Source organism: Rutidosis leptorrhynchoides, chromosome 11 (assembly GCF_046630445.1).
Source record: "Rutidosis leptorrhynchoides isolate AG116_Rl617_1_P2 chromosome 11, CSIRO_AGI_Rlap_v1, whole genome shotgun sequence".
In the NCBI taxonomy this organism is placed as follows: domain Eukaryota; kingdom Viridiplantae; phylum Streptophyta; class Magnoliopsida; order Asterales; family Asteraceae; genus Rutidosis; species Rutidosis leptorrhynchoides.
The window spans coordinates 205,983,965-206,056,053 of record NC_092343.1 but is presented as its reverse complement, the minus strand read 5'-3'; the positions used below and the strand labels follow the sequence as shown (position 1 = coordinate 206,056,053).

The 72,089-nt window shown below is 34.0% G+C and overlaps 1 protein-coding gene across 1 annotated transcript; it reads right to left on the bottom strand.

Annotated features, from left to right (window-relative positions):
• Positions 1-12,674: 12,674 nt before the first annotated feature.
• LOC139875361 (uncharacterized) lies at positions 12,675-59,081 on the bottom strand. The gene is made up of 7 exons (XM_071862700.1): positions 58,959-59,081; positions 58,719-58,877; positions 57,827-58,399; positions 13,363-13,493; positions 13,116-13,262; positions 12,995-13,065; positions 12,675-12,952 (listed from the first exon to the last, which is right to left on the bottom strand). The coding sequence occupies exons 1-7, from the start codon at positions 59,079-59,081 to the stop codon at positions 12,675-12,677; spliced, it is 1,482 nt and encodes a 493-aa protein (XP_071718801.1).
• Positions 59,082-72,089: the final 13,008 nt, after the last annotated feature.

Sequence of the window (72,089 nt, the reverse complement as noted above, 5' to 3'; positions counted from 1 at the left end):
TCTTAGCAGCCCATGTGAGTCACCTAACACATGTGGGAACCATCATTTGGCAACTAGCATGAAATATCTCATAAAATTACAAAAATATGAGTAATCATTCATGACTTATTTACATGAAAACAAAATTACATATCCTTTATATCTAATCCATACACCAACGACCAAAAACACCTACAAACACTTTCATTCTTCAATTTTCTTCATCTAATTTATCTCTCTCAAGTTCTATCTTCAAGTTCTAAGTGTTCTTCATAAATTCCAAAAGTTCTAGTTTCATAAAATCAAGAATACTTTCAAGTTTGCTAGCTCACTTCCAATCTTGTAAGGTGATCATCCAACCTCAAGAAATCTTTGTTTCTTACAGTAGGTTATCATTCTAATACAAGGTAATAATCATATTCAAACTTTGGTTCAATTTCTATAACTATAACAATCTTATTTCAAGTGATGATCTTACTTGAACTTGTTTTCGTGTCATGATTCTGCTTCAAGAACTTCGAGCCATCCAAGGATCCATTGAAGCTAGATCCATTTTTCTCTTTTCCAGTAGGTTTATCCAAGGAAATTAAGGTAGTAATGATGTTCATAACATCATTCGATTCATACATATAAAGCTATCTTATTCGAAGGTTTAAACTTGTAATCACTAGAACATAGTTTAGTTAATTCTAAACTTGTTCGCAAACAAAAGTTAATCCTTCTAACTTGACTTTTAAAATCAACTAAACACATGTTCTATATCTATATGATATGCTAACTTAATGATTTAAAACCTGGAAACACGAAAAACACCGTAAAACCGGATTTACGCCGTCGTAGTAACACCGCGGGCTGTTTTGGGTTAGTTAATTAAAAACTATGATAAACTTTGATTTAAAAGTTGTTATTCTGAGAAAATGATTTTTATTATGAACATGAAACTATATCCAAAAATTATGGTTAAACTCAAAGTGGAAGTATGTTTTCTAAAATGGTCATCTAGACGTCGTTCTTTCGACTGAAATGACTACCTTTACAAAAACGACTTGTAACTTATTTTTCCGACTATAAACCTATACTTTTTCTGTTTAGATTCATAAAATAGAGTTCAATATGAAACCATAGCAATTTGATTCACTCAAAACGGATTTAAAATGAAGAAGTTATGGGTAAAACAAGATTGGATAATTTTTCTCATTTTAGCTACGTGAAAATTGGTAACAAATCTATTCCAACCATAACTTAATCAACTTGTATTGTATATTATGTAATCTTGAGATACCATAGACACGTATACAATGTTTCGACCTATCATGTCGACACATCTATATATATTTCGGAACAACCATAGACACTCTATATGTGAATGTTGGAGTTAGCTATACAGGGTTGAGGTTGATTCCAAAATATATATAGTTTGAGTTGTGATCAATACTGAGATACGTATACACTGGGTCGTGGATTGATTCAAGATAATATTTATCGATTTATTTCTGTACATCTAACTGTGGACAACTAGTTATAGGTTACTAACGAGGACAGCTGACTTAATAAACTTAAAACATCAAAATATATTAAAAGTGTTGTAAATATATTTTGAACATACTTTAATATATATGTATATATTGTTATAGGTTCGTGAATCAACAGTGGCCAAGTCTTACTTCCCGACGAAGTAAAAATCTGTGAAAGTGAGTTATAGTCCCACTTTTAAAATCTAATATTTTTGGGATGAGAATACATGCAGGTTTTATAAATGATTTACAAAATAGACACAAGTACGTGAAACTACATTCTATGGTTGAATTATCGAAATCGAATATGCCCCTTTTTATTAAGTCTGGTAATCTAAGAATTAGGGAACAGACACCCTAATTGACGCGAATCCTAAAGATAGATCTATTGGGCCTAACAAACCCCATCCAAAGTACCGGATGCTTTAGTACTTCGAAATTTATATCATATCCGAAGGGTGTCCCGGAATGATGGGGATATTCTTATATATGCATCTTGTTATTGTCGGTTACCAGGTGTTCACCATATGAATGATTTTTATCTCTATGTATGGAATGTGTATTGAAATATGAAATCTTGTGGTCTATTGTTACGATTTGATATATATAGGTTAAACCTATAACTCACCAACATTTTTGTTGACGTTTAAAGCATGTTTATTCTCAGGTGAATATTAAGAGCTTCCGCTGTTGCATACTAAAATAAGGACAAGATTTGGAGTCCATGTTTGTATGATATTGTGTAAAAACTGCATTCAAGAAACTGAATTCGATGTAACATATTTGTATTGTAAACCATTATGTAATGGTCGTGTGTAAACAGGATATTTTAGATTATCATTATTTGATAATCTACGTAAAGCTTTTTAAACCTTTATTTATGAAATAAAGGTTATGGTTTGTTTTAAAAATGAATGCAGTCTTTGAAAAACGTCTCATATAGAGGTCAAAACCTCGCAACGAAATCAATTAATATGGAACGTTTTTAATCAATAAGAACGGGACATTTCAGTTGGTATCAGAGCGTTGGTCTTAGAGAACCAGAAAATTTGCATTAGTGTGTCTTATCGAGTTTGTTAGGATGCATTAGTGAGTCTGGACTTCGACCGTGTTTTCTTTAAAAATGATTGCTTAACATTTTTGTTGGAAACTATATATTTTTAACATATGAATATTATGTGATATATTAATCTCTTAACGTGTTTGATATTATGTGATAGATGTCTACCTCTAGAACAAGTCCGATTGACTCACCTAATAATAATGAAGAGTCAAATGTAAATTGGAATGATTTGTGGACTGATTCACAAGTTCCCGAAGAGGAACCGGAAGAAGAGTCGGAACCGGAAGAAGAATCGGAACCGGAAGAAGAATCGGAACCGGATGAAGAAATAGAACCGGTGGGGGAAATAATAAAACGGTTAAGTAAAAGAAAATCCTCAACCAACCGACCAAAGTTAATTATGGTCAATGGTGTTTCCGCCAAGGAAGCAAAATATTGGGAGGATTACCAATTCTCCGATGAATCGGATTCCGACGAGAATTCCGATGATGTTATAGAAATTACCCCAACTGAATTTAAAAAGGCAAAAGAAAATAATAAGGGAAAGGGCATAAAAATAGAGAAATCTAATTCCAACCCCGATGAACTTTATATGTATCGTCAACCCCCGAAGTCCTTAAGTTGTAACAATGACCCGGGAACCTCTAAACCACCAGGTTTTTCTAAACCAATGTGGACAACGACGGCTCGTATTAGGGGAACATCATATATCCCTAGAAACTTGGCAAAACGAACCAAAACCGAAGAAGAAGAAACGAGCGAGTCGGAATAAGATAGTTGTATTCGTGTGGTGTAATATATGTAATATAGTGTTCTTATGCTTTATGATATATGTAAAAATTGCTTGTATTAATAAGTATTTTTTTTTATGAATCTAACTCTTGTCTATTTTACAGTTTAAAAACACAAAATGGATAGACAACCCAATATTTTAAGAGACCTACCCGGAGACATGATTGATGAAATCTTGTCTAGAGTCGGCCAGAATTCCTCGGCACAACTATTTAAGGCGAGATCAGTTTGTAAGACATTCGAAGAACGTTCCAAGAATGTCTTGGTTTATAAGAGACTTTCGTTTGAAAGATGGGGGATAGCACATTGGGAAACCCATAAGTTACGATGTGTTTACTTTGACGCATATATTGCGGGGAATCCAAATGCTATTTTACGCAACGGGTTAAGAAATTATTTTGACTCAATATATCCGAATATTGGACTTCGTGATTTAGAAAACGCGGCTAACATGCAACATAAAGAAGCATGTTATGCTTACGGATTAGTAATGTTCGCTTCTCACCAAAGTGAGAACAAGAACATCGGGCTACAACTATTAAACAAAACGTTTCCACAAGTGACGGAGTCGGTAATTGGGGTAAGAAATGAGGTTTTTAGATTATTACGGGACTGTTGGACATTACGTAACCCTCGTCCCTTTGATGACGTTACAACACGCTGTCTTATCAACGGCCATAACGGTTATGTTGCACAAGACCAAGGATGGGAAGTAGTCCTAGTAAAACCAGAATGCATGACTTGTTTCTGGACGTATGAATTACGTGTCTTTATTGCCTTTGCTGAACGACTTGTGTACTAGCTAGAATTGTCTTCACAACTATCTTGTATCAAAGTTATTGTGTGCTATATTTCATGCTTTATGTAAAATAAGCGGTATTGTAAGTTTGTAAAATATTGTATAAAAGTTTGAACGCGAAATATTATTATAATCAGTTTTTCATATAGAATTGTAGTAGTTGAATTGTATATTAGCTACTAAGTATGAACTTAACGGGTAGGTACTATCCGAATTTAAACTTATAAAACGCTAATATGAAGAAAAAGCTTTTATAAATGAGTTCATATTATGCTACAAAATACTATTAACTACTCTTAATATTCTGTATGATTAACTTGTTCCATTTAACTATTTTGAAGGAAATGGCACCGACTACTCGACACACCGTGAATATGAATGAAGAGGAATTCCGTACTTTTCTAGCTTCAAACATAGCCGCAGTACAGGCTGCGCTACATACCAACAATAACCTTGGATCTAGCAGTACAGGAAATCGTGTAGGATGCACCTACAAAGAATTCACTGCCTGCAAACCTTTGGAATTTGATGGAACCGAAGGACCGATCGGATTGAAACGGTGGACCGAGAAGGTTGAATCGGTGTTTGCCATAAGTAAGTGTACTGAAGAGGACAAAGTGAAGTACGCTACGCATACCTTCACAGGTTCTGCGTTAACATGGTGGAATACCTATCTAGAGCAAGTGGGACAAGATGATGCGTACGCACTACCGTGGTCAGCATTCAAGCACTTGATGAACGAGAAGTACCGTCCCAGAACCGAGGTCAATATGCTCAAGACAGAACTTAGAGGGTTACGAACCCAAGGATTTGATATTACCACGTACGAAAGATGATTCACAGAATTGTGCCTATTGTGTCCGGGAGCATTCGAAGATGAGGAAGAGAAGATCGACGCGTTTGTGAAAGGATTACCGGAAAGAATCCAAGAAGATATAAGTTCACACGAGCCCGCCTCCATACAACAGGCATGTAGAATGGCTCACAAACTAGTGAACCAGATTGAAGAAAGAATTAAAGAACAGACTGCTGAAGAGGCCAATGTGAAGCAAGTCAAAAGAAAGTGGGAGGAAAACGGTGATAAGAATCACCAATACAACAACAACAGCAATTACAACAATAATCGCAACAATTATCCCAACAATCGCAACATCAATCGCAACTACAACAAACGGCCCAACAACAACAACAACAACAACAACAACAACTACAACAATCATCCCAACAACAATAATAACCGCAACAACAACAACAACAATCAGAAGCAGCTATGCCAAAGGTGTGAAAAGTATCACTCGGGGTTCTGCACCAAATTTTGCAACAAGTGTAAAAGAAATGGTCATAGCGCGGCGAAGTGTGAGGTTTACGGACCAGGGGTTAATAGAACGAAAGGAACAAATGGTGTCGGAACGAGTAATGGCGGAGCAAGTAGTGTCGGAGCAAGTTATGCCAATGTAGTTTGTTATAAATGTGGAAAACCAGGCCACATTATTAGAAATTGCCCGAACCAGGAGAACACGAATGGACAAGGCCGTGGAAGAGTTTTCAATATTAATGCGGTAGAGGCACAGGAAGACCCGGAGCTTGTTACGGGTACGTTTCTTATTGACAATAAATCTGCTTACGTTTTATTTGATTCGGGTGCGGATAGAAGCTATATGAGTAGAGATTTTTGTGCTAAATTAAGTTGTCCATTGACGCCTTTGGATAGTAAATTTTTACTCGAATTAGCAAATGGTAAATTAATTTCAGCAGATAATATATGTCGGAATCGAGAAATTAAACTGGTTAGCGAAACATTTAAGATTGATTTGATACCAGTAGAGTTAGGGAGTTTTGATGTGATAATCGGTATGGACTGGTTGAAAGAAGTGAAAGCGGAGATCGTTTGTTACAAAAATGCAATTCGCATTATACGAGAAAAAGGAAAACCCTTAATGGTGTACGGAGAAAAGGGCAACACGAAGCTACATCTTATTAGTAATTTGAAGGCACAAAAACTAATAAGAAAAGGTTGCTATGCTGTTCTAGCACACGTCGAGAAAGTACAAACTGAAGAAAAGAGCATCAATGATGTTCCCATTACAAAAGAATTTCCCGATGTATTTCCGAAAGAATTACCGGGATTACCCCCACATCGATCCGTTGAATTTCAAATAGATCTTGTACCAGGAGCTGCACCAATAGCTCGTGCTCCTTACAGACTCGCACCCAGCGAGATGAAAGAACTGCAAAGCCAATTACAAGAACTTTTAGAGCGTGGTTTCATTCGACCAAGCACATCACCGTGGGGAGCTCCTGTTTTGTTTGTCAAGAAGAAAGATGGTACATTCAGGTTGTGTATCGACTACCGAGAGTTGAACAAACTTACCATCAAGAACCGCTACCCACTACCGAGAATCGACGACTTATTTGATCAACTACAAGGCTCGTCTGTTTATTCAAAGATTGACTTACGTTCCGGGTATCATCAAATGCGGGTGAAAGAAGATGATATTCCAAAGACTGCTTTCAGAACACGTTACGGTCATTACGAGTTTATGGTCATGCCGTTTGGTTTAACTAATGCACCAGCTGTGTTCATGGACCTTATGAACCGAGTGTGTGGACCATACCTTGACAAGTTTGTCATTGTTTTCATTGATGACATACTTATTTACTCAAAGAATGACCAAGAACACGGTGAACATTTGAGAAAGGTGTTAGAAGTATTGAGGAAGGAAGATTTGTACGCTAAGTTTTCAAAGTGTGCATTTTGGTTGGAAGAAGTTCAATTCCTCGGTCACATAGTGAACAAAGAAGGTATTAAGGTGGATCCGGCAAAGATAGAAACTGTTGAAAAGTGGGAAACCCCGAAAACTCCGAAACACATACGCCAGTTTTTAGGACTAGCTGGTTACTACAGAAGGTTCATCCAAGACTTTTCCAGAATAGCAAAACCCTTGACTGCATTAACGCATAAAGGGAAGAAATTTGAATGGAATGATGAACAAGAGAAAGCGTTTCAGTTATTGAAGAAAAAGCTAACTACGGCACCTATATTGTCATTGCCTGAAGGGAATGATGATTTTGTGATTTATTGTGATGCATCAAAGCAAGGTCTCGGTTGTGTATTAATGCAACGAACGAAGGTGATTGCTTATGCGTCTAGACAATTGAAGATTCACGAACAAAATTATACGACGCATGATTTGGAATTAGGCGCGGTTGTTTTTGCATTAAAGACTTGGAGGCACTATTTATATGGGGTCAAAAGTATTATATATACCGACCACAAAAGTCTTCAACACATATTTAATCAGAAACAACTGAATATGAGGCAGCGTAGGTGGATTGAATTATTGAATGATTACGACTTTGAGATTCGTTACCACCCGGGGAAGGCAAATGTGGTAGCCGATGCCTTGAGCAGGAAGGACAGAGAACCCATTCGAGTAAAATCTATGAATATAATGATTCATAATAACATTACTACTCAAATAAAGGAGGCGCAACAAGGAGTTTTAAAAGAGGGAAATTTAAAGGATGAAATACCCAAAGGATCGGAGAAGCATCTTAATATTCGGGAAGACGGAACCCGGTATAGGGCTGAAAGGATTTGGGTACCAAAATTTGGAGATATGAGAGAAATGGTACTTAGAGAAGCTCATAAAACCAGATACTCAATACATCCTGGAACGAGGAAGATGTACAAGGATCTCAAGAAACATTTTTGGTGGCCGGGTATGAAAGCCGATGTTGCTAAATACGTAGGAGAATGTTTGACGTGTTCTAAGGTCAAAGCTGAGCATCAGAAACCATCAGGTCTACTTCAACAACCCGAAATCCCGGAATGGAAATGGGAAAACATTACCATGGATTTCATCACTAAATTGCCAAGGACTGCAAGTGGTTTTGATACTATTTGGGTAATAGTTGATCGTCTCACCAAATCAGCACACTTCCTACCAATAAGAGAAGATGACAAGATGGAGAAGTTAGCACGACTGTATTTGAAGGAAGTCGTCTCCAGACATGGAATACCAATCTCTATTATCTCTGATAGGGATGGTAGATTTATTTCAAGATTCTGGCAGACATTACAGCAAGCATTAGGAACTCGTCTAGACATGAGTACTGCCTATCATCCACAAACTGATGGGCAAAGTGAAAGGACGATACAAACGCTTGAAGACATGCTACGAGCATGTGTTATTGATTTCGGAAACAGTTGGGATCGACATCTACCGTTAGCAGAATTTTCCTACAACAACAGCTACCATTCAAGCATTGAGATGGCGCCGTTTGAAGCACTTTATGGTAGAAAGTGCAGGTCTCCGATTTGTTGGAGTGAAGTGGGGGATAGACAGATTACGGGTACGGAGATTATACAAGAAACTACCGAGAAGATCATCCAAATTCAACAACGGTTGAAAACCGCCCAAAGTCGACAAAAGAGCTACGCTGACATTAAAAGAAAAGATATAGAATTTGAAATTGGAGAGATGGTCATGCTTAAAGTTGCACCTTGGAAAGGTGTTGTTCGATTTGGTAAACGAGGGAAATTAAATCCAAGGTATATTGGACCATTCAAGATTATTGATCGTGTTGGACCAGTAGCTTACCGACTTGAGTTACCTCAACAACTCGCGGCTGTACATAACACTTTCCACGTCTCGAATTTGAAGAAATGTTTTGCTAAAGAAGATCTCACTATTCCGTTAGATGAAATCCAAATCAACGAAAAACTTCAATTCATCGAAGAACCCGTCGAAATAATGGATCGTGAGGTTAAAAGACTTAAGCAAAACAAGATACCAATTGTTAAGGTTCGATGGAATGCTCGTAGATGACCCGAGTTCACCTGGGAGCGTGAAGATCAGATGAAGAAGAAATACCCGCATCTATTTCCAGAAGATTCGTCAACACCTTCAACAGCTTAAAATTTCGGGACGAAATTTATTTAACGGGTTGGTACTGTAGTGACCCGAACTTTTCCATGTTTATATATATTAATTGAGATTGATATTTACATGATTAAATGTTTCCAACATGTTAAGCAATCAAACTTTTTAAGACTTGATTAATTGAAATATGTTTCATATAGACAATTGACCACCCAAGTTGATCGGTGATTCACGAACGCTAAAACTTGTAAAAACTATATGATGACATATATATGGATATATATATATATATAGTTAACATGATACTATGATAAGAAAACATATCATAAAGTATATTAACAATGAACTACATATGTAAAAACAAGACTACTGACTTAATGATTTTTAAACGAGACATATATGTAACGATTATCGTTGTGAAGACATTTAATGTATATATATCATATTAAGAGATATTCATACATGATAATATCATGATAATATAATAATTTAAAATCTCATTTGATATTATAAACATTGGGTTAACAACATTTAACAAGATCGTTAACCTAAAGGTTTCAAAACAACACTTACATGTAACGACTAACGATGACTTAACGACTCAGTTAAAATGTATATACATGTAGTGTTTTAATATGTATTTATACACTTTTGAAAGACTTCAATACACTTATCAAAATACTTCTACTTAACAAAAATGCTTACAATTACATCCTCGTTCAGTTTCATCAACAATTCTACTCGTATGCACCCGTATTCGTACTCGTACAATACACAGCTTTTAGATGTATGTACTATTGGTATATACACTCCAATGATCAGCTCTTAGCAGCCCATGTGAGTCACCTAACACATGTGGGAACCATCATTTGGCAACTAGCATGAAATATCTCATAAAATTACAAAAATATGAGTAATCATTCATGACTTATTTACATGAAAACAAAATTACATATCCTTTATATCTAATCCATACACCAACGACCAAAAACACCTACAAACACTTTCATTCTTCAATTTTCTTCATCTAATTGATCTCTCTCAAGTTCTATCTTCAAGTTCTAAGTGTTCTTCATAAATTCCAAAAGTTCTAGTTTCATAAAATCAAGAATACTTTCAAGTTTGCTAGCTCACTTCCAATCTTGTAAGGTGATCATCCAACCTCAAGAAATCTTTGTTTCTTACAGTAGGTTATCATTCTAATACAAGGTAATAATCATATTCAAACTTTGGTTCAATTTCTATAACTATAACAATCTTATTTCAAGTGATGATCTTACTTGAACTTGTTTTCGTGTCATGATTCTGCTTCAAGAACTTCGAGCCATCCAAGGATCCATTGAAGCTAGATCCATTTTTCTCTTTTCCAGTAGGTTTATCCAAGGAAATTAAGGTAGTAATGATGTTCATAACATCATTCGATTCATACATATAAAGCTATCTTATTCGAAGGTTTAAACTTGTAATCACTAGAACATAGTTTAGTTAATTCTAAACTTGTTCGCAAACAAAAGTTAATCCTTCTAACTTGACTTTTAAAATCAACTAAACACATGTTCTATATCTATATGATATGCTAACTTAATGATTTAAAACCTGGAAACACGAAAAACACCGTAAAACCGGATTTACGCCGTCGTAGTAACACCGCGGGCTGTTTTGGGTTAGTTAATTAAAAACTATGATAAACTTTGATTTAAAAGTTGTTATTCTGAGAAAATGATTTTTATTATGAACATGAAACTATATCCAAAAATTATGGTTAAACTCAAAGTGGAAGTATGTTTTCTAAAATGGTCATCTAGACGTCGTTCTTTCGACTGAAATGACTACCTTTACAAAAACGACTTGTAACTTATTTTTCCGACTATAAACCTATACTTTTTCTGTTTAGATTCATAAAATAGAGTTCAATATGAAACCATAGCAATTTGATTCACTCAAAACGGATTTAAAATGAAGAAGTTATGGGTAAAACAAGATTGGATAATTTTTCTCATTTTAGCTACGTGAAAATTGGTAACAAATCTATTCCAACCATAACTTAATCAACTTGTATTGTATATTATGTAATCTTGAGATACCATAGACACGTATACAATGTTTCGACCTATCATGTCGACACATCTATATATATTTCGGAACAACCATAGACACTCTATATGTGAATGTTGGAGTTAGCTATACAGGGTTGAGGTTGATTCCAAAATATATATAGTTTGAGTTGTGATCAATACTGAGATACGTATACACTGGGTCGTGGATTGATTCAAGATAATATTTATCGATTTATTTCTGTACATCTAACTGTGGACAACTAGTTATAGGTTACTAACGAGGACAGCTGACTTAATAAACTTAAAACATCAAAATATATTAAAAGTGTTGTAAATATATTTTGAACATACTTTAATATATATGTATATATTGTTATAGGTTCGTGAATCAACAGTGGCCAAGTCTTACTTCCCGACGAAGTAAAAATCTGTGAAAGTGAGTTATAGTCCCACTTTTAAAATCTAATATTTTTGGGATGAGAATACATGCAGGTTTTATAAATGATTTACAAAATAGACACAAGTACGTGAAACTACATTCTATGGTTGAATTATCGAAATCGAATATGCCCCTTTTTATTAAGTCTGGTAATCTAAGAATTAGGGAACAGACACCCTAATTGACGCGAATCCTAAAGATAGATCTATTGGGCCTAACAAACCCCATCCAAAGTACCGGATGCTTTAGTACTTCGAAATTTATATCATATCCGAAGGGTGTCCCGGAATGATGGGGATATTCTTATATATGCATCTTGTTATTGTCGGTTACCAGGTGTTCACCATATGAATGATTTTTATCTCTATGTATGGAATGTGTATTGAAATATGAAATCTTGTGGTCTATTGTTACGATTTGATATATATAGGTTAAACCTATAACTCACCAACATTTTTGTTGACGTTTAAAGCATGTTTATTCTCAGGTGAATATTAAGAGCTTCCGCTGTTGCATACTAAAATAAGGACAAGATTTGGAGTCCATGTTTGTATGATATTGTGTAAAAACTGCATTCAAGAAACTGAATTCGATGTAACATATTTGTATTGTAAACCATTATGTAATGGTCGTGTGTAAACAGGATATTTTAGATTATCATTATTTGATAATCTACGTAAAGCTTTTTAAACCTTTATTTATGAAATAAAGGTTATGGTTTGTTTTAAAAATGAATGCAGTCTTTGAAAAACGTCTCATATAGAGGTCAAAACCTCGCAACGAAATCAATTAATATGGAACGTTTTTAATCAATAAGAACGGGACATTTCATGGACCATTTTATGCTTGATCATAGGTGCTTAAAAAGGGCAGGGTGATCAATCCCTAGTGTTGCAGCCTGGCCATTATATGTAACATCTTTTCAAATTGGTTGCATGCCAAGTACGAGGTACTCGTTCTCCATTAATTCCTGCCAAGATATAAGATCCCATTGCACTTGTGCCAATGACTTCATAAGGGCCTTCCCAATTGGGCCCCAGCTTCCCAGTATTTTCTGCCCGACTTGCCTTAATGTTGCGCCATACATAATCCCCAATTATAAATGACATAGTCTTGACACGCTTGTCATGATACTTTGAGATTTTCTATTTATTGATAGCTTCGCATATGGCTGCTATCTCCCTGCACTCTTCTAGCATACCTAGGTTAGCGCGCATGCCTTCATCATTACTTAACTCATCGAAGCTGTGTATGCGCTTCGTTGGAACTGTCAATTCGGTGGGGATTACTGCTTCCGTTCCATAAACCAAGCTGAACGGTGTTTCTCCTATGCTGTTCTTATGAGTGGTATGATGCTCCCAAAAAACACTCGGGAGCTCATCCACCCATTCATTTCCATACAAGCCCAGGCCGCCTTGATTCCCTTCACGATATCTTGATTTGTTACTTCACACTGTTCATTTACCTGCGGGTGGGCGACTGAAGTAAATGACTGCTTGATATTCAGTTCTCGACACCAGCTCTTGAAAGGCTCGCCTTCAAATTGAGTGCCATTATCGCTGACAATTTCATTGGGGATACCAAACCTGCACACACTATCTTCCCAAAAGAAGTTTTGAATGCGCTTACTAGTAATTATAGCCAATGCTTTTGCCTCTACCCGTTTAGTGAAGTAATCGATTGCTACCACCAAGAATTTTATTCCTCCTAAGAAAACAATGATAATGTAAATACTGTTAAAGTGAGTATATTGCAAAGTATTACACAAGTACATTATTTCATGCGTACCTGAGCACGCAGTGATTGGACCAACAATTTCCATAGCCCACTTACAAAATGGCCATGTTGTGGTTATTAGTATCATAGGGTGTCACGATGCTCAAATTATCGATGCATGCTGCTGACAAGACTGGCACGCCCTTATAAGTTTCGCTCGTCGCTGTGAATGGTGGGCCCGTAATACACTATACGCATCACTTTCACAGCAATAGTTCTGTATCATGAGTATAAGGCACAATACCCCTCATGAACTTCTCGAAGCACCTCTTTAGCCTGATTAGGGTCAATGCACAACAAGACTTGGCCCTAGGTAAGACCTCCTAAGTAGTGACCCGAAACTTTTCCATTTTTTTATATATTAAATGAAATTGTTATTTAAATGATTAAGTGTTTCCAACATGTTAAGCAATCAAACTTGTTAAGACTTGATTAATTGAAATAGGTTTCATATAGACAATTGACCACCCAAGTTGACCGGTGATTCACGAACGTTAAAACTTGTAAAAACTATATGATGACATATATATGGATATATATATACATAGTTAAAATGTTATTATGATAGGTATGTATCTCATTAAGTATTTTAACAATGAGTTATATGCATAAAAATGAGACTATTGAATTAAGAAACTCAAAAACGATATATATAACGATTATCGTTATAACAACGTCTTACTAAGTACATATGAATCATATTAAGATATTGATACACTTTGTTAAACATGTTAAATGATAAGTAAATATATCATTAAGTGTATTAACAATGAACTACATATGTAAAAACAAGACTACTAACTTAAGGATTTCAAAACGAGACATATATGTAACGATTATCATTGTAACAACATTTAAATGTATATATATCATACTATGATATATTAATATATCATAATATCATGATAATGTAATAATTTAACATCTCTTTAGATATAATAAACAATGGGTTAACAACATTTAACAAGATCGTTAACCTAAAGGTTTCAAAACAACATTTACATGTAACGACTAACGATGATTTAACAACTCAGTTAAAATGTATATACATATAGTGTTTTAATATGTATTCATACACTTTTGAAAGAATTTAAGACAATTATCAAAATACTTCTACTTAACAAAAATGCTTACAATTACATCCTCGTTCAGTTTCATCAACAATTCTACTCGTATGCACCCGTATTCGTACTCGTACAATACAAAGCTTTTAGATGTATGTACTATTGCTATATATACTCCAATGATCAGCTCTTAGCAGCCCATGTGAGTCACCTAACACATGTAGAAACCATCATTTGGAAACTAGCATGAAACATCTCATAAAATTACAAAAATATTAGTAATCATTCATGACTTATTTACAAGTAAAAAAAATTACACATCCTTTATATTTAATCCATATACCAATGACCAAAAACACCTACAAACACTTTAATTCTTCAATTTTCTTCAACTAATTGATCTCTCTCAAGTTCTATCTTCAAGTTCTAAGTGTTCTTCATAAATTCTATAAGTTCTAGTTTCATAAAATCAAGAATACTTCCAAGTTTGCTAGCTTACTTCCAATCTTGTAAAGTGATCATCCAACCTCAAGAAATCTTTCTTATTTACAGTAACATATCTTTCTAATACAAGGTAATACTCATATTCAAACTTTGATTCAATTTCTATAACTATATCAATCTTATTTCGAGTAAAATCTTACTTGAACTTGTTTTCGTGTCATGATTCTGCTTCAAGAACTTTCAAGTAGGTTTACATACTAAAATTAAGGTAGTAATGATGTTCATAACATCGTTCGATTCATACATATAAAACTATCTTATTCGAAGATTTAAACTTGTAATCACTAGAATATAGTTTAGTTAATTCTAAACTTGTTCGCAAATAAAGTTAATCCTTCTAACTTGACTTTTAAAATCAACTAGACACATGTTCTATATCTATATGATATGCTAACTTAATGATTTAAAATCGAAAAACACAAAAAACACGGTAAAACCGGGTATACGCCGTTGTATTAACACCGCGGGCTGTTTTGGGTTAGTTAATTAAAAACTATGATAAACTTTGATTTAAAAGTTGTTCTTCTGGTAAAATGATTTTTCTTATGAACATGAAACTATATCCAAAAATCAAGGTTAAACTCAAAGTGAAAGTATATTTTCCAAAATGGTCATCTAGACGTCGTTCTTTCGACTGAAATGACTATCTTTACAAAAACAACTTGTAACCTGTATTTCTGATAATGCTAAAAACGAACATATATTTCATAGCATTATTCCTCAAGAAAGACAAGCTTTTAGTTGCAATTGTTCTATTTAAAAGTGATATTCGTTTAAATAATAAAAGGTGAAGACAAAAGACAGATTTGACGAATTGAAGACGCAAACGACCAAAAAGCTCAAAATTACAAAAGACCATCAAAGAGGTTCCAATTATTGATAAGAAACGTCTCAAAATTACAAGAGTACAAGATTCAAAACGCAAAGTACAAAATACAAAATTGTACGCAAGGACGTTCGAAAATCCGGAACCGGGACCAGAGTCAACTCTCAACGCTCGATGCAACGGACTAAAAATTACAAGTCAACTATGCACATAAATATAATATAATATTTAAATAATTCTTATAATTATTTAATATATTATATTTATTTATAAAACCGTCGGCAAGAAAGACTCCAAAGTGTGTGAGCTGTATTTTCAAACTCCGCGACTCGCGGAGTTTGAAGGCCAAAAGGGCCGCGAGTCGCGGAGCCCCAAACTCTGAAAATCCCTATAAAAGCAAACTAATTCTGATCACAAAAATCATCTTTTTTTCCTTCTTCTCTCAATATATACGTAATATATATTTATAATTTATATTTTAATTTTAATTTTAATTTTAAATCCTAATAATAAGGATATGTTATCAAATGTTGTAAGGGTGTAAGTCGAAATTCTGTCCGTGTAACGCTACGCTATTTTTAATCATTGTAAGTTATGTTCAACATTTTTACATTAATGTCTCGTAGCTAAGTTATTATTATGCTTATTTAATCCGAAGTAATCATGATGTTGGGCTAATTACTAAAATTGGGTAATTGGGCTTTGTACCATAATTGGGGTTTGGATAAAAGAACGACACTTGTGGAAATTAGACTATGGGTTATTAATGGGTTTTATATTAATTAAACAATACCTTGTTAATTTAATATACAAACTTATAATTCGACGTATTTATATATAACCACATACGCTTTACTGGGTACGGTGGGCGGGATATCTATAAATATCAATAATTATTCATTTTACCGGATACGGAACTGGATTAATAGTTAATAGACTTGTTGAAACAGGGGTGAATTACATTCAAGGGTAATTGGTGTAATTGTTAACAAAGTAGTAAAACCTTGGTTTACACACAGTCGATAACCTGGTGTATTCATTAAACAAAGTATTAAAACCTTGTTACAATTCGAATCCCCAATTAGTTGGAATATTTGACTTCGGGAATAAGAATAATTTGACGAAGGCTTTCGCTTTTTATATTTATGACTGATGGACTATTATGGACAAAATCCGTATGGACATATTAAATAATCCAGGACAAAGGACAATTAACCCATGGGCATAAAACTAAAATCAACACGTCAAACATCATGATTACGGAAGTTTAAATAAGCATAATTCTTTTATTTCATATTTAATTTCCTTTATTTTATATTTAATTGCACTTCTAATTATAGCACTTTTATTTATTGTTATTATATTTAATTGCACTTTTAATTATCGTACTTTTTAATTATCGCAAGTTTATTTTATCGCACTTTTATTATTCGCAATTTCATTATCGTTATTTACTTTACGCTTTAATTTAAGTCTTGTATTTATTTATTATTTTACATTTGGTTTTAACTGCGACTAAAGTTTTAAAATCGACAAACCGGTCATTAAACGGTAAAAATCCCCCTTTATAATAATAATATTACTTATATATATTTGTATTTTTATAAAAGTAAACTAATATAGCGTTAAGCTTTGTTTAAAGATTTTCCCTGTGGAACGAATCGGACTTACTAAAAACTACACTACTGTACGATTAGGTACACTGCCTATAAGTGTTGTAGCAAGGTTTAAGTATATCCATTCTATAAATAAATAAATATCTTGTGTAAAATTGTATCGTATTTAATAGTATTTCCTGCTGAAATTAATAGCTATTTTATATACACCTCGCACGACATCAATTTCCGACTATAAACTTATCTTTTTATGTTTAGATTCATAAACTTAAGTTCAATATGAAACCATATCAACTTGAAACACTCAAAACGGATTTAAAACGAAGAAGTTATGGGTAAAACAAGATTGGATATTTTTGCTTGTTGTAGCTACGTGAAAATTGGTAACAAATCTATATTAATCATATCCTAGCTAACTTATATTATATTATACATGTATTCTAATATATTATGTAATCTTGGGATACCATAGACACGTATGCAAATGTTTTGACATATCATATCGACCCATCTATTTATATTATTTGGAACAACCATAGACACTCTATATGCAGTAATGTTGGAGTTAGCTATACAGGGTTGAGGTTGATTCCAAAAATATATATACTTTGAGTTGTGATCTAGCCTGAGATGTGTATATACTGGGTCGTGGATTGATTCAAGATAATATATATTAATTTATTTCTGTACATCTAACAATGGACAACTAGTTGTAGGTTACTAACGAGGACAGCTGACTTAATAAACTTAAAACATCAAAATGTAGAAAAAATTTGGTAAATATATTTTGAACATACTTTGATATATATATGTATATATTTGTTATAGGTTCGTGAATCGACCAGTGGCCAAGTCTTACTTCCCGACGAAGTAAAAATCTGTGAAAGTGAGTTATAGTCCCACTTTTCAATTCGTGAATCGACCAGTGGCCAACCATTTTTCTTTTTCGATCTTTTTCCGACGAACTCTTTTTCTTTCTTATTTCTCGCTATTCTAGTTTTTAGGACATAGATTTTTATTCTACTTCTTATCTAAATTTCTTAAAATTACGAAAATTTATTTTAAGTGGTTAAATTAATAGACATCAAAATTTTCTGGTTCGTAGTAATAGTTGGATTTGTACGTGGACCGGGTTATTGGAGCCAAACAGTCCTCAATTATATTGAGACCAAACGAATCATGCCCCTCTGCTGCATCTTTTGGCTATTCGAAACGTGGGCAAAATCAGAAAAGTCTATTGATTGGATAACTTATTATAATTTTTCTTTCCTTTTAAAAACTAATAGGATATTCAGTGAATGCACCGAGCAAGACGTTCACCACCTTTTGTACGTTCACCACCTGTAACTAGATCAAGACATTTAGCAAATATTACTGCCGTTGATTTTTCTTTAGAATCGTCATCCAGTCGACCAAGTACTCCAGTTCAAATTTCTGATAATCCATTTTTTGAACCCAACCTCACAATTGAGAATCTGGAGAATATTCAAGGACGATTCATAGATCCTGAACCACTAAACTTTCCTCCGGAACCACCAATCATTCAAACAGAGATTGTTGAGGAACGAACCATTAAATCAGAATCCTCTAGTGATTCCGATTCAACAAATTCAATTATGGAGAATCTGGAACCTTTAAGTATGGAAGACCGAATGAGAGCTAAACGCACTGGCCAAGGTCACGCAATTACTCATCCAGACATTAATGCGCCAGATTATGAAATCAAAGGACAAATTCTACACATGGTGACTAATCAATGCCAATTTAGTGGTGCGCCGAAGGAAGATCCAAATGAACATCTACGTACCTTTAATAGGATCTGCACACTATTTAAAATCCGAGAAGTAGAGGATGAACAGATATATCTCATGTTATTTCCCTGGACTTTAAAGGGAGAAGCCAAAGATTGGTTGGAATCGTTACCTGAAGGGGAGATTGAGACATGGGATGTTTTAGTTGAAAAATTTCTTAAACAATTCTTTCCTGCATCTAAAGCCGTAAGACTTCAAGCAGAAATTGTTACGTTTACACAGAAGCCGAATGAAACTCTATATGAGGCATGGACTAGATATGGAAAGTTATTAAGAGGATGTCTGCAACATGGTTTAGACACCTGTCAAATAGTACAAATATTCTACCAAGGATGCGACATCACTACAAGGAAAGACATAGATATAGCAGCTGGTGGTTCTATTATGAAGAAAACCGAAACTGATGCTTACAAAATTATTGATAACACTGCTTCCCACTCACATGAGTGGCACCAAGAAAAAGATATCGTTAGATCATCTAAAGCAGCTAGAGCCGATTCTAGCCATGACTTAGATTCCATTTCCGCAAAGATAGATGCTGTGGAGAGACGAATGGAAAAGATGACTAAAGATATTCACTCAATACGAATTAGTTGTGAGCAGTGTGGAGGACCACATTTGACAAAAGATTGTCTCAGTATTGAATTAACAATGGAACAAAGAGAGAATATTTCATACATAAACCAAAGGCCTGGAAATAATTATCAGAATAATTATCAACTGCCAAGACCGATTTACAATCAAAACCAGAATTATAACAGAAATATTCCATACAACAACCAACAAGGTCCTAGCAATCAACAAGTATCCAATAATAATTACAATCCACAAAGACCTAATTTTCAAAACAAACCACCACAACAAACCGATGATAAAAAGCCGAATTTAGAAGACATGATGACGAAGCTAGTTGAAACTCAAACGCAGTTTTTCACATCTCAGAAACAAACTAATGAACAAAATGCTCAAGCATTTAGAAATCAACAAGCTTCTATTCAAAATCTGGAACAAGAAGTAAGTAACCTAGCAAGGTTAATAGGTGAAAGAAAACCGGGAAGTCTACCTAGTGATACAAATGCTAACCCCTGGAATGAAACAGCTAAAGCCATTACCACAAGAAGTGGTACAACACTTAAACCACCTGAAATACCTGTAACTTCTGATGAAGCTATTCCTACTCCACAAGAACCATAACCTGATCAAGATAAGGAAAAAGAACCGGTAGTTGAAAAGGTTAATGAAGATAACACAGTTAAGGCTAAACCTTATGTTAAACCATACCAACCACCACTTCCTTACCCGAGTAAAATGAAAAAAGAGAAACTTGAAGCCGAGCAATCCAAATTCTTGGATATGTTTAAACAGATAAATGTAAATCTTCCTTTCATTGATGTGATTTCAAGAATGCCTAGATATGCTAAATTCTTGAAAGATCTAATCTCAAATAGAAAGAAAATGGAAGAACTCTCGGCTGTTACCATGAATGCTAATTGTTCAGCAGTGCTGTTGAATAAGATACCAGAAAAACTATCTGATCCAGGAAGTTTCACAATTCCATGTTTTCTGGGTAGTCTTAGTTCAATAGAAGTATTGGCAGACTTAGGTGCTAGTATAAATCTAATGCCGTATTCACTATACATTAAACTAGACCTTGGAGAATTGAAACCAACCAGAATAAGCATACAACTAGCCGATAGATCAATAAAATATCCTAGAGGGATAATGGAGAACATGCTAGTTAAAGTTGGTACTTTAGTATTTCCAGTAGATTTTGTTGTTCTGGACATGGAAGAAGATTCTCAAGTTCCTCTCATATTAGGAAGACCATTCTTAAACACGGCTAAAGCAATGATAGACGTGTTCGGTAAGAAATTGACCCTAAGTATAGAGGACGAGAGTGTTACCTTTTCAGTTGATAGAGCAATGCAACAACCACAATCTGCAGATGATACATGTTATTATATTCAAACTATAGATGCACATGCAGAATTATTAGAAGAATTTCCAGAATTACAAGGAATGGGAGAATGTTCTTTAGGAGAAGGTAATGAACCAATTGATGAAGCTGAAATGTTAGCTACACTTATAGCTAATGGATATGAACCAACAACAGAAGAAATTCAAATGCTAAAAGAAGAAGACAGATATCGATACAAATCATCGATAGAAGAACCTCCGAAATTAGAGTTAAAGCCACTTCCAAACCATTTGGAATACGCTTATTTACATGGTGAATCTGAATTACCTGTAATAATATCGTCTTCTCTTACTGAAAATGAGAAATCACAACTCATTTCTGTGTTGAAAGCTCATAAACCAGCCATTGCATGGAAGATTCATGATATTAAAGGAATAAGTCCTTCGTATTGCACACATAAAATCCTTATGGAAGAAGGTCATAAAACGTATGTGCAACGCCAACGAAGACTAAATCCTAATATGCAAAATGTAGTTAAGAAAGAGATTATTAAACTGCTAGATGCAGGTCTAATTTATCCAATTTCTGATAGTCCATGGGTAAGCCCAGTTCAATGCGTGCCTAAGAAGGGTGGCATGACTGTCATTACAAATGAGAAAAATGAGCTTATTCCTACTAGGACTGTAACAGGATGGCGTGTATGTATTGATTATAGAAAATTAAATGACGCCACCAGAAAAGATCACTTTCCCTTACCTTTCATTGATCAAATGTTGGAAAGATTAGCCGGAAATAGTTACTATTGTTTTCTAGATGGATTTTCCGGATATTTTCAAATTTCAATAGCACCTGAGGACCAAGAGAAACCCACATTCACGTGCCCTTATGGTACTTTTGCTTACAAACGCATGCCATTTGGACTTTGCAACGCCCCTGCAACCTTTCAAAGGTGTATGATGGCGATTTTTCATGACATGATAGAAGAATGCATGGAAGTTTTCATGGATGACTTTTCAGTCTTCGGTGATACATTTGAATCATGTCTAGTTAATCTGGAACGAATGCTTATTAGATGCGAACAGTCAAATCTAGTACTTAATTGGGAGAAATGCCATTTCATGGTTAAAGAGGGCATCGTTCTTGGTCATAAAATTTCAAAAGAAGGAATTGAAGTGGATAGAGCTAAAGTAGATGTAATTGCTAAACTTCCACATCCCACCAATGTTAGAGGAGTTAGGAGTTTTCTAGGGCATGCCGGTTTTTACCGACGATTCATAAAAGATTTTTCTAAAATTGCCACTCCTATGAATAAACTCCTAGAAAAGGATGCTCCATTCATCTTTTCAGATGAGTGTATCAAATCTTTTAATATTCTTAAAGAGAAACTCACTAATGCACCGATCATGATAACACCAAATTGGAATCTACCATTTGAACTAATGTGCGATGCAAGTGATTTTGCAATGGGAGCCGTTTTAGGACAAAGGATTGAAAAACGATTTTAACCTATATATTATGCTAGTAATACGTTAAAAGGAGCACAAACGAACTATACAACTACTGAAAAAGAACTCCTTGCTATTGTCTTTGCTTTTGACAAATTTCGATCATATCTTGTTCTAGCAAAAACGGTGGTCTATACCGACCATTATGCTCTTAGATACCTATTTTCGAAACAAGATGCTAAACCAAGATTAATCCGTTGGATCTTACTCTTACAAGAGTTTGATATTGAAATCTGAGATAAAAGAGGAGCAGAAAATCTCGCCGCTGATCATCTTTTTCGTCTTGAAAATCCTGAGTTAGAAGTTCTAAATGAATCGGCCATACAAGACAACTTTCCTGATGAATATCTATTGAAGATAGATTATAAAGAAATTCCATGGTTTGCAGACTATGCAAACTACTTAGTTTGTGGATTCCTTGAAAAAGGATTATCGTACCAAAAACGAAAGAAATTCTTCAGTGATATAAAACACTATTTTTGGGAAGATCCACATCTGTTTAAACGTTGTCCCTATGGAATAATACGCCGATGTGTATTTGGAGATGAAGCTAGTAAAATATTAAACCATTGTCACACAGGACCAACAGGAGGGCATTATGGGCCTCAACTAACAGCAAGAAAAGTTTATGATGCTGGATTCTATTGGCCTACAATTTACAAAGACGCACACCTTCTTTGCAAATCCTGTGATGCTTGTCAAAGGGTCGGAAAAATAAGTCAACGTGATGAAATGCCACAAAATGTCATCCAAGTATGTGAAGTATTTGACATTTGGGGTATTGACTTTATGGGTCCATTTCCAAAATCTCATAATAATCTATATATACTCGTAGCCATTGATTATGTATCTAAATGAGCGGAAGCACAAGCTCTCCCAACTAATGATGCACGAGTTGTAGTTAACTTTTTAAAACGTCTTTTTGCAAGGTTTGGAACACCGAAAGCTTTAATAAGTGATCGGGGAACTCATTTCTGTAATAATCAACTTGAGAAAGTTCTTAAAAGATATGGAGTAACTCATAAAATCTCCACCGCATATCATCCACAAACAAGTGGACAAGTTGAAAATACCAACCGAGCTTTAAAACGTATTCTAGAGAAAACCGTAGGATCAAATCCGAAGGAATGGTCCATTAAATTGGAGGATGCACTCTGGGCTTTTAGAACAGCCTACAAAACTCCAATTGGAACCACACCTTTTAGACTTGTTTATGGAAAAGCATGTCATCTTCCAGTAGAAATTGAACACAAAGCATTTTGGGCTTTGAAGACATGTAATCTTGATTTACATGAAGCCGGACGTCTACGATTAAGTCAACTAAACGAATTAGAAGAATTAAGACATGAAGCATACGATAATTCGTTAATCTATAAGGAAAGAACGAAGAAATGGCATGATAAAAGAATCAGAAGTTCAAAAGAATTTAAAGAAGGAGACAGAGTTCTTCTTTTCAATTCACGATTCAAGCTATTTCTTGGAAAATTGAAATCAAGATGGTCTGGACCATTCATAGTCAAAAGAGTTTTCCCATACGGAACGATAGAATTAATAAATTCAAATGGGATTGAATTTAAAGTTAATGGTCACAGAGTTAAACATTACATACATGGTCCGATGGAAGTTGACAATGAAGTTAATCATAATTTCACCACCCAAGAAAACCTTCAAAATGAAAACATAAATATGTTATCAACAACATATGAAAAATCAAAATTGGAATATAGGGAGGATTCAAATTTGAGTGATGAAGAAGAATTCCTATACAAACCTCCCATTCCAAGAAACGAAGAAAAATGTAAACAAGAAATTCAAATAGAAATGAAAGAATCAAGGAAAGAACACCCGAAAAAAAAGTTTACAAACCAACTCGACTTACTAAAGCAGGAGACCCGGGTGAATTTATCATTTCTTGCTTACTTAATGATGGTGCTGTACATAATGGACTCGCAGATTTAGGAGCAAGTGCAAATATTATGCCTCTTTCCTTATACAAAAGATTAGGCATGGGTAAATTAAAACCAACCAAAATAGGTGTTCAATCATTTGACCAAACCATTAAACACCCGGTTGGAATAACAAATAATTTACTTGTTAACGTGGGAAGTTTAACCTTTGTTGCAAACTTCATAGTGATTAATATGGAGGAAAACCTTGATGTTCCTCTAATTCTAGGTCGCCCATTTTTAGCAACCACCGAGGCATTCATTGATGTAAGAGAAGGTAGAATGACACTTAGGGATGGTGATACATCGATCACCTTTGTGAACCGAAAGTTTAGATCTCCACAAACCAAAACTGTTAGACCAATAAAAACGCATAAGGGTGGGGAAGATGAAGAAACACTTAATGATGATCCAATCACAAAGAATGCCGTTGATGATATGAAATTAAATGAACCCATTTTTAACAGTTCAACGAAGAAACTTTATAAACGGATTCACGATGCTAAGATTAAAGAAAACTTTAAGCTATATAACCGATTAATATCCAATTTATCGTCAAAAGAAAAGGCAGTGTTAGTTGAATTTGTGAAAGTTACGGAGGAAATCAACAAATGGATTGAAGTAAAAGTCAAAGATATACAAGTTGTTGATGATTCAATTGAAAATAATGTTAATCACAATTTCAACTAAGTAGAGGGGGTTTATGTATTTCTGTTAGAGTTAGATTGTCTGTTTTCATGTAGTTCTCGAAAATGGAACCCGAATGGTCTTTCCCTAGCAGACTCTAAAGAACTAGTCTTCTCCCCCCATTCTGAATTTTTATTTTTTTAGGTTTTTACAAAATGAAGACTGCCTGTGAACTAAACCATGGTCTAATGCTACACGCTTTGATCACTAAACGTAATAATGACACACTTCCGAGTGAAATAGTATCAGTAATCAGAGAAAGAATGGACGGAGTTAGAAAAGAATCCAGATGCGAAGATAATAAGTTACAATTTGGTAAAGGAAAATCAAAATCCGCAGCGAAAAGAAGAGCACGACACCTAGAAAGATGTCACAAATGCGGAAAATGGTCACATGGAGGTAAATGTTCAAATAATCAAACCTATTCAAACACCGAATTTGTTACTTTATGCAGAGACGGACCGTTCATATGTTTAGAAGAAAAGACACTGAATGCTCGAGGTTACGCCTATGTAGCTATGGAAAACCAATTAAACCGACTATCTTATGAATGGGATAGATCATATAACTAAGAAATCTATTTCACAGGTATGTTTGTACAGTTTTTATTTTTTTTTTTATTTTTAACCTTTTGATAATAAACGCTAATTTGTTCGCTATAAAGTATTAAATTGGTATTGAATAAAATTAGGTTTGGCGACCGAAATTATTGATATCATTCAAAAATTTATTACATCACTGCGAAATTTAACGTTTATTCTTAAGGTATAAATATCTTTAATCAATCAACCCAAAATATTTCAAAAATTCGTCATGAGTTAAATTAGGTCACGGAACCGAAATTACTTTACCGAAAAGAGGGACGCATATTTTTTTAATATTTGATTGATTAAAGTGGGATAAAAAGCCAAAAAGATTTTTAATTTTATTTTTACCATGTTTTTTTAAAATTAATATTTAAATCTTAAATTAATATTGTAAACTTTGTAAAAACAATATTTTTAAAATTGTAAATATTTGAAAAATTAATATAAGTTTGGTGTGAATTTATAATATGAATTTTTAAATTAAGTTTGGTGTGAATTTTTAATTTTTAAAATATGAATTTTTAATTTTATGCATTTCAAATTTTAAGTTTGGTGTGAATTTTTAATATTAATTTTGAATTTTATATTTAAGTTGTGTGAATTTAAAAACAAAAATTTACTTTATCTCATTAAGTTAAAAATATGATTTTTAAAATTCGTCGTAAGTTGAAGACTAGGTCTTTGAACCGAAATTGCTTTACCCAAGAGAGGGACGAGAACTTTTATTATCATTATTTTTAATCTTATTGAATTAAAGTATGCCAAAAACATTAAAAAAAATCCAAAAATCTTAGCTTTTAAAACAATCGCTACAAAAAGACAAATTTTAAAATTTTGTCGCAGGACGGACTAGGACATCGATCCGAAACGACCTCGTCCTAAATAACAAGGGAAACAAAATTTTAAAATTAATTACTTAATTGTTTTAATTAATATAAGATGTTATATAAAAAAAAAAAAAAAAAAAAAAAACAAACAAACTCCGCGACTCGCGGAGTTTGAAGGGGAAATCTCCGCGACTCGCGGAGGGACCGAAATACAGAAAAAAATATATCGCAAAGATCTGATCAGTCCACACCACAAAAACAGAACATACAGCGAAATACTCCCGAAAAAACCCGAAAAAACACCCCCAAAATCACAATTTTTAACCGTTAATCACCAAATCTTTTACTAAAATCATGTTGAGAAGGATGCTATCAAGGAATTACTCAAGAAAAACGGTAAATTTCTACACCTAAACACCATTTAATCCGAAAATTAGTGTTCTTGAGCAATGTTTTCCCCAATTTGATTTTGATGCTTTTTAGTGTAATTATGCTTAAATTGTTTATGTATTATGCTTGTATAACCTAGATTGATGCTATTTAACATGATTAGAAGCCTTAAACTTCAGATTTAGAGTAATCTAGGGTTTGTGTTCTTGAGCAAATTTGGGGCTTTTTGATATAAACAGGTTATGGCCGATTTTTGTCATGAATTGTTGCTAAATTAAGTAGTGTAACATGTTTAGGTAGTTAAATGATCAAAACTGTGAGCCTAAACATGATTTTGAGAATTAAAGTGGACTTTTTCAAGTCTAAAATTCATGAACTTGATTTTTGAAAGATAATGCCATTTGAAACTTGTTTAATTGCTAGTAATGATTATTTTGACATGTTATTTGAGTTGAATGCTTATGAACTTGGCGAACATTTTCGTATATGCTTATTTGAAAAAGTGTAGATTTGATAAAAATGTGAAAATGAGCTTAAGTTTGATATAAATTGATCATGTCATTGTAATTATTTTGATTGATGATTTTGCTGACACTAATGCATATTTGGATGCACAAAAATTGTGTTTGATGTGTTTTGCAGACTGAAAGGGGTGAATCTTCATCCCAAGCTCGCAATGCTCCTGCTGAGAATGCGGAACAACAGGAGGTGGATAACTACTACAAGCAAGATATACCTCATCCAGTCATGACATTTTCTGATATGCACTTGGAAGATTTGCATCCGAACCTGAGATTTGACAGACTTTGGATAGATTATCCAAAGTACCAAAGGGGTTTGCATACTCTTCATTCTAAAGTTGTTGAGGTACCTAGGGTCATAGAATGGGGACCCTTAGAAGCTGTAGAATTGGCCGGGCCAATTAGGGAATTACTTGCACAGAGGTATGGTAATTCTACTTTTAATGACTGGGTACGTTTATTCACCATGTGTAGACCTGTATATAAAGTATGGTGTGAAGAATTGTTGTTTAGTATAGAGTTGAATGATCGGGTAGCTAGTTTAACCGATCGATCTTTTATTAGATTTTTGTTAGGAGGTTCGATGCGCCACATGTCTTTACTAGACATGGCTCAGGCTTTACATATATATACGCCTGAGGAGTTAGCATCTGCCGATTGTAGAGGATTGATACTAAATGGTAGAAAGATAGATGAAAATTTTGATACACACGGTGTATGGAGTCAAATGATGAGCCATCACCGATTCAAAGGGGGAAATTACTCTTATTTGGATATAGATAGAGCTGAATTAAGAGTGATTCATAGGTTTTTAGCTAATTCGATTACACAAAGAGGTAAGAACAAGGAAAAGGTAAATGAACAGGATTTATTTTACCATATGTGTATTCGAGACCCACAAAGCACTGTAAGTATACCTTATTGTGTGGGTTATTATTTATCAGCTATGGTTAGGGGGATGAGACCGCATAGCATAATAGGAGGTGGTATTTTTATTACTTTGATTGCTGAATATCTCGGTGTGGATATAAGTCGGGGGGATTATTAGTGGAAGAACCAGAACCCCGCGATACAATAGGTTTAAATGTATACCATGGTGCGAAAGTTTTGAAGAGGCGAAATAACGCCGCAGTACAATACCATGGTAGACATCCACAGGTTGAGAGAAACCAACAGCAAGGTAATGTAGGAGGGAGAAATGAAATGCAAGAAATGCAAAGGTTTATAGCTTCACAGGAGTACGAAAATGCTAGACAGAGAGCATTTGAAGATTGGCAAGTTCATCAAAACCAAATCATAGCTCATTGCCAACATATAGGTAGAAACTATATTCCTACACCAAAACCCATATTCCCTCCCTGGTCTATAGAGATGCAACCACCGTATCCTACGTATAACCCTGCCGAAGCATTTTATAGCACCTATGGTTATGCTTGGAACCCCTATTGGTATCAGTATCATCCCTAGTCTACTTAGTTTTATTTATTTTGTAATTTGTAATGTTGATACGTTTAATACTTATGTTAATATTGTAATAGTTTTTATAATTTTCTAACTTTTATTCTTAGATTTTAATAATTTTTGAATGTGGGGTAATATACCAAACTTCAAAAATATGTATATATGTTTGCAGTTTATCTTATGTACACAACAGGGTAAAACAAGGCATTTTCAAAGACTGGCATTAAGTTCAGCAAAAGCAACTAATTTTGACGACATGATGCAAAATGTATGTGAAATAACAACAAGACGGAATGAACAAATGATGTGAACCATTTATCATTCAGCAAACAAACGCCAATATATTTGGAAACTTTGGTAAAATTTAATCATTTTCACACAAATCAACCTCAATAATTTAAATTGTTACTGATTTCTTGCAAATGAGGGCATTGCAAGATCTTAAGTGTGGGAAGGGGTTAAATTCTTTCGGATTTTAAAATTTTTATCTTAAACACTGGGTTACCATTAAAAATACTAGTAAAGCAGTAGTTGTATTAGAATCTAGTGCTCTCTGATAATAAAGAACAGCCCTAGTCTTATATACTGACTACCCAATTCTAGTAAAATTTTCAAAATTTTCAATTAAATGAACTCAAAATCATGTTTATACATATTTATGAACAATAAAACTAGGTTTTAACACCGAAATTATTGTTACCTCATAAAGGACATAAATTGAGAAACAAACCAAAATGTTAAAATTCATTTAAAATGGAATAGAGGACGATAAAAAGGAAAATAAAAGCCAAGTGTGGGAAAATTTACCAAGTTATCTTAAACATATGTCACATATTTTTGTACAAATAACTGAAAATACTTTTGCTTTGGACTAAACTAAACTGTTTTACCTGATTTACTATAAGAAAGATGGATCTACACGATGAATCAATTCCATCATTAAAAGGAAGTAAAGTCTTCTGAAAAAGAAATGCGCTTCTTGATTTAGGTCATGAAGTTGTCGTCCAGACCAGCTGTAGGTTGACGAAAAATCCAGAAAAGTCATCACTAAAATCAGCAGGAAATCCACGGACCTCAGCATTAAACAGGGTCGCCAAGTGGTCAGATTTATCCTAACCATGAGAAGGATTTATCTCGTAAAATGGGGGGGGGCACCGTGCAAATTAGCTTGATAAGACTAATGAATCAGATCCCCAGAAAGGATAATCTCCTTAAAGATTAAAAATCAGCTTTTAAGCCTGATATTACTCAATCCTTGAGATTGACCTTAAAGATTGAGAATTACAAACTCATGGAATTCAATGATATCTAAACTCGAGCTTGAACGAGAAAATATTTTGATCAAAATTACAAACCGATTTGTTTTCTGAAAACCCTATTTTCAATGCGTTCATTACCATTGAACGTAAAATCCTAGGAATTCACCTGGAATTCATTAGGTCACCTGAACTAAATTGGGTGTCAACCGTAAGAACGGTGGTTGTATAGTGGTCAAAGACAGGACCTTGTGCCAGACCGAAAAATCATAAGGGTGAGCTTTACTATTGCTCCTACCAAGGATAGTAATTGCGTCCGACACGTTATAAGACCATAATTAAAAGCATGTCAGGGGACATTGCCTTAACAGTTGCTTGTTCAACACTTTCCTTTACAACCGGACGGTAGTTTACCGAAAGGTAATATACGGGACAAGTAAACTGGACGTGTTGCTTTCCAAATACAAGGTTAGCAAGTGGGTGACACAAAACCGCAAGTTTTGAGCTAAAATTTTCAAATCTGAAACCCATCAAACCCACAAAAATATTTTGCAAACACCGGTAAAGGGTTATTCCGGAAAACTTATCTAGGGTAAAAAGTAGATTTAATTTTCAAAAGATTAAATGTTTTCATAAAGATCCAATTTCCTTATTGGATCTAAATTTTTATAGTCATGTGGGACTGTAAACCATATCGTTACTACCATTGTTTATACCGCCGTATAGAAATCACTGATGTACAAAGTGTGAAGAATAAAAAAGTGATTCTAGTATTTCAAGACGATATTGCTTGAGGACAAGCAACGCTTAAGTGTGGGAATATTTGATAATGCTAAAAACGAACATATATTTCATAGCATTATTCCTCAAGAAAGACAAGCTTTTAGTTGCAATTGTTCTATTTAAAAGTGATATTCGTTTAAATAATAAAAGGTGAAGACAAAAGACAGATTCGACGAATTGAAGACGCAAACGACCAAAAAGCTCAAAAGTACAAAAGACCATCAAAGAGGTTCCAATTATTGATAAGAAACGTCTCAAAATTACAAGAGTACAAGATTCAAAACGCAAAGTACAAAATACAAAATTGTACGCAAGGACGTTCGAAAATCCGGAACTGGGACCAGAGTCAACTCTCAATGCTCGACGCAACGGACTAAAAATTACAAGTCAACTATGCACATAAATATAATATAATATTTAAATAATTCTTATAATTATTTAATATATTATATTTATTTATAAAACCGTCGACAAGAAAGACTCCAAAGTGTGTGAGCTGTATTTTCAAACTCCGCGACTAGCGGAGTTTGAAGGCCAAAAGGGCCGCGAGTCGCGGAGCCCCAAACTCTGAAAATCCCTATAAAAGCAAACGAATTCTGATCGCAAAAATCAACTTTTTTTTCCTTCTTCTCTCAATATATACGTAATATATATTTATATTTTATATTTTAATTTTAATTTTAATTTTAAATTCTAATAATAAGGATATGTTAGCAAATGTTGTAAGGGTGTAAGTCGAAATTCTGTCCGTGTAACGCTACGCTATTTTTAATCATTGTAAGTTATGTTCAACCTTTTTACCTTAATGTCTCGTAGCTAAGTTATTATTATGCTTATTTAATCCGAAGTAATCATGATGTTGGGCTAATTACTAAAATTGGGTAATTGGGCTTTGTACCATAATTGGGGTTTGGATAATGGGTTTTATATTAATTAAACAATACCTTGTTAATTTAATATACAAACTTATAATTCGACGTATTTATATATAACCACATACGCTTTACTGGGTACGGTGGGCGGGATATCTATAAATACCAATAATTATTCATTTTACCGGATACAGAACTGGATTAATAGTTAATAGACTTGTTGAAACAGGGGTGAATTACATTCAAGGGTAATTGGTGTAATTGTTAACAAAGTAGTAAAACCTTGGTTTACACAAAGTCGATAACCTGGTGTATTCATTAAACAAAGTATTAAAACCTTGTTACAATTCGAATCCCCAATTAGTTGGAATATTTGACTTCGGGAATAAGAATAATTTGACGAAGGCTTTCGCTTTTTATATTTATGACTGATGGACTATTATGGATAATATCCGTATGGACATATTAAATAATCCAGGACAAAGGACAATTAACCCATGGGCATAAAACTAAAATCAACACGTCAAACATCATGATTACGGAAGTTTAAATAAGCATAATTCTTTTATTTCATATTTAATTTCCTTTATTTTATATTTAATTGCACTTCTAATTATAGCACTTTTATTTATTGTTATTATATTTAATTGCACTTTTAATTATCGTACTTTTTAATTATCACAAGTTTATTTTATCGCACTTTTATTATTCGCAATTTCATTATCGTTATTTACTTTACGCTTTAATTTAAGTCTTGTATTTATTTATTATTTTACATTTGGTTTTAACTGAGACTAAAGTTTTAAAATCAACAAACCGGTCATTAAACGGTAAAAATCCCCCTTTATAATAATAATATTACTTATATATATATTTGTATTTTTATAAAAGTAAACTAATATAGCGTTAAGCTTTGTTTAAAGATTTTCCCTGTGGAACGAACCGGACTTACTAAAAAAACTAAACTACTGTACGATTAGGTACACTGCCTATAAGTGTTGTAGCAAGGTTTAAGTATATCCATTCTATAAATAAATAAATATCTTGTGTAAAATTGTATCGTATTTAATAGTATTTCCTGCTGAAATTAATAGCTATTTTATATACACCTCGCACGACATCAATTTCCGACTATAAACTTATCTTTTTATGTTTAGATACATAAACTTAAGTTTAATATGAAACCATATCAATTTGAAACACTCAAAACGGATTTAAAACGAAGAAGTTATGGGTAAAACAAGATTGGATATTTTTGCTTGTTGTAGCTACGTGAAAATTGGTTACAAATCTATATTAATCATATCCTAGCTAACTTATATTATATTATACATGTATTCTAATATATTATGTAATCTTGGGATACCATAGACACGTATGCAAATGTTTTGACATATCATATCGACCCATCTATTTATATTATTTGGAACAACCATAGACACTCTATATGCAGTAATGTTGGAGTTAGCTATACAGGGTTGAGGTTGATTCCAAAAATATATATACTTTGAGTTGTGATCTAGCCTGAGATGTGTATATACTGGGTCGTGGATTGATTCAAGATAATATATATTAATTTATTTCTGTACATCTAACAATGGACAACTAGTTGTAGGTTACTAACGAGGACAGCTGACTTAATAAACTTAAAACATCAAAATGTATAAAAAATTTGGTAAATATATTTTGAACATACTTTGATATATATATGTATATATTTGTTATAGGTTCGTGAATCGACCAGTGGCTAAGTCTTACTTCCCGACGAAGTAAAAATCTGTGAAAGTGAGTTATAGTCCCACTTTTAAAATCTAATATTTTAGGATGAGAATACATGCAGTTTTATAAATGTTTTACGAAATAGACACAAGTAATTGAAACTACATTATATGGGTGAATGATCGAAGCCGGATATGCCTCTTTTTCTTGGTAGCCTAAGAATTAGTAAACTGATCTACTAATTGACGCGAATCCTAAAGATAGATCTATTGGGCCTAACGAACCCCATCTAAAGTACCGGATGCTTTAGTACTTCGAATTCTTTTTTATCATGTCCGAAGGATTTCCCGAAATGATAGGGGATATTCTTATATGCATCTTGTTAATATCGGTTACGAGGTGTTCACCATATGAATGATTTGTATCTCTATGTTTGGGATGTATATTGAAATATGAAATCTTGTGGTTTATTATTATGATTTGATCATATATAGGTTAAACCTATAACTCACCAACTTTTTTGTTGACGTTTTAAACATGTTTATTCTCAGGTGATTATTAAGAGCTTCCGCTGTTGCCTACTAAAATAAGGACAAGATTTGGAGTCCATGCTTGTATGATATTATGTAAAAACTGCATTCAAGAAACTTATTTTTGATGTAATATATGTTTATTGTAAACCATTATATAATGGTCGTGTGTAAACGGTATATTTTAGATTATCATTATTTGATAATCTACGTAATACTTTTTAAACCGTTATAGATAAAATAAATGTTATGGTTGTTTTAAAAATGAATGCAGTCTTTGAAAAACGTCTCATATAGAGGTCAAAACCTCGCAACGAAATAAATTAATATGGAATGTTTATAATCAATATGAACGGGACATTTCAGTTGGTATCAGAGCGTTGGTCTTAGATGAAACGACCCGACCCAATCCATAGGGATGAATACAATAACATATAATTACATCGCGAGGCATTTGACCTCTATATGATACGTTTTATAAACATTGCATTCTTTTGAAAAGATATACCATAAATGAATATTTAAAATTCAATGTTTTCGACATCTGATGATTTCTACATATAGACAATCACCGTAAATAACAGTTTACAAGAATACTTCCGTTGACAATGCAGTCAAAATAAATACACGGTGATGATTTTGTGAATGCAATGCTTCCTCGAATAAAACATGTATGACTCCATGCACATGGTTTCTCTAACATATATTCAAACAGCGGAAGACTTCTAGGAACCTGAGAATAAACATGCTTTAAACGTCAACATAAAGTTGGTGAGATATAGGTTTAATGCTAGCAGCGTTATAAATATAGACCACAAGATTTCATATACATAAACGTTTTAATAAAAATATTCTAAGTTGTTGAGCACTTGATAACCATACTTAACATTTAATCAACGTCGCATATTCCCTTTTTTATGAAATCTTACTACAACGTACCAAGTGTAGTCACTGAAACGAAGTACTGTGCAACCGTTGAATACTGGTCGTCCAGTCCGGTTGGGGTTGTCAGGCCCGATAGATCTATCAACAGGATTCGCGTTTACAATACCTCATGTTAATAGTAGTTATCAAGTTACAGGGAAGTATGCCAGTGGTACAACTCAACGTAGAATATATATTTTTAATCACTTGTGTCCATAACGTAAATCATAAAATGCATGTATTCTCATCCCAAAATATTTAGAGTTTAAAAGTGGGACTATATACTCACTTTTGCCTTGAAGGTATTTAACTAGACTTGGTCTCTGATAGATATCACGAACCTAACCATATATATATAATATATCAACATATTTTCTTTTCAAGTAATCGTTACATATATATATATATATATATACTTATAATACTTTTAATATTTTCTTAGTCCGTAGTTAGCAGTCCGATGTTAGTGGTCCACAATTAGTTGCTCAATAAAATAAATAAAGACCCCATCGTATTCGTATTGATCAGAATTAATCTCGACCCATGGTACCATGTTGTCAAATGATGTGTTGCGTACATAAAGTACCGTGTTGTTAAATGACGTGTTGCGTACAATCATGAGGTCTTATGATTAATCTTCTCGTGTTGTTTACGGGTGGTCCTGAAATATAAAAAATCAAATCATAAGTAATTATATATAAAATATCATATTAATTAGAAAAGATATGATTAATTTACTTTATCTCCAAATATTTTCGTAGCTAAACTAGCTTCGGATACCCAATCTTGTTTTAGTCGTAGTTTCTTCATTACAACTCCGTTTTTGTTGGTTCTACTTGCCACTTCCTTGGATCGAGTCAAATTTTAAGAATATGAACTGAAAATACCTTAGTTTGTATTCGAAATCACAGGTTATTGGTCAAACTTTGGTAAAACTTATGAAAGTGATCATTTTCCATCATAAAAACAACATTTAATGATCATTTTTCTAAAAATACTTACACTTTGAGTTAAACCATGAAATTTTTATGTGTTAATATATTCATAAGAAATATCATTTTTCCAGAACATGAACTTCCAATTCAAAGTTCAAGATGGTTTTTAATTATCCAACCCAAAACCGCCCCCGGTTGCACTACGACGACGTAGATTCAATTTTTAAGGTGTTCTTTGTAAAACCAAGTTATATCTTGTTAAGTTAGCATATCATTATGATATATTACAGGTCTTGAAGTGTTTTAAAAGTTAAGTTAGAAGGATCTATTTAGTTTGCAAACAAGTTTGAAATCATTCAAACTATGTTCTTGTTGTTAAAATTTTACAACATAAAATAAGATAGCTATATAATTATGAATCGAACAAGATTATAAACAAGGTTACTACCTCAAGTTACTTGGACAAAGTTACTGTAAGAGATAAGAAAAAATCTTGGAATCAAAGAGTGGTGGAGTTAGATCAAAAGGTTGGAAGTATACTTCTTCAAATGGGTGGTTATTTTGATATGTTCTTGAAAGAGTTTTCTTATGGTGTTTAAGGCTTGTAATTGAAGCTAAATGATGGGGAAAATGCTTGGAGATGATCAAGTATGAAGTTAGGAGTATTTTGAGAGAGAAATGAGGGTGTAGGTATGAGAAAATGGAGTGAAGAAATGGTGTTCATTCATAAAAACGTTTTTAGTTTATAAAGAAAGAAAAGGATTCCTAATTTTGTTTTCTTACTAATAATTCATGCTACTTGACAAATCCTAGTTACCTCATATCTAGGGCAGTAATAATGTTGATTAGGATGTTGATTTAATGTGTATATACCAATAGTAAATACATATAGAAGCTGGGTATGATAAGGGTACATATACCCTAGATATACGTATAGAAATCTTGAGGAAACGGAATGAGAATTCAAATATAGCTATCTTTTGTGAATATACTTATATTGTTTTATGTATTTAAGTCCTTAAAAAGTGATTAAATACATTATATATACGATACATGTATAAGCATTATAGGTTATAAGTATATATATCAAAGAATGTTACGTATAGTTATCGTTTTGAAAACTTAAGTTAGTAGTTTCAAAATATACTTATAACTCATTGTCATTAGTACACAATGAGATGTTAAACCATCCTTAGATCATGTTAAATATATATAAATACATATATATACAAAACGTATAATTATCGTATGTTATATAGTTCGTGATATCATCGGTCAAATTGGACGGTCAAACGTTGTGTAAAACTCTTTTCAAAAACACAAGTCTCAACAATTTGGATTGCTTATCATGTTGGTAAGGTTTAATTTATGTAAATATTAAGCATATAAGTATAAAACGATTGGAAAAGGTCGTTACAGTACCTACCCGTTAAATAAATTTCGTCCCGAAATTTGGGATGGTCATGGATGACAATAAGTATGTTTTCATGACGTATACGAGTTAGAAATTAGAGTTTTATTATCATCAAGTAATATTGATAAAGCAATTTGATTTTTGTGAAGAGTACGAGTGAGGCTATCACCAAAAGGTGAAATGAGTAGGTATAGATTCGTCATATCTTTTGACGTAGATATGATTGATTTCCAAGTTCAAGAGATTTGGAGTAAAATCTTCATAATGAGATTTGATTCTTCGATAATCAAGGAAATTAGAATCCGCTTTAAATGCGATCATCTATTTTGATTGCTCTGTCAGATCGTTTACTATAAATCCACCTCCCTTCATTTCCTTACAACTCATACCTTCTATTCTTCCTCCCTCAATTCATACTTTAAAACATTTATCAGTATGCTTCATCCAGTACTGATCCTGGATATACTCTTAACTTTCATCTCTGTCATTCTTCTTTTTCATCTACCTCCGGAGGATTTTATTTATTTGTACTATTACCTTGGGGTTATAGTATTGTTAATTCTCCCGTGCCTTTACATTGCAATACGTATTGATATACACGGTTTGTAATTTATTTGTTGTTGTCGAGCTTTATATTTTTTTTATATTCAACAGTTCCATACTTCTGTTTCCTCTTCCCGACTTCGAGTCAAGCGAATAATGGTCCGGAATCCGTAGGTATGGATTTTGAAATAAACATAGTTAATGTTCTAAGAAGGAAATAGTAATTGCACGATCTTAATTTGGTAAGTTACCAGAATGTCCGAAAAGATAGAATTATCATGGAGATATGTTCTTAATATGTTTGGAGATTGGGTAGAACGTAAGAGTTGTGTAACATGGCACATGATGACGTTATGATCTGTGAATCATTATGTTCCATTTAGAAACTCAGCATGAATTACTGTAATATAATCACGTTGATCAAGTGTCATTATATTATACTAATTCATGCTTCAGTTTCCAACACTACTTCAAAACATTCATATTTTAAACTCAAATTTTTCAGAATTTAGAAACTAACACAGTTTCTTTTATGTTGTAACGCAAATATTGTGAAGAGATAAATGATTTTTGATGAGGATAGTTGGGAATATATCTTCAGGAATATCGAAGATATTTATAATGAAAAGTACGATGATATCTTAGAATATCTAAGATCAGGGAATGACGCAGAAAATCTGTCTGTGAAGGTTTAGAATAAGGAGTAAGGTTCTTACTAACGGTTTCAGCAGACACTGAATCATTTGAATCCTTTGAAGGTAGATTTCGTCATTATGATTTGTCCAAGACCTCCTTTATACTTTGCTCAATCCGTTTTGCAGTACCAAATTTTTCGTTCGAACTTTTCCAATCTATTATTCTTTATTGTCAAACTTCTGACCGTAATTGTTGTCTACTGTCTTTACCACTTTATCAGTCTTTTCCAAAACTTCATAGCACTAATTCGTAGACTGAAGCATTTTTCAGAAACTTCACATTTGAAATATGTAATTCTTGGGGATAGACGTTGTATATATATATATATATATATATATATATATATATATATATATATATATATATATATATATATATATATATATATATATATATAACTGCTGAAATAGAAACACTGCGAGATTTCAAAATACCCATTGTTGATTCCGCCAAAGGGGTAACGACTTGCTGGTACATCTGCTGATAATGTCGTGGAATATAAAAGGTTCCCTGGTAACAAAAGGGTAATCGTATGTATTACAGGTTATAAAAGGCTACTTCGAATGGAAAGTCGAGGTTGACTTGCTGAAACTGTGACAAAATTTGCTATTTTGAAAAGGAATCGCAAAGTTATTTTTGCTAATAAATGCTAAAAGATTTAACGCGAATACGTGTTAAATTATGTCCTTAGTTTCGAGAGCTTTTCAGGTGCAAGATTGCGGGTAATGTGTAGTTGGATCATCATCTCGATTGTCCATTATTTGAAGTGTCTTCAGAAATTTCGAAGGGTTTGATCATAGATTGTAATTGTTAATATACATATGATGTTTTAGGACTTTGAATGATACAAATACTTTTCTGGGTTCCAAGAATCGAATGATGTTCTAGCATAGTTTTGAAGTCAAAGTATAGTTTTGAAAGATGTAAGAGTCCTAAGAGTGATGTCTTCTATTAAGTCTTGAATTGGATTTCGTTTTGTCGTAATCAAATTTGGATGAAAATGGTTGTTTTGATTTCTATGAAAGAATGTATATTATTGTAAAGGTAGTGAGTATAGTTGATGATTGTTGAATCAGAGTCGAAGAATATAATCATATTAATCGTGAATTTATATATCTCTCGGGTATTACCTACCCGTTAAAAAAAATTTCCCAAGTAATGTTTTGTACCAGAGAATTTTATTACAATCTTTATGAAAATATATGTATATATATATCTTCTTCAGATGTAATCATGAATTTAATAAGTCAATATAATATTAGACTCATTTGATTTTCGGTTTGAGCTAGAATAAGTAATCTCTAAAACGATTAGGAACCACATATTCTTCACAGAATATTAATGAAGTTATGGATCAATACTTCATTATTTATTCTTATATATATTTCCTTAGTGAATCATGCTGATACTCATTGAACTCTTACTAACTTCGCAAGATATGAATGTTGTTTCCCAGTAAGCTTCGAGTACATTGAAAATGAAAGTGTAAAATCAAACATATTATTGAATAATACACTTGGTTTATTATAAAACGAAATTCATTGAATTGAAACAGGGATTGTAGTTAACGATGATTAAGTTGCTGACGAAGGACGTACATCATTGCATATTTGTAGTATGAATTTAAACGAGTAGTATCTACCCTTTTTCAATTCATACTTAATAGCTTAGTACGAAAAGATTTATTTTGGTTTCCGAATTCATATATATAAAATATTTATATAAATTCTTCAGAAGAATGAGTTAATACTTCATAACTCGTTGATGCAATATACGCATTATTGATGATGTCCACGGTGATTCTTGAACTGGTGGAGCTTGTGATGTTAAAGTTGCTGACGATTCTAACGATGTTGACAGCACTGACTGTGTTGGTGAGGCTAAGGGTACTCCTGATGTTGTTGGTAAAACAAGTCTAGCTTTTACCTTACGCATCATTCTTGTCGGAGTTTCTACTCTTCCTTTTATCATTTCTGTCCACTCATCTGATTTATGGTTTAGGCAGAAATAGGTAATCTCTATGTCTTTAGAGATTACATAATCACCATAGAATGTTTCTCCGATGAAGTTATGAATCAATACTTCATCGTTTATTGTTGTTGGTACTTCTTGGTATCTATGGTGCGTGTGACGTTGATATCCGAGGTACGGATGGTGATATTGAGGCGTGTGATGCGGATGTGATTGTTGGTGGTGGTAATGATCCTGTTGATATTGATGATGGTGATAACGTTGATGCTGGTGATGCTGCTGGTGCTTAGGGTATTGAGGCTTGCGATGTTGATGTTATTGACGGTACTGGTTATGCTGCTGATGGTGTTTGTAACCTTCGTACCGTATTCTCCAAAGCCACTACCTGAGTGCGAAGCTCGTTAACTTCTTCTATTACACCGGGGTGATTTTCGGTTCGGACGAGTGGATAAATAAAATCTAGAATTTGATGTAGTATATAATCGTGACGAGATACTCTGGAAATGAGAGAGAAAATGGTTTCTCGAACAGGTTCGCCGGTAAGTGCTTCAGGTTCATCGTCAAGAGGGCAATTTGGTAGGTGGAAGGGATCACCTTCTTCTTGTCTCCAATGATTGAGGAGGCTACGAACCCATTGAAATGTCCCGTTCTTATTGATTAAAAACGTTCCATATTAATTGATTTCGTTGCGAGGTTTTGACCTCTATATGAGACGTTTTTCAAAGACTGCATTCATTTTAAAACAAACCATAACCTTTATTTCATCAATAAAGGTTTAAAAAGCTTTACGTAGATTATCAAATAATGATAATCTAAAATATCCTGTTTACACACGACCATTACATAATGGTTTACAATACAAATATGTTACAACAAAATAAGTTTCTTGAATGCAGTTTTTACACAATATCATACAAGCATGGACTCCAAATCTCGTCCTTATTTAAGTATGCGACAGCGGAAGCTCTTAATAATCACCTGAGAATAAACATGCTTAAAACGTCAACAAAAATGTTGGTGAGTTATAGATTTAACCTATATATATCAAATCATAATAATAGACCACAATATTTCATATTTCAATACACATCCCATACATAGAGATAAAAATCATTCATATGGTGAACACCTGGTAACCGACAATAACAAGATGCATATATAAGAATATCCCCATCATTCCGGGACACCCTTCGGATATGATATAAATTTCGAAGTACTAAAGCATCCGGTACTTTGGATGGGGTTTGTTAGGCCCAATAGATCTATCTTTAGGATTCGCGTCAATTAGGGTGTCTGTTCCCTAATTCTTAGATTACCAGACTTAATAAAAAGGGGCATATTCAATTTCGATAATTCAACCATAGAATGTAGTTTCACGTACTTGTGTCTATTTTGTAAATCATTTATAAAACCTGCATGTATTCTCATCCCAAAAATATTAGATTTTAAAAGTGGGACTATAACTCACTTTCACAGATTTTTACTTCGTCGGGAAGTAAGACTTGGCCACTGTTGATTCACGAACCTATAACAATATATACATATATATATTAAAGTATGTTCAAAATATATTTACAACACTTTTAATATATTTTGATGTTTTAAGTTTATTAAGTCAGCTGTCCTCGTTAGTAACCTATAACTAGTTGTCCACAGTTAGATGTACAGAAATAAATCGATAAATATTATCTTAAATCAATCCACGACCCAGTGTATATGTATCTCAGTATTGATCACAACTCAAACTATATATATTTTGGAATCAACCTCAACCCTGTATAGCTAACTCCAACATTCACATATAGAGTGTCTATGGTTGTTCCGAAATATATATAGATGTGTCGACATGATAGGTCGAAACATTGTATACGTGTCTATGGTATCTCAAGATTACATAATATACAATACAAGTTGATTAAGTTATGGTTGGAATAGATTTGTTACCAATTTTCACGTAGCTAAAATGAGAAAAATTATCCAATCTTGTTTTACCCATAACTTCTTCATTTTAAATCCGTTTTGAGTGAATCAAATTGCTATGATTTCATATTGAACACTATTTTATGAATCTAAACAGAAAAAGTATAGGTTTATAGTCGGAAAAATAAGTTACAAGTCGTTTTTGTAAAGGTAGTCATTTCAGTCGAAAGAACGACGTCTAGATGACCATTTTAGAAAACATACTTCCACTTTGAGTTTAACCATAATTTTTGGATATAGTTTCATGTTCATAATAAAAATCATTTTCTCAGAATAACAACTTTTAAATCAAAGTTTATCATAGTTTTTAATTAACTAACCCAAAACAGCCCGCGGTGTTACTACGACGGCGTAAATCCGGTTTTACGGTGTTTTTCGTGTTTCCAGGTTTTAAATCATTAAGTTAGCATATCATATAGATATAGAACATGTGTTTAGTTGATTTTAAAAGTCAAGTTAGAAGGATTAACTTTTGTTTGCGAACAAGTTTAGAATTAACTAAACTATGTTCTAGTGATTACAAGTTTAAACCTTCGAATAAGATAGCTTTATATGTATGAATCGAATGATGTTATGAACATCATTACTACCTTAATTTCCTTGGATAAACCTACTGGAAAAGAGAAAAATGGATCTAGCTTCAATGGATCCTTGGATGGCTCGAAGTTCTTGAAGCAGAATCATGACACGAAAACAAGTTCAAGTAAGATCATCACTTGAAATAAGATTGTTATAGTTATAGAAATTGAACCAAAGTTTGAATATGATTATTACCTTGTATTAGAATGATAACCTACTGTAAGAAACAAAGATTTCTTGAGGTTGGATGATCACCTTACAAGATTGGAAGTGAGCTAGCAAACTTGAAAGTATTCTTGATTTTATGAAACTAGAACTTTTGGAATTTATGAAGAACACTTAGAACTTGAAGATAGAACTTGAGAGAGATCAATTAGATGAAGAAAATTGAAGAATGAAAGTGTTTGTAGGTGTTTTTGGTCGTTGGTGTATGGATTAGATATAAAGGATATGTAATTTTGTTTTCATGTAAATAAGTCATGAATGATTACTCATATTTTTGTAATTTTATGAGATATTTCATGCTAGTTGCCAAATGATGGTTCCCACATGTGTTAGGTGACTCACATGGGCTGCTAAGAGCTGATCATTGGAGTGTATATACCAATAGTACATACATCTAAAAGCTGTGTATTGTACGAGTACGAATACGGGTGCATACGAGTAGAATTGTTGATGAAACTGAACGAGGATGTAATTGTAAGCATTTTTGTTAAGTAGAAGTACTTTGATAAGTGTATTGAAGTCTTTCAAAAGTGTATAAATACATATTAAAACACTACATGTATATACATTTTAACTGAGTCGTTAAGTCATCGTTAGTCGTTACATGTAAGTGTTGTTTTGAAACCTTTAGGTTAACGATCTTGTTAAATGTTGTTAACCCAATGTTTATAATATCAAATGAGATTTTAAATTATTATATTATCATGATATTATCATGTATGAATATCTCTTAATATGATATATATACATTAAATGTCTTTACAACGATAATCGTTACATATATGTCTCGTTTAAAAATCATTAAGTTAGTAGTCTTGTTTTTACATATGTAGTTCATTGTTAATATACTTTATGATATGTTTTCTTATCATAGTATCATGTTAACTATATATATATATATCCATATATATGTCATCATATAGTTTTTACAAGTTTTAACGTTCGTGAATCACCGATCAACTTGGGTGGTCAATTGTCTATATGAAACATATTTCAATTAATCAAGTCTTAACAAGTTTGATTGCTTAACATGTTGGAAACATTTAATCATGTAAATATCAATCTCAATTAATATATATAAACATGGAAAAGTTCGGGTCACTACACCCATCCCCAATCCATCCAAAATAGATGATGACTGATTGGTTGATCCATTCCGGTCACACTGCTTTCAGAGCTTGAGTGGTATTCCATATCGGAATCCGAGGGACTTCAACTAGTGACGAGTTCCATTTCGTATGATTGAATAAAGGATTTTTCGATATGAAATTATTTTCCAGCTATCGGGTGGTATTCTAATTATATAGAATATCCACATATATAGAACAAAAGATCTCGTAGATTACGGAGGGATTTACGGAATATGTCAGACAAAGTTTACAGTAACAGATACGCGTAGATATGAATTAGCAAATACGCTAAGATATGAATTTTGTCTATACACCATTCATGCAATGAATGCAGTAAGATACGTTTAGACTTAAGATGATAAGCAGGTAATTTCCTGCGGATGATAAGTAGATGATTTTCGACACAAAATGATAAGCAAAATTTTGACATGCAGACACGGTCGAAGTCCAGACTCACTAATGCAACCTAACAACTTATCAGTTAGACACACTAATGTAGACCTGGTTCGCTAAGACCACCGCTCTGATACCACATGAAACGACCCGACCCAATCCATAGGGACGAATACAATAACATATAATTACATCGCGAGGCATTTGACCTCTATATGATACGTTTTATAAACATTGCATTCTTTTGAAAAGATATACCATAAATGAATATTTAAAATTCAATGTTTTCGACATCTGATGATTTCTACATATAGACAATCACCGTAAATAACAGTTTACAAGAATACTTCCGTTGACAATGCAGTCAAAATAAATACACGGTGATGATTTTGGGTATGCAATGCTTCCTCGAATAAAACATGTATGACTCCATGCACATGGTTTCTCTAACATATATTCAAACAGCGGAAGACTTCTAGGAACCTGACAATAAACATGCTTTAAACGTCAACATAAAGTTGGTGAGATATAGGTTTAATGCTAGCAGCGTTATAAATATAGACCACAAGATTTCATATACATAAACGTTTTAATAAAAATATTCTAAGTTGTTGAGCACTTGATAACCATACTTAACATTTAATCAACGTCGCATATTCCCTTTATTATGAAATCTTACTACAACGTACCAAGTGTAGTCACCGAAACGAAGTACTGTGCAACCGTTGAATACTGGTCGTCCAGTCCGGTTGGGGTTGTCAGGCCCGATAGATCTATCAACAGGATTCGCGTTTACAATACCTCATGTAAATAGTAGTTATCAAGTTACAGGGAAGTATGCCAGTGGTACAACTCAACGTAGAATATATATTTTTAATCACTTGTGTCCATAACGTAAATCATAAAATGCATGTATTCTCATCCCAAAATATTTAGAGTTTAAAAGTGGGACTATATACTCACTTTTGCCTTGAAGGTATTTAACTAGACTTGGTCTCCGATAGATATCACGAACCTAACCATATATATATAATATATCAACATATTTTCTTTTCAAGTAATCGTTACATATATATATATATACTTATAATACTTTTAATATTTTCTTAGTCCGTAGTTAGCAGTCCGATGTTAGTGGTCCACAATTAGTTGCTCAATAAAATAAATAAAGACCCCATCGTATTCGTATTGATCAGAATTAATCTCGACCCATGGTACCATGTTGTCAAATGACGTGTTGCGTACATAAAGTACCGTGTTGTCAAATGACGTGTTGCGTACAATCATGAGGTCTTATGATTAATCTTCTCGTGTTGTTTACGGGTGGTCCTGAAATATATAAAATCAAATCATAAGTAATTATATATAAAATATCATATTAATTAGAAAAGATATGATTAATTTACTTTATCTCCAAATATTTTCGTAGCTAAACTAGCTTCGGATACCCAATCTTGTTTTAGTCGTAGTTTCTTCATTACAACTCCGTTTTTGTTGGTTCTACTTGCCACTTCCTTGGATCAAGTCAAATTTTAAGAATATGAACTGAAAATACCTTAGTTTGTATTCGAAATCACAGGTTATAGGTCAAACTTTGGTAAAACTTATGAAAGTGATCATTTTCCATCATAAAAACAACATTTAATGATCATTTTTCTAAAAATACTTACACTTTGAGTTAAACTATGAAATTTTTATGTGTTAATATATTCATAAGAAATATCATTTTTCCAGAACATGAACTTCCAATTCAAAGTTCAAGATGGTTTTTAATTATCCAACCCAAAACCGCCCCCGGTTGCACTACGACGACGTAGATTCAATTTTTAAGGTGTTCTTTGTAAAACCAAGTTATATCTTGTTAAGTTAGCATATCATTATGATATATTACAGGTCTTGAAGTGTTTTAAAAGTTAAGTTAGAAGGATCTATTTAGTTTGCAAACAAGTTTGAAATCATTCAAACTATGTTCTTGTTGTTAAAATTTTACAACATAAAATAAGATAGCTATACAATTATGAATCGAACAAGATTATGAACAAGGTTACTACCTCAAGTTACTTGGACAAAGTTACTATAAGAGATAAGAAAAAATCTTGGAATCAAAGAGTGGTGGAGTTAGATCAAAAGGTTGGAAGTATACTTCTTCAAATGGGTGGTTATTTTGATATGTTCTTGAAAGAGTTTTCTTATGGTGTTTAAGGCTTGTAATTGAAGCTAAATGATGGGGAAAATGCTTGGAGATGATCAAGTATGAAGTTAGGAGTATTTTGAGAGAGAAATGAGGGTGTAGGTATGAGAAAATGGAGAGAAGAAATGGTGTTCATTCATAAAAACGTTTTTAGTTTATAAAGAAAGAAAAGGATTCCTAATTTTGTTTTCTTACTAATAATTCATGCTACTTGACAAATCCTAGTTACCTCATATCTAGCGTAGTAATAATGTTGATTAGGATGTTGATTTAATGTGTATATACCAATAGTAAATACATATAGAAGCTGGGTATGATACGGGTACATATACCCTAGATATACGTATAGAAATCTTGAGTAAACGGAATGAGAATTCAAATATAGCTATCTTTTGTGAATATACTTATATTGTTTTATGTATTTAAGTCCTTAAAAAGTGATTAAATACATTATATATACGATACATGTATAAGCATTATAGGTTATAAGTATATATATCAAAGAATGTTACGTATAGTTATCGTTTTGAAAACTTAAGTTAGTAGTTTCAAAATATACTTATAACTCATTGTCATTAGTACACAATGAGATGTTAAACCATCCTTAGATCATGTTAAATATATATAAATACATATATATACACAAACGTATAATTATCGTATGTTATATAGTTCGTGATATTATCGGTCAAATTGGACGGTCAAACGTTGTGTAAAACTCTTTTCAAAAACACAAGTCTCAACAATTTGGATTGCTTATCATGTTGGTAAGGTTTAATTTATGTAAATATTAATCATATAAGTATAAAACGATTGGAAAAGGTCGTTACATTAGAGAACCAGAAATTTGCATTAGTGTGTCTTATCGAGTTTGTTAGGATACATTAGTGAGTCTGGACTTCGACCATGTTTTCTTTAAAAACGATTGCTTAACACTTTTGTTGGAAACTATATATTATTAACATGTAAATATTATGTGATATATTAACCTCTTAATGTGTTTGATATTGTGTGACATATGTCTACCACTAGTACAAATCCCATCGATTCACCTAATAATAATGAAGATTCGAATATATTGTGGGAAGATCCACAAATTCCCGAAGAAGAACCGGAAGAAGAGGAACCGGAAGAAGAAGAGGTTCCGGAGGAAGAAATATTGATAACTACAGTAAATCAATTAAATAAAAGAAAATCTTCAATCAACGGAACAAAGTTAATAATGGTCAATGGTGTTTCCGCCTAGGAAGCAAAATATTGGGAAGATTACCAATTTTCCGATGAATTGGATCCCGATGAGGATTCTGATGATGTTATAGAAATTACCTCGACCCAATTTAATAAAGCAAAAGAAAATAATAAGGGAAAATATATAAAAATAGAGAAACCCAATTCCAACCCCGATGAACTTTATATGTATCGGCAACGTCCGTATTTCCTAAATTGTAACAATAACCCGGGAACCTCAAAACCACCAGGTTTTTCTAAACCTTTGTGGAAAATGACGGCTCGTATTAGAGGAACACCATATATCCCTAGAAAATTAGGAAAACTAACCAAGTCTGAAGAAGAAGAAACCAGTGATTCAGATTAGAGGGTTGTAATCATGTTGTGTATTATATGTATTGTAGTGTGCTTGTACTTTTATGTTCTATGTAAAAATTGCTTGTATTGTTTGTTAATTATCTTTTACGAATCTAATTCTTGTCTATTTTACAGTATAAAAACAAAATGGATGTTAAGGGTAGACAACCGAATATTTTAGAAGATCTACCAGAGGATATGATTGAGGAAATCTTGTCTAGAGTCGGTCAAAATTCATCAGTACATTTAATTATGGCAAAATTAACTTGTCAAACATTTGAAAGACTTTCCAGAAATGCCTTAGTTTATAAAAGGCTTTCCTTTGATAGGTGGGGTATATCACATTGGGGAGACCGTAAGTTACGCCGTGTTTTCTTTAAAGCGTTAAATGCGGGGAACCCAAATGCAATTTTACGCTACGGGTTAACAACCTATTTTAACTCAACATATCCCAACATAGGATTTCGTGAATTAGAAAGAGCTTCTAACATGCAACATAAAGAAGCATGTTATGCTTACGGGTTAGTGATGTTCGCTTCTTACCAAAGTGAGAAAAAGAACATCGGATTGCAACTTTTAAATAAAACCTTCCCACAAGTGACGGATTCAGTAGTTGGGATGAGAAACAAGGCTTTTAGATTATTACGGGGCTGTTGGACATTAAGAAACCCTCATCCTTTTGATGACATTACAACATGATGCCTAGCCAATGGTCATAACGGTTATTTTCCACAAGACCAAGGATGGTAAGTCGTCTTAGTAAAACCAGAATGAATGACTTGTTTCTGGACTTATGAATTACGTGTCTTTATTTCCTTTGCTGAACAACTTGCGTATTAACTAGATTTATCTTCAAAACTGTCCTGTATCAAAGTGTACTATATTTCATGTTATATGTAATATAGCGATGTTGTAAGTTTGAAGAATATTTATATGTGATATATTATTATAATCAGTTTTTTATATGGAATTGTAGTAGTTGAATTGTATATTAGCTACTAAGTATGAACTTAACGGGTAGGTAGTACCCGAATTTAAACTTATAAAACGCTAATATGAAGAAAAAGCTTTTATAAATGAGTTCATATTATGCTACGAAATACTATTGACTACTCTTAATATTTTGTATGATTAACTCGATTCAGTTGGCTATTTTGAAGGAAATGGCACCGACTACTCGACACACCATGAATATGAGCGAAGAGGAATTTCGTACCTTTCTTGCTGCAAACATAGCCGTAGTACAGGCTGCGCTACATACCAACAATAACTCTGAATATAGCAATGCAGCTAATGGTGCAAGAAATCGTGTAGGATGCTCCTACAAAGAATTCACTGCCTGCAAACCTTTGGAATTTGATGGAACCGAAGGACCAATTGGATTGAAACGGTGGACCGAGAAAGTCGAATCGGTGTTTGCCATAAGTAAGTGTACCGAAGAGGACAAAGTTAAGTACGTTACGCATACCTTCACAGGTACTGCGTTAATGTGGTGGAACACCTATCTTGAATAGGTAGGACAAAATGCTGCTTACGCACTACCGTGGTCGGCATTCAAGCAATTGATGAACGAGCAGTACCGTCCTAGAAACGAAGTCAATAAACTCAAGGCATAACTTAGAGAGTTACGAACACAAGGGTTTGACGTTACCACATATGAACGACGATTCACAGAGTTGTGTCTATTGTGTCCGGGAGCATTCGAATATGAAGAAGAGAAGTTTGACGCATTTGTACGACAATAACAATCCCAACAGCAACCTCAATGACAACAACGGCAACAAAAATCAAAAACAGCCATGTCATAGGTGTGAAGAAAATCATAAGGGGTTTTGTACGACATTTTGCAACAGGTGTAAAAGAAATGGTCATAGCGCGACAAAGTTTGAGGTCTACGGACCAAAGTTTAACAGAACTAAAGGAAAAAATAATGTCAGAACAAGCAATGTTGAAACGAATAGTGTCAGAGCAAGTAATACGAACGCTGTTTGTTATAAATGTGGAAAACCCGGCCACATTATTAGAAATTTCCCGAATCAGGGGAATACTAATGAGCAGGGTCGTGGAAGAGTTTTCAATATTAATGCGGCAGAAGCACAGGAAGACCCGGAGCTTGTTACGGGTACGTTTCTTATTGATGATAAATCTGCTTATGCTTTATTTGATTCTGTTGTAGATAGAAGTTATATGAGTAGAGAATTTTGTGCTAAATTAAGTTGCCCATTGACACCTTTGGATAATAAATTTTTACTCGAATTAGCAAATGGTAAATTAATTTCAGTAGATAATATATGTCGGGATAGAGAAATTAAACTGGGTGATGAGACGTTTAAGATTGATTTAATACCAGTCGAGTTAGGGAGTTTTGATGTAATAATTGGCATGGACTGGTTGAAGAAGGTGAGAGCAGAGGTCGTTTGTTACAAAAATGCGATTCGCATTATGCGTGAAAAAGGAAAACCTTTAATGGTGTATGGAGAAAAGAACAACGTGAAGTTAAATCTTATTAGTAGTTTGAAGGCGCAAAAACTAATAAGAAAAGGTTGTTACGTCATTCTAGCACACATCAAGGAAGTTAAACCTGAAGAAAAGAACATCAGTGATGTTCCCGTCGCAAAAGAATTTTCCGATGTATTTCCGAAAGAATTACCGGGATTACCCCCATATCGATCCGTTGAATTTCAAATAGACCTTGTACCAGGAGCTGCACCAATAGCTCATGCTCCATACAGACTCGCACCAATCGAAATGAAAGAATTACAAAGTCAGTTACAAGAAATTTTAGAGCGTGGTTTCATTCGACCAAGTACATCACCATGGGGAGCTCCTGTTCTGTTTGTCAAGAAGAAAGATGGTACATTCAGGTTGTGTATCGACTACCGAGAGTTGAACAAACTTACCATCAAGAACCATTACCCATTACCGAGAATCGACGACTTATTTGATCAACTACAAGGCTCGTTGGTTTATTCGAAGATCGATTTACGTTCTGGATATCACCAAATGAGGGTGAAAGAGGATGACATTCCGAAGACTGCTTTTAGGACGCGTTACGGTCATTATGAGTTTATGGTTATGCCGTTTGGATTGACTAACGCACCAGCTGTGTTCATGGACCTCATGAACTGAGTGTGTGGGCCATATCTTGACAAGTTTGTCATTGTTTTCATCGATGACATGCTTATTTACTCGAAGAATGATCAAGAGCACGAAGAACATTTGAGAAAAGTGCTAGAGTTGCTGAAAAAAAGAAAAACTGTACGCTAAGTTTTCAAAGTGTGCATTTTGATTGGAAGAAGTTCAATTCCTCGGTTATATAGTGAACAAAGAAGGTATTCAGGTGGATCCAGCAAAGATTGAAACCGTTAAAAAGTGGGAAACCCCAAAAAATCCGAAACACATACGCCAATTTTTAGGGCTAGCTGGTTATTACAGGAGATTCATCCAAGATTTTTCCAAAATAGCAAAACCCTTGACTGCATTAACGCATAAAGGGGGTAATTTGAATGGAAGGATGAACAAGAAAAAGCGTTTCAATTGTTGAAGAAAAAGTTAACTACGACACCTATATTGTCATTACCTGAAGGGAATGATGATTTTGTGATATATTGTGACGCCTCAAAGCAAGGTCTCGGTTGTGTATTAATGCAACGAACGAAGGTAATTGCTTATGCGTCTAGACAATTGAAGATTCACGAGCAGAATTATACGACGCATGATTTGGAATTAGGCGCAGTTGTTTTTGCATTAAAGACTTTGAGGCACTACTTATATGGGGTCAAAAGTATTATATATACCGACCACAAAAGTCTTCAACACATATTTAATCAGAAACAACTGAATATGAGGCAGCATAGGTGGATTGAATTGTTGAATGATTATGACTTTGAGATTCGTTACCACCCAGGGAAGGCAAATGTGGTAGCCGATGCCTTGAGCAGAAAGGACAGAGAACCCATTCGAGTAAAAGCTATGAATATAATGATTCACACTAACCTTACTACTCAAATAAAGGAGGCACAATAAGGAGTTTTAAAAGAGGGAAATTTAAAGGATGAAATACCCAAAGGATCGGAAAAGCATCTTAATATTCGGGAAGACGGAAACCGGTATAGGGCTGAAAGAATTTGGGTACCAAAATTTGGAGATATGAAAGAAATGGTACTTAGAGAAGCTCATAAAACCAAATACTCAATACATCCTGGAACGGGGAAGATGTACAAGGATCTCAAGAAACATTTTTGGTGGCCGGGTATGAAAGCTGATGTTGCTAAATATGTAGGAGAATGTTTGACGTGTTCTAAGGTCAAAGCGGAGCATCAGAAACCATCAGGTCTACTTCAACAACCCAAAATCCCAGAATCAAAATGGGAAAACATTACCATGGATTTTATCACTAAATTGCCAAGGACTGCAAGTGGTTTTGATACTATTTGGGTAATAGTTGATCGTCTCACTAAATCAGCACACTTCCTTCCAATAAGAGAAGATGACAAGATAGAGAAGTTAGCATGACTGTATTTGAAGGAAGTCGTCTCAAGACATGGAATACCAATCTCTATTATCTCTGATAGGGATGGCGGATTTATTTCAAGATTCTGGCAGACATTACAGCAAGCATTAGGAACTCGTCTAGACATGAGTACTGCCTATCATCCACAAACTGATGGGCAGAGCGAAAGGACGATACAAATGCTTGAAGACATGCTACGAGCATGTGTTATTGATTTCGGAAACAATTGGGATCGACATCTACCGTTAGCAGAATTTTCCTACAACAACAGCTACCATTCAAGCATTGAGATGGCACCATTTGAAGCACTTTATGGTAAAAAGTGCAGGTCTTCGATTTTTTGGAGTGAAGTGGGGGATAGACAGATTACGGGTCTGGAGATAATACAAAAAACTACCGAGAAGATCATCCAAATTCAACAACAGTGGAAAACCGCCCAAAGTCGACAAAAAAGCTACGCTGACATTAAAAGAAAAGATATAGAATTTGAAATTGGAGAGATGGTCATGCTTAAGGTTGCACCTTGGAAAGGCGTTGTTTGATTTGGTAAATGAGGGAAATTAAATCCAAGGTATATTGGACCATTCAAGATTATTGATCGTGTCAGACCAGTAGCTTACCAACTTGAGTTACCTCAACAACTTGCGGCTGTACATAACACTTTCCACGTCTCGAATTTGAAGAAATGTTTTGCTAAAGAAGATCTCACTATTCCGCTAGACGAAATCCAAATCAACAAAAAACTTCAATTCATCGAAGAAATCGTCGAAATAATGGATCGTGAGGTTAAAAGACTTAAGCAAAACAAAATACCAATTGTTAATGTTCGATGGAATGCTCATAGAGGACCTGAGTTCACTTGGGAACGAGAAGATCAGATGAAGAAGAAATACCCACACTTATTTCTAGAAGATACGTCAACACCTCCAACTACTTAAAATTTCGGGACGAAATTTATTTAACGGGTAGGTACTGTAGTGACCCGAACTTTTCCATGTTTTTATATATTAAATGAAATTGTTATTTACATGATTAAGTGTTTCCAACATGTTAAGCAATCAAACTTGTTAAGACTTGATTAATTGAAATAGGTTTCATACAGACAATTGACCACCCAAGTTGACCGGTGATTCACGAACGTTAAATCTTGTAAAAACTATATGATGACTGTATATGGATATATATATATATATATATATATATATATATATATATATATATATATATATATATATATATATATATATATATATATATATATATATATATATATATATATATATATATATATATATATATATATATATATATATATATATATATATATATATAGTTAACATGTTATTATGATAGGTATGTATCTCATTAAGTATTTTAACAATGAGTTATATACATAAAAATGAGACTATTGAATTAAGAAACTCGAAAACGATATATATAACGATTTTCGTTATAACAACGTCTTACTAAGTACATATGAATCATATTAAGATATTGATACACTTTGTTAAACATGTTAAATGATAAGTAAATATATCATTAAGTGTATTAACAATGAACTACATATGTAAAAACAAGACTACTAACTTAAGAATTTCGAAACGAGACATATATGTAACGATTATCGTTGTAACAACATTTAAATATATATATATATATATATATATATATATATATATATATATATATATATATATGTATATATATATATATATATAATACTAAGATATATTAATATATCATAATATCATGATAATGTAATAATTTAACATCTCTTTAGATATAATAAACAATGGGTTAACAACATTTAACAAGATCGTTAACCTAAAGGTTTCAAAATAACATTTACATGTAACGACTAACGATGATTTAACGACTCAGTTAAAATGTATATACATGTAGTGTTTTAATATGTATTCATACACTTTTGAAAGACTTCAAGACAATTATCAAAATACTTCTACTTAACAAAAATGCTTACAATTACATCCTCGTTCAGTTTCATCAATAATTCTACTCGTATGCACCCGTATTCATACTCGTACAATACACATATTTTAGATGTATGTACTATTGGTATATACACTCCAATGATCAGCTCTTAGCAGCCCATGTGAGTCACCTAACACATGTGAGAACCATCATTTGGCAACTAGCATGAAATATCTTATAAAATTACAAAAATATTAGTAATCATTCATGACTTATTTACAAGTAAACAAAATTACACATCCTTTATATCTAATCCATATACCAACGACCAAAAACACCTACAAACACTTTCATTCTTCAATTTTCTTCATCTAATTGATCTCTCTCAAGTTCTATCTCAAGTTCTAAGTGTTCTTCATAAATTCTATAAGTTCTAGTTTCATAAAATCTTGTAAAGTGATCATCCAACCTCAAGAAATCTTTCTTATTTACAGTAAGATATCTTTCTAATACAAGGTAATACTCATATTCAAACTTTGATTCAATTTCTATAACTATAACAATCTTATTTCGAGTGGAAATCTTACTTGAACTTGTTTTCGTGTCATGATTCTGCTTCAAGAACTTTCAAGCCATCCAAGGATTCTTTGAAACTAGATCTATTTTTCTCATTTCTAGTAGGTTTACCTACTAAAATTAAGGTAGTAATGATGTTCATAACATCATTCGATTCGTACATATAAAACTATCTTATTCGATGATTTAAACTTGTAATCACTAGAACATAGTTTAGTTAATTCTAAACTTGTTCGCAAATAAAGTTAATCCTTCTAACTTGACTTTTAAAATAAAATAGACACATGTTCTATATCTATATTATATGCTAACTTAATGATTTAAAATCAGAAAACACGAAAAACACCGTAAAACTGGGTATACGCCGTCGTAGTAACACCGCGGGCTGTTTTAGGTTAGTTAATTAAAAACTATGATAAACTTTGATTTAAAAGTTGTTCTTCTAGGAAAATAATTTTTCTTATGAACATGAAACTATATCCAAAAATCATGGTTAAACTCTAAGTGAAAGTATGTTTTCCAAAATGGTCATCTAGACGTCGTTCTTTCAACTGAAATAACTACCTTTACAAAAACGACTTGTAACCTATATTTCTGACTATAAACTTATCTTTTTCTGTTTAGATTCATAAACTTAAGTTCAATATGAAACCATAGCAACTTGAAACACTCAAAACGGATTTAAAACGAAGAAGTTATGGGTAAAACAAGATTGGATATTTTTGCTTGTTGTAGCTACGTGAAAATTGGTAACAAATCTATATTAATCATATCCTAGCTAACTTATATTGTATTATACGTGTATTCTAATATATTATGTAATCTTGGGATATCATAGACACGTATGCAAATGTTTTTACATATCATATCGACCCATCTATATATATTATTTGGAACAACCATAGACACTCTATATGCAGTAATGTTGGAGTTAGCTATACAGGGTTGAGGTTGATTCCAAAAATATATATACTTTGAGTTGTGATCTAGCCTGAGACGTGTATACACTGGGTCGTGGATTGATTCAAGATAACATATATCAATTTATTTCTGTACATCTAACTATAGACAACTAGTTGTAGGTTACTAACGAGGACAACTGACTTAATAAACTTAAAACATCCAAATGTATTAAAAATGTTGTAAATATATTTTGAACATACTTTGATATATATATATATATATATATATATATATATATATTTGTTATAGGTTCGTGAATCGAACAGTGGCCAAGTCTTACTTTCCGATGAAGTAAAAATCTGTGAAAGTGAGTTATAGTCCCACTTTTAAAATCTAATATTTTGGGATGAGAATACATGCAGTTTTATAAATATTTTACGAAATAGACATAAGTAATTGAAACTACATTATATGGGTGAATGATCGAAGCCGAGTATGCCCCTTTTGCTTGGTAGCCTAAGAATTAGTAAACCGATCTACTAATTGACGCGAATCCTAAAGATAGATCTATTCGGCCTAACGAACCCCATCCAAAGTACCGGATGCTTTAGTACATCGAATTCATTTTTATCATGTCCGAAGGATTTCCCGAAATGATAGGGAATATTCTTATATGCATCTTATTAATGTCGGTTACCAGGTGTTCACCATATGAATGATTTTTATCTCTATGTATGGGATGTATATTGAAATATGAAATCTTGTGGTCTATTATTATAATTTGATAATATATAGGTTAAACCTATAACTCACCAGCATTTTTGTTGACGTTTTAAGCTTGTTTATTCTCAGGTGATTATTAAGACCTTCCGCTGTTGCATACTAAAATAAGGACAAGATTTGGAGTCCATGCTTGTATGATATTATGTAAAAACTGCATTCAAGAAACTTATTTTTGATGTAATATATTCTTATTGTAAACCATTATGTAATGGTCGTGTGTAAACGGTATATTTTAGATTATCATTATTTGATAATCTACGTAATGCTTTTTAAACCTTTATAGATAAAATAAAGGTTATGGTTGTTTTAAAAATGAATGCAGTCTTTGAAAAACGTCTCATATAGAGGTCAAAACGTCGCAACGAAATCAATTAATATGGAACATTTATAATCAATATGAACGGGACATTTCATCCTATATAGTACACCCTTGATTAACGCGTACATAAGGGCTTTCATGTGAATCTTTCGCGCTTCTTTTTCGTCTGCTGGAAGTTCACCCTCAGTTACAAATTTCACTAATGGTGTCATCCAATTCGAGTTTTCCTCCTCGATGGGCGCAACAGTTAATTTCTCATTAATAGACTTTTCTGTTAGCACTTCAACCCATACGTTCATACGCAGATGACCGAAGGCCAAGAAGGCCAATTTTCTGAGCGTGTCTGCTTTGTTGTTTTGTTCCCTAGGTACCTGTGTCAGTCGAAAAACATCGAATTCATTTGCCAATTCATGCACCAGTTCCATGTATCGGTGCATAGAGACGTCGTGCACCTCAAACGACCTATTGACCTGGTTAGCAACCAACTGTGAGTCTACGTACACGTCCAAGTATTTTATTCCAAGTTGATGCACAATGTGCATCCCGGACAGTAATGCTTTATACTCAGATTCATTGTTAGTCATAGTAAACGTGAATCGGAGCGCATAAGTACGCTCCTCTCCATCAGGACTAGTGAGGACCAATCCGGGGCACGCGCCATCGGGTTCGCAAGCCAAGCCCTGTCTATATACAATTCCCAGACCTTATTTTCATCTAGACTTGTTAATGTACTCTCTGCGAGTGCCTCTACTTCTCCTGTTGTTTCGGCCAAGTAATCCATAAGTATCTGACCTTTTACTTCCGTACGCGAGGAATAATTGATTTCATGCTCTCCCAATTCTATGGACCACTTAGCCAATCACACCGAAACCTCAGGCCTTTACAACGCCTATTATCAAATGTCACTTATCAGCAAACCACAGTTAACTCAAGCGCGTATTTCGCGTCTTATAAGATTGTGTGAATTAGAAATTGCGATGCGCGTGCTGCGACTTATACCTGTCTTAACGGTTGGTCAGTAAATACCACTATCGAATGTGCCTGGAAGTATGTACGCAGCCGTCGAGCGGAGTGTACCAGCACATACACCAAATTTTCAATGGGTGGATAATTGACCTGGTTACTACTAAGTGCTTTGGTGACAAAATACACAAGCATCTATACCTGTGCCAAAATTGTAAAAAATACACAATAAGTATTGCATTCAGTACCTATTTCAAGCCCCAATATGAGACATACCTGCCCCATATCTGCGACAAGAATGGAACTAATAGCCACCTTTGAAGTCGTAAGATACAGCATCAACGTCTCTCCCGCTATAGGCGCGGTTAAAGTAGGAAGCTCCCTTAGGAGCGTCTTCATCTCAAGGAAAGCCTTTTCTGTCTACTCATTCCACCTGAAGTTTGACATTTTCATTGAATTCTTGAGTTTCTGGAAAAATGGTAATGACCGCTACGCGACTTTTGACATGAACATCGTTAGTGCAGCTAGCTTGCCTGTCAAACTTTGAACATCTTTCCTTGATTTTGGGGAGTTCATTCTCTCCACATATTCGATCTTTTTGGGATTAGCCTTGATTCCTCTTGGCGTAACTATATGTCCCAAGAACTTGCCTTCTTCTTACCCAAAACTGCACTTTGTAAGATTGTGTTTCATATTGAATTTTCGCATTGAGTTGAACGTCTACTGGATATCGGCTAGAATTTATACCTCTGTATTGCTTTTGATGACTAAATCATCTACGTAAGTTTCAAGATTTCTACCGATTTGATCCTTGAATGCCACATCCACTACTCTCTGGTATGTTGCCCCCGCATTTTTCAATCAGAAGGGCATTTTCGTATAACAATAGATACCCTAGTCGTTGTGAAATGCAGTTTTTTTCTTTATCTAGTTCTACCATCTGGATCTGGTAGTATCCCTTTTATGCATCCAAAAAGCACTTGAACCTGAAACCATAAAGAGACTCGACTTTCCAGTCGATTACGGGTAAATGATAGTTGTCCTTAGGTCACGCCTTATTAATATCTTTGAAATCGGCACACATGTTACATGAGCCATCTCCTTTTTTAACCAAAGCAGGATTTGCAACCCAGATTTGATACCGTACCTCCCTTAATTTGTTCACATGAACCAACTTATCCACTTCCAACCTTAACCACTCACTTCTTTCGGGCACCGTCGGGCGCTTCTTCTAGTGTACTGGGGTTAAGTTTGGATTCGCATTTAGCTTATGCTCAGCGATAGTATGTGGAACCTCAGTCATATCATCTTCGCACCATGAAAAAATATCCATATTAGCTACAAGTATATCGCACAATTAATCTTGATTTTCATCGGAAAGGTTTCCCCTAACTTGAATGCGCTTATCGGGATACTTTGGATTAACGAGAATATAACTACTTCCTACCTGCTCGTCGATCGTGGGTAGTGGTTCAGGTGGTGTAACCGAGGTGCATAGCACTTTTCCAGACTCCGTCTGGATGGTAGCAATACCTTGATGAGTGGGAAACTTGATCATGTCATGAACTGTAGAAGGAACTGCACCAAATTTTTGCAAAGTCACTCGCCCTAGGAGTGTGTTATAACACGAATAAGAGCTTACCACACAGAATTCGATAGAGACAGTTCGTGTGCGGGTTGAATCATCATCATTGACCAATTCTATTTCAAGCACGATGCACCCTAACGGCCATGCTGATTCACCGAAAAAACCCGATAAAATGGTCGTGGGCACGTGCATCTTAGATTTGATTACTGTAGGGAGTTTCCAAAAGCAATGCCCATACATAACATCGACATTACTTCCTGTGTCAGTGTTTAATTGCCTCACATTATACCTGCAATCGGTAATGAGACCTTTGGTAATGATGGGAGCATGTGAAGGATTAATCGTTTGCATTAGAGGGAAAGTGATAGTTTCCGCTTCTTATTCATCTAACTCCCCGCCTTACACCTCTGGCCAGGATGCCACACATGCACCATATTTATTGTTTTATTAGAGTTCTTGTTCCTTCCTTTCTTTAGATTCGGTGCAGCTTTCTCTGACACGTTGTTTTGAGACAAAGCTCCTTGCTTTTTGACTGGTTTTAGGTGATTAAGCTCACCCCTCCTTAAGCACTCGATAACATTTCGATAATAGATTTACAGCGATTGATTTCATGTCCATATTTGTAGTGTCCCGTTCATATCAATTATAAACGTCACGTACTTATTGGTGTCATTGCCAGGTATTGACCTCTATATGTGACATTTTTCAAAATCTGCATACGTTTTTATGATACAAACCATAACCTTTATTATAACCAAAGGCTTAAACAACATAATAATGATTATCGTTTAGCGATAATCTTAGTCTTACAAACTTTACATTTGATAATAACAATACGATTTCCAACATATTTCACATTACAAATCTTTCGATATGCAGTTTTATTTTTGACACAAATATGCATACTCCAAATCTTGCTTAAATTCGGCATAATAAAGCGGAAGCTTTTAATTATCACCTGAGAATAAACATGCTTAAAACATCAACATAAACGAGTGAGATATAGGTTTAATGCTAGCAGCGTTATAAATATAGACCACAAGATTTAATATACATAAATGTTTTTATGGTTGAGCACTTGATAACCATACTTAACATTTAATCAACGTCGCATATTCCCTTTATTATGAAATCTCACTACAACGTACCAAATGTATTCACCGAAACGAAGTACTGTGCAACCGTTGAATACTCGTCGTCCAGTCCGGTTGGGGTTGTCAGGCCTGATAGATCTATCAACAGGATTCGCGTTTACAATACCGCATGTAAATAGTAGTTACCAAGTTACAAGGAAGTATGCCAGTGGTACAACTCAACGTAGAATATATATTTTTAATCACTTGTGTCCATAACGTAAATAATAAAATGCATGTATTCTCATCCCGAAATATTTAGAGTTTAAAAGTGGGACTATATACTCACTTTTGCCTTAAAGATATTTAACACGACTTGGTCTCCGATAGATATCACGAACCTAACCATATATATAATATATCAACGTATTTTCTTTTCAAATAATCGTTACATATATACTTATAATACTTTTAATATCTATTAGTCCGTAGTTAGCAGTCATATGTTAGTGGTCTACAATTAGTTGCTCAATAAAATAAATAAAGTCCCCATCGTATTCGTATTGATCAGAATTAATCTCGACCCATGGTACCGTGTTGTCAAATGACGTGTTGCGTACATAAAGTACCGTGTTGTCAAATGATGTGCTGCGTACAATCATGAGGTCTTATAATTAATCTTCTCGTGTTGTTTACGGGTTGTCCTGAAATATGTAAAATCAAATCATGAGTAAATATATATAAAATATCATGTTAATTAGCCAAGATATGATTAGTTTGGTTTTAGTCAAAATATTTTCGTAGCTAAACTAGCTTCGGATACCCGATTTTGTTTTAGTCGTAGTTTCTTCAATACAACTCCGTTTTTGTTGGTTCAACTTGCCACTTCCTTGGATCGAGTCATTATTTATGAATATGAACTGTAAATACCTTAGTTTGCATTCAAAATCACAGCTTATAGGTCAAACTTGGGTGAATCTTATGAAAGTGATCATTTCCGTCATAAAACAACATCTAGATGATCATTTTTACAAAAATACTTACACTTTGAGTTATACCATGAGATTTTTATACATTAACATATTCATAGAAAATATAATTTTTCCAGATATAAACTTCCAATTCATAGTTTAAGATGGTTTTTAATTATCCAACCCAAAACAGCCCCCGGTTGCACTCCGATGACGTAGATTCAGTTTTAAGGTGTTCTTTGTAAAATCAAGTTGTATCTTGTTAAGTTAGCATATCATTATGATATATTACAGGTCTTGAAGTTTTTTAAAAGTCAAGTTAGAAGGATCTATTTAGTTTGCAAACAAGTTTGAAATCATTCAAACTATGTTCTTGTTGTTATGATTTGTATATTCTTAATAAGATAGTTATAATTGAACAAGATGATGAACAAAGGTTATACCTCAAGTATGATGAAGAAAGTTACTGAATAAAAAATATATGAACTTGTTCTTGATGACTTGGAAGATTAAGAAGTGAAATCATGAAAGAAATAAAGGTTGTAAGTAAGTTATATCTTGATTTAAGATGATTAACTTACATGAATTGAATCAAAGTTTAAACATAGTTTTACCTTGGTTATGAAGCTAGAAACTTATGAAGACTTTGAAGAACACTTGAAGGTTGAAGATAAGAGAGTTTAGAAGATCATCTAACTTGAAAGAAAGTTGATATGAAAGTGTATGCGTGTGTATATAGGCGTGAATGTATATGTATATATAAGGATTTTATGTTTTGATTTCTAGCTCATAAGTCTTCCTAGATGTTAACACTTGATCCCACATGTTGTTGACTAATAAAGGCTGCTATTAGCAGATAATTGAGGTCTAATAATTGGTATTTATCAATAGTAAATACATCTAGAAGCTGCGTACAATACTGGTACATATACCCTAGGTATACGTGTAGAAATCTTGAGGAAACGGAACGAGAATTCAAATATAACTATCTTTTGTGAATATACTTATATTGTTTTATGTATTTAAGCCCTTTAAAAGTGATTAAATACGTATTTATACGATACTTGTATAAGTATTATAGGTTATAGGTACATATGTCAAAGAACGTTGCGTATAGTTACCGTTTTGAAAACTTAAGTTAGTAGTCTCAAAGTATACTTATAACTCATTGTTATTAGTACACAATGATATGTTAAACCATCCTTAGATCATGTTAAATATGTATAAATACGTATATGTACACAATCGTATAATTATCGTATGTTATATAGTTCGTGATATCATCGGTCAAATTGGACGGTCAAACGTTGTGTAAAACTCTTTTCAAAAACACAAGACTCAACAATTTGGATTGCTTATCATGTTGGTAATGTTTAATTTATGTAAATATTAATCTTATATGTATAAAACAATCGGAAAAATCCGGGTCGTTACAGTACTTACCCGTTAAATAAATTTCATCCCGAAATTTTAAAGTTGTACCTATTTTGCGTTCTCGGGAAACAAATGTGGGTACTTTTGTTTCATCTGATCCTCTCATTCCCAAGTAAACTCAGAACCCCTTCGAGCATTCCAACGAACCTTAACGATTGGTATGTTGCTCTGCTTGAGCTGTTTAACTTCACGGTCCATGATTTCGACTGGTTCTTCTATGAATTGTAGTTTCTCGTCTACTTGGATTTCTTCAAGAGGAATGATGAGGTCTTCTTTTGCAAGACACTTCTTAAGGTTTGAAACGTGAAACGTATTATGTAATCCGGCGAGTTGTTGTGGTAACTCAAGTCGATAAGCTACCGGTCCAATGCGTTCGATGATCTTGAACGGGCCTACATACCTTGGGTTCAGTTTATCCCTTTTGCCGAAATGTATTACAGCTTTCCAAGGTGACACCTTTAGCATAACCATGTCACCGATCTGAAACTCTAATGGTTTCCTTCGGACGTCGGCGTAGCTCTTTTGACCACTACAGGCTGTTTTCAAACTCTCCTTGATTTGTACTATCTTCTCAGTAGTTTCGTGTATGATCTCAGGACCAGTTAAACGTCGATCTCCTACTTCATTCCAACAGATAGGGGATCTACACTTCCTTCCATACAGTGCTTCGAATGGTGCAGCTTTAATGCTCGCATGATAACTATTATTATACGAGAATTCTGCTAATGGTAGATATTTATCCCATCCGTTTCCAAAATCGATCACACATGCCCTGAGCATGTCTTCAAGAGTCTGAATTGTTCTTTCACTCTGCCCGTCAGTTTGTGGATGATATGCGGTGCTCATATCCAAACGAGTTCCCAGGGCCTCCTGTAGTGATTGCCAGAACTTTGATGTAAATCTACTATCACAATCGGATATAATGGAAATAGGTATTCCATGCCTTGAAACAATTTCCTTTATGTATAATCGTAATAGTTTCTCTATTCTATCCGTTTCTTTTATAGGCAAGAAATGTGCAGATTTGGTGAGACGATCAACTATTACCCAAATAGTGTCATAACCCCATGCAGTCTTGGGTAACTTCGTGATAAAATCCATGGTAATACCATCCCACTTCCATTCTGGGATTTCTTGTTGTTGAAGTAATCCTGACGGCTTCTGATGTTCTGCTTTGACTTTGGAACAAGTTAAACATTCCCCGACATATGTTGCAATGTCTGTCTTTAAATTAGGCCTCCAATAATGCGTCTTAAGATCTTGATACGTCTTTCAAACTCCAGGATGTATCGAGTATCTTGTCTTATGTGCCTCGTTCAATATCAATTTCCTTAATCCACCCAACTTTGGTACCCAAATACGTTTTGCAAAATATCGAATTTCGTCTTCCCGTATAACGAGTTGCTTCTCATACTTCTTCATTATTTCATTTCCTATGTTTTCCTTAGTAAGAGCTTCTTGTTGAGCCTCTTTGATTTGTGAGTTGAGATTCATGTGAATTTTTACGTTCATCGCTCGTACTCGAATTGGCTCTCGTTCCTTTCTGCTTAGAGCGTCAGCCACTACATTCGCTTTCCCAGGATGATAGCGAATCTCACAATCATAGTCATTTATCAGCTCGACCCACCTACGTTGCCTCATGTTCAGCTGTTTTTGATCGAAAATATGTTGAACGCTTTTATGATCGGTAAACACAGTGCATTTAACCCCATAAAAGTAGTGTCTCCATATCTTTAATGCAAACACTACTGCTCCTAGTTCTAGATCATGCGTCGTATAATTTCGCTCATGAATCTTCAATTGTCGGGATGCATACGCAATAACTTTATTTCATTGCATAAGGACGCAACCAAAACCTTGTTGTAACACCATAGGCAAATCCCACATCGCCCACAGACATGAGTGATCATGGGATTATAAGGTAATACTCACGCTTAAATGACACAACGCGTTTTGGGACCACAAGCTGAGCAGAAGTGTGAGTACGTTGTAGTTAAGCGTGCTCGAGCGAGAACACTACCAGGATGGGTGACCTCCTGGGAAAGTGCTTCTCGTGTGTGGTCGCCAAGAAAAATCCGTGCGCCTGCGGGCAAAGCAGACAATATTGTGGTCATGTTAAGTTGGGGTGTTACAGAATGGTATCAGAGCCACTCATGTGCCGTTGGGGGTGGTGGGGCAAACCTCATCGAGGACGATGAGTCCCTGAGGGGGGGGGATGAATGTAACACCCTAGGCAAATCCCACATCGCCCACAGACTTGAGTGATCATGGGATTATAAGGTAATACTCACGCTTAAATGACACAACGCGTTTTGGGACCACAGGCTGAGCAGAAGTGTGAGTACGTTGTAGTTAAGAGTGCTCGAGCGAGAACACTACCAGGATGGGTGACCTCCTGGGAAAGTGCTTCTCGTGTGTGGTCGCCAAGAAAAATCTGTGCGCCTGCGGGCAAAGCGGACAATATTGTGGTCATGTTAAGCTGGGGTGTTACACTTGTCGCGAAGCATCACAATATATCTCAAAATCATCATTTCCTTCAGGTAACGATAAAATGGGCGTCGTAGTCAACTTGTTCTTCAGTAATTGAAATGCACTCTCCTGCTCAGAGGTCCATTCGTACTTCTTCCCTTTTTGCGTTAACGCTGTCAATGGTTTAGCTATTCGGGAAAAATCTTGAATAAACCTTCTATAATAACCGGCTAAGCCCAAAAATTGACGTATTTGTGTTGGTGTCTTAGGAGTCTCCCATTTTTCAATGGCCTCAATTTTAGCTGGATCAACCTGAATTCCTTTGCTACTAACAACGTGACCAAGAAATTGCACTTCTTTCAACCAAAAAGTACACTTAGAAAATTTGGCGTATAACTGTTCTTTTCTTAAAAATTCTAATACCAACCTTAAATGTTGCTCATGCTATTGCTCATTTTTGGAATAGATGAGAATATCGTCAATGAAAAACAAACTTATCTAAATACGAACTACAAACTCGATTCATGAGGTCCATGAATACAGCTGGCGCATTCGTCAATCCAAACGGCATGACCAAAAATTCGTAATGACCGTAGCTTGTCCAAAAAGCAGTTTTTGGAATATCTTCTTCTTTGACGCGTAGTTGATGATAGCCCGATCTTAGGTCGATTTTCGAATAAACACATGATCCTTGCAGTTGATCAAATAAGTCATCAATTCTCGGAAGTGGATACCGATTCTTGATAGTTAACTTATTTAATTCACGGTAATCTATACACATTCGGAAGGATCCATCTTTTTTCTTGACAAATAAAATCGGAGCTCCCCACGGTGAAGTGCTCGGTCGAATGAAACCACGGTTCAATAATTCTTGTAACTGGCTTTGTAACTCTTTCATCTCAGATGGTGTAAGTCTGTATGGTGCACGAGCCACTGGTGCAGCTCCTGGTACTATATCTATTTGAAATTCTACAGATCTAAATGGAGGTAATCCTGGCAACTCTTCCGGAAAAACTTCAGGAAAATCTTTTGCTACAGGCACATCGTTGATGCTCTTCTCTTTTTCCTTCATTTAGACTTTATTAACATATGCTAAGATAGCATAGCACCCTTTCTTCAAGCACTTTTGGGCTTTCAAACAGCTAATGAGTTTTAGCTTTGAGTTACTCTTCTCTCCATAAATCATTACTGGCGTTTTATCCTTACGAGGAATGCGAATCACCTTCTTGGCACACACAACTTTAGCTCCTATTTTGGACATTCAGTCCATGCCGACTATTACATCAAAACTTCCTAATTCTACGGGTATCAAATCAATTTTAAACATTTCTTCGGCTAAATTTATTTTACAATCACAGCAAATTTTATCGGCTTTAATTAGTTTACCATTAGCTAACTCAATTATGTACTTAGCATCTATAGCTAATGATGAATAATTCAATTTAGCGTAAAAGTCTCTACACATATAACTTCTATCGGCACCAGTATCAAATATAATAGATGCTGATAAGTTATTAATGGTAAACATACCCGTAACAAGCTCCGGGTCTTCACACGCCTCTCTAGCATTAATAATAAATGCTCTTCCATGTGCAGATCCGTTATTCTTCTCTGGATTCGGGCACTGGCTCTTATAATGACCTTGTTTCCCACACCCATAACAAGTAACAGTGGCCAAGACAGTTCTATTTGTATTGGTGGCAGTAGTCTTGGTGCCATTTGTATTTGTAACGGGAACCCTACAATCTTCAGTAAGATGACCCCTTCGATTACAATTGTTGCACACGACGTTACAATAACCAGAGTGATATTTGTAGCATCTGTTACATAAAGGATTTCGTCCCTTGTAACCTGAGCTTGAACCACTACCCGCACCTTGCGTGGTTTCTTGTTTCTTGTTGTATTGTTGATGATTACCTTCCCACTTTCTTTTGTTTTCCGATGTCTTGACATCGGTGTTCTTATCCAAAATAATCTGGTCCATCAACTCATTTGCCATGGTGATGGCTTCATGAATAGTCTTGGGTTTCGATGCTGTAACATTTGCCTTTACATTTTAGGCAAACCATCTTTGTACAGTTCTATCTTCCGTTCTTCGGTTGGTACCAATTCGGGACATAGCAAAGCTAATTCCATGAATCGCTGATTGTAGTTGGTGAGTTCAGTACCAACAACTTTCAGGCTTCGTAATTCAGCTTCCAACTTCCTAACCTCATTCCTTGGACAATACTCGTTGATTAGCATTGTTTTGAATTCTTCCCATGGAGTATCATAAGCTACATCTCCTCCTACGGCCTTCACATAGTTTTTCCACCACGGGAGTGCACTTTCTTGTAAGGTTTACGATGCATACTTGGTCATGTCCTTCTCAATACAACCACTGATTTTAAACACAGACTGAATCTTTTCGATCCACCGGGTTAAACCGACCAGTCCTTCTGTTCCACTAAATGATGAGGGCTTGCAACCTTGAAAAGTTTTGTAGGTGCATCCCACACGAGGATTTGGATTAACTGCAGCACCTCTTGCAGCCTCAACCCATAACATTCTGTCGTTCACTCACTGATTGATGAGTTCCTCAATTTCTTGTTCCGTCATTCAGTTCAATCGCGCCATAATCTTCAATAAGAATGAAAAAATAATTATTCACATGGAATATTATAGATGTAGTGTTAATTTACAGTACATCGTAGCTTATTAATAATATGAACCATTTATTATTATAAAAGCCTTTTCTTCTTATTAGCGTTTTATAATTATATCTAGGGTAGTACCTACCTGTTAAAGTTCATACTTAATAGCTTGGTACGGAAATCAATTAATACCACCCAAATAATACTCAACCATGAAAAATTATTGCATTTCACACTTCACTATTTTACATATGCTTATCTTACATCAAACATTAAGCAAACCACACTAGTAATATTATACAAAACGTTATATGATCCCTTGGTTTAAAACAACAGCGCATCGTTTAACCCAAAACATTTGTTTTCAAAAAAATCGCTTAACGCTTATCCTGGCTGTCTCCCTACATTTTGGCTGAGGGATGAAGAACTGGATGTCGGGATAGAACTAATAGGAATAGCGGGAATAGGGGTGGAAGTGTCTGGTGGAGTTGGTGCCACAACATCCTCACTAAACTCGGGATTTGGATTTTCCAATTCAGTAGCCTTTCGTTTCTTTCCTCATTCGAACTTGTCTTTCGTAATTTCCTGTATTTCTTCCTCCTCAGGATCACTTTTCGGTTCCTCTTCAATTGATTCATCCGGAAATTGTGAGTCTTCCCCAAAGGTATCATTTTCATCATCAGATAGGTTAATGACTGGAACACTATCTGAGGATTCTGGTTCGGAGTCGCTGAATGTGATAATAAGTTCTAAGCCAAACATCTATCACAAAACAACTAGCACGTTAGTACCACATAATATTTACATATTAATTTTTTTAACCAACAAGGATAAGCAATAGTTTTCGAAATCAAACACGGTCAAAGTCCAGACTCACTAATGCATCCTAACAAACTCGATAAGATACACTAATGCAAATTTTCTTGTTCTCTAAGACCAACGCTCTGATACCACCTGTAGTGTCCTGTGCATATCGATTATAAATGTCACGTACTTATTGGTGTCATTGCGAGGTATTGACCTCTATATGTGACATTTTTCAAAATCTGGATACGTTTTTATGATACAAACCATAACCTTTATTATAACCAAAGGCTTAAACAACATAATAATGATTATCGTTTAGCGATAATCTTAGTCTTACAAACTTTACATATGATAATAACAATACGATTTCCAACATATTTCACATTACAAATCTTTCGGTATGTAGTTTTATTTTTGACACAAATATGCATACTCCAAATCTTGCTTAAATTCGGCATAATGCAGCGGAAGCTTTTAATTATCACCTGAGAATAAACATTCTTAAAATGTCAACATAAAGTTGGTGAGATGTAGGTTTAATGCTAGCAGCGTTATAAATATAGACCACAAGATTTAATATACATAAATGTTTTAATAAAAATATTCTAAGTGGTTGAGCACTTGATAACCATACTTAACATTTAATCAACGTCGCATATTCCCTTTATTATGAAATCTCACTACACCGTACCAAATGTAGTCACCGAAATGAAGTACTATGCAACCGTTGAATACTGGTCATCCAGTCCGGTTGGGGTTGTCAGGCCCGATAGATCTATCAACAGGATTTGCGTTTACAATACCGCATGTAAATAGTAGTTACCAAGTTACAGGGAAGTATGCCAGTGGTACAACTCAACGTAGAATAAATATTTTCAATCACTTATGTCCATAACGTAAATCATAAAATGCATGTATTCTCATCCCAAAATATTTAGAGTTTAAAAGTGGGACTATATACTTACTTTTGCCTTGAAGATATTTAACACGACTTGATCTCCGATAGATATCACGAACCTAACCATATATATAATATATCAACGTATTTTCTTTTCAAATTATCGTTATATATATACTTATAATACTTTTAACATCTATTAGTCCGTAGTTAGCAGTCCGATGTTAGTGGTCCACAATTAGTTGCTCAATAAAATAAATAAAGACCCCATCGTATTCGTATTGATCGGAATTAATCTTGACCCATGGTACCATGTTGTCAAATGACGTGTTGCGTACATAAAGTACCGTGTTATCAAATGACGTGTTGCGTACAATCATGAGGTCTTATAATTAATCTTCTCGTGTTGTTTACGGGTGGTCCTGAAATATGTAAAATCAAATCATGAGTAAATATATATAAATTATCATGTTAATTAGCCAAGATATGATTAGTTTGGTTTTAGTCAAAATATTTTCGTAGCTAAACTAGCTTTGGATACCTGATTTTGTTTTAGTCGTAGTTTCTTCAATACAACTCCGTTTTTGTTAGTTCAACTTGCCACTTCCTTGGATCGAGTCATTATTTATGAATATGAACTGTAAATACCTTAGTTTGCATTCGAAATCACAGGTTATAGGTCAAACTTGGGTGAATCTTATGAAAGTGATCATTTCCGTTATAAAACAACATCTAGATGATCATTTTTACAAAAATAATTACACTTTGAGTTATACCATGAGATTTTTATACATTAACATATTCATAAGAAATATCATTTTTCCATAATATAAACTTCCAATTTATAGTTTAAGATGGTTTTTAATTATCCAACCCAAAACAGCCCCCGGTTGCACTCCGATGACGTAGATTCGGTTTTAAGGTGTTCTTTGTAAAATCAAGTTGTATCTTGTTAAGTTAGCATATCATTATGATATAATACAGGTCTTGAAGTGTTTTAAAAGTCAAGTTTGAAGGATCTATTTAGTTTGCAAACAAGTTTGAAATCATTCAAACTATGTTCTTGTTGTTATGATTTGTATATTCTTAATAGGATAGTTATAATTGAACAAGATGATGAACAAAGGTTATACCTCAAGTATGATGAAGAAAGTTACTAAATAAACAAGATATGAACTTGTTCTTGATGACTTGGAAGATTAAGAAGTGAAATCATGAAAGAAACAAAGGTTGTAAGTAAGTTATATCTTGATTTAAGATGATTAACTTACATGAATTGAATCAAAGTTTAAACATAGTTTTACCTTGGTTATGAAGCTAGAAACTTATGAAGACTTTGAAGAACACTTGAAGGTTGAAGATAAGAGAGTTTAGAAGATCATCTAACTTGAAAGAAAGTTGATATGAAAGTGTATGTGTGTGTATATAGGCGTGAATGTATATGTATATATAAGGATTTTATGTTTTGATTTCTAGCTCATAAGTCTTCCTAGATGTTAACACTTGATCCCACATGTTGTTGACTAACAAAGGC

Coding starts and splice junctions, on each gene's coding strand:
- LOC139875361 (XM_071862700.1), bottom strand. CDS start 59,081: ATGAAGACGCTCCTAAGGGAGCTTCCTACTTTAACCGCGCCTATAGCG. Junction 58,878..58,958: donor TTGTCGCAGATATGGGGCAG/GTATGTCTCATA, acceptor GCACAGGTATAG/ATGCTTGTGTATTTTGTCAC. Junction 12,953..12,994: donor CTTCAGTCGCCCACCCGCAG/GTAAATGAACAG, acceptor GATATCGTGAAG/GGAATCAAGGCGGCCTGGGC.